The 51,787-nt window shown below is 42.9% G+C and overlaps 1 protein-coding gene across 1 annotated transcript; it reads right to left on the bottom strand.

Moving 5' to 3' along the window:
* Window positions 1-11,843: 11,843 nt before the first annotated feature.
* LOC131722727 (uncharacterized) lies at window positions 11,844-44,436 on the bottom strand. The gene is made up of 11 exons (XM_059015740.1): window positions 44,433-44,436; window positions 43,919-44,197; window positions 32,968-33,066; window positions 31,945-31,972; window positions 30,012-30,082; window positions 15,809-15,874; window positions 14,732-14,797; window positions 13,512-13,589; window positions 12,961-13,026; window positions 12,696-12,760; window positions 11,844-12,120 (listed from the first exon to the last, which is right to left on the bottom strand). The coding sequence occupies exons 1-11, from the start codon at window positions 44,434-44,436 to the stop codon at window positions 12,118-12,120; spliced, it is 825 nt and encodes a 274-aa protein (XP_058871723.1). The 3' UTR covers window positions 11,844-12,117.
* Window positions 44,437-51,787: the final 7,351 nt, after the last annotated feature.

Genomic DNA, 51,787 nt, shown 5'->3' with positions numbered 1-51,787 from the left:
ATCTCCTTAGGGAGGACAGTGCAACTGCTTCTCAGTTGTGCATAGTGATCGTTACAACGTGTCGATGAATCACGATGCTTTCTTTACACAAGTCATCGTATTGTAATAGGTCTGTATCGTTTGTATCGTGATACAAGATCAAAAAGCAACACAGCTCATTGCAGATCACCAGATGGTTCTTGAATGAAGAATAAGTGAGTCTATGTGAGCATGTAAACACTTAGACTTTCACAGATATCTAGAAAAACACTTAGTCGATTGGTACAGAACTCTAAATCAACGTTATTGAGCAGAAGACATTGATAATATCAGATTCTGGGGATATTAGGGGGTGTCTGTCATGAAACTCGGAATCAACATTATTGAGCAGAAGATACGGAGAGGATCAGATTCTAGGGGTGTAGAGTGTCTCTCACTCACTCACTCACTCACTCACTCACTCACTCACTCACTCACATATGCATGCATGCATATATTTAAAGATCACCAGTAGTTTAACTACCTGTGCCACCCAGCCCCCAGACTGGAACCCAGGCCTCCAGAGGAAGGTGAAAGGCAGGAATGAGAGGCTAGTGATTTAGCCTGCTGTCTGTCTGCTACTTTGTTTAGCTCAAATTAGCTTAAAAAAAGCATGATGCCATTTTATTTATTTAAATTAAACTAAATATTTACTATAATGAGGGTCCCCATACGACTCCTTGTACACTGGCACAGTTTTTGACAGATCAGTGTACGTCACTCAGAGGGTTTTTGTTTTTGTGATTCCCCACAGGGCTGTGCACGCTGGGGGCGGTCGGGTGCTTCACGGCTGGAGTGCAGCTGCTGCACAGCCGGGCGGAGCTGCCGGACGGGGGGTCGCGGGGAGGGGTGCAGTTCATGACAGCCGCGCTGCTCGTCTGTGCGTCCCAGTCCAGCCACAAGGAGTACTCGCACATGCAGGGCTACAGGGTCGCCTGAGAGACACTAAAACAAAAACCAGAGAGCAATGTCTCTACAACCCTTGTAGTGTGACGCTATGGTAGGAAATCGAATTTGCAAGCTGAAATTAGTTGTTATGATTAGAATTAAATACAACAGAGCCGAGAATCACTGTATGTAAACAAATGAAAATAATCATGTATCATGAACAATGTTTAACAAGGAACCTCGGGTCAATCTGGAATGAAAGGACTTTATTACACTTCAAAAAATAAACGAGTATCATATTATATAAAAATGACCATATGTCCAGAACAGTCTAGAACAGGAAACCTAGGTCCACTCTAGAACCACATTATGTTAATACAGATGAAAAAAAAACTAGAACCACTCTATATAAAAATGATCATGTGTCCAGAACAGTAGAGCACAAAACCCTAGAACCCTAGAATTTAAATACACTAATAAAATATTACAGGACCACTCTAGAATCGTGCTTTACCATACCTCTCAGTGCTGTACAATGCTTCCCTATGCTTTACCACACCTCTCTGTGCTTTACAATGCTTCCCTATGCTTTACCAGACCTCTCTGTGCTTTACAATGCTTCCCTATGCTTTACCACACCTCTCAGTGCTGTACAATGCTTCCCTATGCTTTACCACACCTCTCTGTGCTGTACAATGCTTCCCTATGCTTTACCACACCTCTCTGTGCTGTACAATGCTTCCCTATGCTTTACCAGACCTCTCTGTGCTTTACAATGCTTCCCTATGCTTTACCACACCTCTCAGTGCTGTACAATGCTTCCCTATGCTTTACCACACCTCTCTGTGCTGTACAATGCTTCCCTATGCTTTACTATATCTCTCTGTGCTGTACAATGCTTCACTGTGCGTTACCATATCTCCCTATGCTTTACAATGCTTCCCCATGCTTTACCAGACCTCTCTGTGCTGTACAATGCATCCCTATGCTTTACCACACCTCTCTGTGCTGTACAATGCTTCCCTATGCTTTACCACACCTCTCTGTGCTGTACAATGCTTCCCTATGCTTTACCAGACCTCTCTGTGCTTTACAATGCTTCCCTATGCTTTACCACACCTCTCTGTGCTGTACAATGCTTCCCTATGCTTTACCACACCTCTCTGTGCTTCACAATGCTTCCCTATGCTTTACCACACCTCTCTGTGCTGTACAATGCTTCCCTATGCTTTACCAGACCTCTCTGTGCTGTACAATGCTTCACTGTGCGTTACCATATCTCCCTATGCTTTACAATGCTTCCCCATGCTTTACCAGACCTCTCTGTGCTGTACAATGCATCCCTATGCTTTACCACACCTCTCTGTGCTGTACAATGCTTCCCTATGCTTTACCACACCTCTCTGTGCTGTACAATGCTTCCCTATGCTTTACCACACCTCTCTGTGCTTCACAATGCTTCCCTATGCTTTACCAGACCTCTCTGTGCTTTACAATGCTTCCCTATGCTTTACCAGACCTCTCTGTGCTGTACAATGCTTCACTGTGCGTTACCATATCTCCCTATGCTTTACAATGCTTCCCCATGCTTTACCAGACCTCTCTGTGCTGTACAATGCATCCCTATGCTTTACCACACCTCTCTGTGCTGTACAATGCTTCCCTATGCTTTACCACACCTCTCTGTGCTGTACAATGCTTCCCTATGCTTTACCAGTCCTCTCTGTGCTTTACAATGCTTCCCTATGCTTTACCACACCTCTCTGTGCTGTACAATGCTTCCCTATGCTTTACCACACCTCTCTGTGCTTCACAATGCTTCCCTATGCTTTACCACACCTCTCTGTGCTGTACAATGCTTCCCTATGCTTTACTATACCTCTCTGTGCTGTACAATGCTTCACTGTGCGTTACCATATCTCCCTATGCTTTACAATGCTTCCCCATGCTTTACCAGACATCTCTGTGCTGTACAATGCATCCCTATGCTTTACCACACCTCTCTGTGCTGTACAATGCTTCCCTATGCTTTACCACACCTCTCTGTGCTGTACAATGCTTCCCTATGCTTTACCAGACCTCTCTGTGCTTTACAATGCTTCCCTATGCTTTACCACACCTCTCTGTGCTGTACAATGCTTCCCTATGCTTTACCACACCTCTCTGTGCTTCACAATGCTTCCCTATGCTTTACCACACCTCTCTGTGCTGTACAATGCTTCCCTATGCTTTACCAGACCTCTCTGTGCTGTACAATGCTTCACTGTGCGTTACCATATCTCCCTATGCTTTACAATGCTTCCCCATGCTTTACCAGACCTCTCTGTGCTGTACAATGCTTCCCTATGCTTTACCAGACCTCTCTGTGCTGTACAATGCTTCACTGTGCGTTACCATATCTCCCTATGCTTTACAATGCTTCCCCATGCTTTACCAGACCTCTCTGTGCTGTACAATGCATCCCTATGCTTTACCACACCTCTCTGTGCTGTACAATGCATCCCTATGCTTTACCACACCTCTCTGTGCTGTACAATGCTTCCCTATGCTTTACCAGACCTCTCTGTGCTTTACAATGCTTCCCTATGCTTTACCAGACCTCTCTGTGCTTTACAATGCTTCCCTATGCTTTACCACACCTCTCTGTGCTGTACAATGCTTCCCTATGCTTTACCAGACCTCTCTGTGCTGTACAATGCATCCCTATGCTTTACCACACCTCTCTGTGCTGTACAATGCTTCCCTATGCTTTACCACACCTCTCTGTGCTGTACAATGCTTCCCTATGCTTTACCAGACCTCTCTGTGCTTTACAATGCTTCCCTATGCTTTACCACACCTCTCTGTGCTGTACAATGCTTCCCTATGCTTTACCACACCTCTCTGTGCTGTACAATGCTTCCCTATGCTTTACCACACCTCTCTGTGCTGTACAATGCTTCCCTATGCTTTACCAGACCTCTCTGTGCTGTACAATGCTTCACTGTGCGTTACCATATCTCCCTATGCTTTACAATGCTTCCCCGTGCTTTACCAGACCTCTCTGTGCTGTACAATGCATCCCTATGCTTTACCACACCTCTCTGTGCTGTACAATGCTTCCCTATGCTTTACCACACCTCTCTGTGCTGTACAATGCTTCCCTATGCTTTACCACACCTCTCTGTGCTTCACAATGCTTCCCTATGCTTTACCAGACCTCTCTGTGCTTTACAATGCTTCCCTATGCTTTACCAGACCTCTCTGTGCTGTACAATGCTTCACTGAGCGTTACCATATCTCCCTATGCTTTACAATGCTTCCCCATGCTTTACCAGACCTCTCTGTGCTGTACAATGCATCCCTATGCTTTACCACACCTCTCTGTGCTGTACAATGCTTCCCTATGCTTTACCACACCTCTCTGTGCTTCACAATGCTTCCCTATGCTTTACCACACCTCTCTGTGCTGTACAATGCTTCCCTATGCTTTACCAGACCTCTCTGTGCTGTACAATGCTTCACTGTGCGTTACCATATCTCCCTATGCTTTACAATGCTTCCCCATGCTTTACCAGACCTCTCTGTGCTGTACAATGCTTCCCTATGCTTTACCAGACCTCTCTGTGCTGTACAATGCTTCACTGTGCGTTACCATATCTCCCTATGCTTTACAATGCTTCCCCATGCTTTACCAGACCTCTCTGTGCTGTACAATGCATCCCTATGCTTTACCACACCTCTCTGTGCTGTACAATGCTTCCCTATGCTTTACCACACCTCTCTGTGCTGTACAATGCTTCCCTATGCTTTACCACACCTCTCTGTGCTTCACAATGCTTCCCTATGCTTTACCACACCTCTCTGTGCTGTACAATGCTTCCCTATGCTTTACCAGACCTCTCTGTGCTGTACAATGCTTCACTGTGCGTTACCATATCTCCCTATGCTTTACAATGCTTCCCCATGCTTTACCAGACCTCTCTGTGCTGTACAATGCATCCCTATGCTTTACCACACCTCTCTGTGCTGTACAATGCTTCCCTATGCTTTACCACACCTCTCTGTGCTGTACAATGCTTCCCTATGCTTTACCACACCTCTCTGTGCTTCACAATGCTTCCCTATGCTTTACCACACCTCTCTGTGCTGTACAATGCTTCCCTATGCTTTACCAGACCTCTCTGTGCTGTACAATGCTTCCCTATGCTTTACCACACCTCTCTGTGCTTCACAATGCTTCCCTATGCTTTACCACACCTCTCTGTGCTGTACAATGCTTCCCTATGCTTTACCACACCTCTCTGTGCTTTACAATGCTTCCCTATGCTGTACCAGACCTATCTGTGCTTTACAATGCTTCCCTATGCTTTACCACACCTCTCTGTGTTTTACAATGCTTCCCTATGCTTTACCAGACCTCTCTGTGCCTTACAATGCTTCCCTATGCTTTACCAGACCTCTCTGTGCTGTACAATGCTTCCCTATGCTTTATCAGACCTCTCTGTGCTGTACAATGCATCCCTATGCTTTACCACACCTCTCTGTGCTTCACAATGCTTCCCTATGCTTTACCACACCTCTCTGTGCTGTACAATGCTTCCCTATGCTTTACCACACCTCTCTGTGCTTCACAATGCTTCCCTATGCTTTACCACACCTCTCTGTGCTGTACAATGCTTCCCTATGCTTTACCACACCTCTCTGTGCTTCACAATGCTTCCCTATGCTTTACCACACCTCTCTGTGCTGTACAATGCTTCCCTATGCTTTACCAGACCTCTCTGTGCTGTACAATGCTTCCCTATGCTGTACCAGACCTATCTGTGCTTTACAATGCTTCCCTATGCTTTACCACACCTCTCTGTGTTTTACAATGCTTCCCTATGCTTTACCAGACCTCTCTGTGCCCTACAATGCTTCCCTATGCTTTACCAGACCTCTCTGTGCTGTACAATGCTTCCCTATGCTTTACCAGACCTCTCTGTGCTTCACAATGCTTCCCTATGCTTTACCACACCTCTCTGTGCTGTACAATGCTTCCCTATGCTTTACCACACCTCTCTGTGCTTCACAATGCTTCCCTATGCTTTACCACACCTCTCTGTGCTGTACAATGCTTCCCTATGCTTTACCAGACCTCTCTGTGCTTCACAATGCTTCCCTATGCTGTACCAGACCTCTCTGTGCTTTACAATGCTTCCCTATGCTTTACCACAACTCTCTGTGCTTCACAATGCTTCCCTATGCTTTACCACACCTCTCTGTGCTGTACAATGCTTCCCTATGCTTTACCAGACCTCTCTGTGCTTTACAATGCTTCCCTATGCTGTACCAGACCTATCTGTGCTTTACAATGCTTCCCTATGCTTTACCACACCTCTCTGTGTTTTACAATGCTTCCCTATGCTTTACCAGACCTCTCTGTGCCTTACAATGCTTCCCTATGCTTTACCAGACCTCTCTGTGCTGTACAATGCTTCCCTATGCTTTACCAGACCTCTCTGTGCTTCACAATGCTTCCCTATGCTTTACCACACCTCTCTGTGCTGTACAATGCTTCCCTATGCTTTACCACACCTCTCTGTGCTTCACAATGCTTCCCTATGCTTTACCACACCTCTCTGTGCTGTACAATGCTTCCCTATGCTTTACCAGACCTCTCTGTGCTTTACAATGCTTCCCTATGCTGTACCAGACCTATCTGTGCTTTACAATGCTTCCCTATGCTTTACCACACCTCTCTGTGTTTTACAATGCTTCCCTATGCTTTACCAGACCTCTCTGTGCCTTACAATGCTTCCCTATGCTTTACCAGACCTCTCTGTGCTGTACAATGCTTTCCTATGCTTTACCAGACCTCTCTGTGCTGTACAATGCTTCCCTATGCTTTACCAGACCTCTCTGTGCTTTACAATGCTTCCCTATGCTTTACCAGACCTCTCTGTGCTGTACAATGCTTCCCTATGCTTTACCAGACCTCTCTGTGCTTTACAATGCTTCCCTATGCTTTACCAGACCTCTCTGTGCTGTACAATGCTTCCCTATGCTTTACCAGACCTCTCTGTGTCTTACAATGCTTCCCTATGCTTTACCAGACCTCTCTGTGCTTCACAATGCTTCCCTATGCTTTACCACACCTCTCTGTGCTGTACAATGCTTCCCTATGCTTTACCAGACCTCTCTGTGCCTTACAATGCTTCCCTATGCTTTACCAGACCTCTCTGTGCTGTACAATGCTTCCCTATGCTTTACCAGACCTCTCTGTGCTGTACAATGCTTCCCTATGCTTTACCAGACCTCTCTGTGCTTTACAATGCTTCCCTATGCTTTACCAGACCTCTCTGTGCTGTACAATGCTTCCCTATGCTTTACCAGACCTCTCTGTGCTGTACAATGTTTCCCTATGCTTTACCAGACCTCTCTGTGCTGTACAATGCTTCCCTATGCTTTACCAGACCTCTCTGTGCTTTACAATGCTTCCCTATGCTTTACCAGACCTCTCTGTGCTGTACAATGCTTCCCTATGCTTTACCAGACCTCTCTGTGCTGTACAATGCTTCACTGTGCGTTACCATATCTCCCTATGCTTTACAATGCTTCCCTACGCTTTACCATACCTCCCTATGCTTTACCATACCTCCCTATGCTTTACCATACCTCCCTATGCTTTACTATACCTCCCTATGCTTTACTATACCTCCCTATACTTTACAATGCTTCCCTATGCTTTACCATACCTCCCTATGCTTTACAATGCTTCCCTATGCTTTACCATGCTTTATTACACTTTGCTGTGCTTTTAATGTGGGACACTTTTATCCAAAGCGTCTTACAAAAAACTAGGGGGTGAACTATGCATCAACAACTGCTGCTGCAGAGTCACTTCCAATAGGACCTTGTTTGTTTTACGTCTCATCCGAAGGACGGAGCACAAGGAGGTTCAATGACTTGCTCAGGGTCACACACAATGACTTAGTGGCTGAGCAGGGATTTGAACCAGGAACCTCCTGGTATCAAGCCCCTTTCTTAAACCACTGGACCACCAAGCCTACATATAAACTGCTGGATTTTGAAACAATTGTTTTTACTGCTTTGGGAGTAAAACTTGAGAAGGTATTGTGTACATAGTGTTGGTATAGACCCTGGTCACTTACTCGTCATTCTAGGCATGGAGACACACAGAGCAATGAACTGGGTGATTTACAAAGGGTTAAGAAAGAGGAAGAAAACTTAGAAGTTACATTGAAGGTTCATTTAAAAAGCAAAATGCGTTGATCAAATTATTGTAACTTAAAAACTCAACACACACATTTGTGTCCATTCACTTTATTATGCAACAGTTTAAACTAAGAATTAAAAAAAATGTGTTTAATAGAAGCAATACAAGCATGCTTTATATTGTGGTAAAAATATATCATTTCAGCATTGCATCACAAGAATATCAGTGATTCTGTATCCAGGTCCCCCTTTTTACTGAACTTCTTAAAGATGGATGAATGTACATTATCAACCAATACAAACCAACAGAATACAGTCTAAGCTGTACAATGTAAAAGTTGAACAGCGTTTTGGTGCTACCTACTGGATACATTGTAGCATTTAAACTTGGACTTTTTGGTTGCAATTTGACAGCTTGTAACTTTTGAAGGGCTACAATCAAACAGCCACTCAAATAGAATATCCTGTTTGCGTTGGTACAATGTTATTTTTTTAATGCAACCCGGATTGCCTGCAGCAGTCTATACACTGGAACATGCACAGCTCTGAGTCAAAACCACAACAAAACAAGATACACTTCCTCCAGTTCAATGATAAAACAACAAACCAAGATACACTTCCTCCAGTTCAACGATAAAACAACAAAACAAGATGCACTTCCTCCAGTTCAACGATAAAACAACAACAAAACAAGATGCACTTCCTCCAGTTCAACGATAAAACAACAAAACAAGATGCACTTCCTCCAGTTCAACGATAAAACAACAACAAAACAAGATGCACTTCCTCCAGTTCAATGATAAAACAACAAACCAAGATACACTTCCTCCAGTTCAACGATAAAACAACAAAACAAGATGCACTTCCTCCAGTTCAATGATAAAACAACAAAACAAGATACACTTCCTCCAGTTCAACGATAAAACAACAAAACAAGATGCACTTCCTCCAGTTCAACGATAAAACAACAACAAAACAAGATGCACTCCCTCCAGTTCAATGATAAAACAACAACAAAACAAGATGCACTTCCTCCAGTTCAACGATAAAACAACAACAAAACAAGATGCACTTCCTCCAGTTCAATGATAAAACAACAAAACAAGATGCACTTCCTCCAGTTCAACGATAAAACAACAAAACAAGATGCACTTCCTCCAGTTCAATGATAAAACAACAAAACAAGATGCACTACCTCCAGTTCAACGATAAAACAACAACAAAACAAGATGCACTTCCTCCAGTTCAATGATAAAACAACAAAACAAGATGCACTTCCTCCAGTTCAACGATAAAACAACAACAAAACAAGATGCACTTCCTCCAGTTCAATGATAAAACAACAAAACAAGATGCACTTCCTCCAGATCAATGATAAAACAACAACAAAACAAGATGCACTTCCTCCAGTTCAACGATAAAACAACAACAAAACAAGATGCACTTCCTCCAGTTCAATGATAAAACAACAAAACAAGATACGCTTCCTCCAGTTCAACGATAAAACAACAACAAAACAAGATGCACTTCCTCCAGTTCAATGATAAAACAACAAAACAAGATGCACTTCCTCCAGTTCAACGATAAAACAACAACAAAACAAGATGCACTTCCTCCAGTTCAATGATAAAACAACAAAACAAGATGCACTTCCTCCAGATCAACGATAAAACAACAACAAAACAAGATGCACTTCCTCCAGTTCAACGATAAAACAACAACAAAACAAGATGCACTTCCTCCAGTTCAATGATAAAACAACAACAAAACAAGATGCACTTCCTCCAGTTCAATGATAAAACAACAAAACAAGATGCACTTCCTCCAGTTCAATGATAAAACAACAAAACAAGATACACTTCCTCCAGTTCAACGATAAAACAACAAAACAAGATGCACTTCCTCCAGTTCAACGATAAAACAACAAAACAAGATGCACTTCCTCCAGTTCAACGATAAAACAACAAAACAAGATGCACTTCCTCCAGTTCAATGATAAAACAACAACAAAACAAGATGCACTTCCTCCAGTTCAATGATAAAACAACAAAACAAGATGCACTTCCTCCAGTTCAATGATAAAACAACAAAACAAGATACACTTCCTCCAGTTCAACGATAAAACAACAAAACAAGATGCACTTCCTCCAGTTCAATGATAAAACAACAAAACAAGATGCACTTCCTCCAGTTCAACGATAAAACAACAAACCAAGATACACTTCCTCCAGTTCAACGATAAAACAACAAAACAAGATGCACTTCCTCCAGTTCAACGATAAAACAACAAAACAAGATGCACTTCCTCCAGTTCAATGATAAAACAACAACAAAACAAGATGCACTTCCTCCAGTTTAATGATAAAACAACAAAACAAGATACACTTCCTCCAGTTCAATGATAAAACAACAAAACAAGATGCACTTCCTCCAGTTCAACGATAAAACAACAACAAAACAAGATGCACTTCCTCCAGTTCAATGATAAAACAACAACAAAACAAGATGCACTTCCTCCAGTTCAACGATAAAACAACAAAACAAGATACACTTCCTCCAGTTCAACGATAAAACAACAAAACAAGATGCACTTCCTCCAGTTCAACGATAAAACAACAACAAAACAAGATACACTTCCTCCAGTTCAATGATAAAACAACAAAACAAGATGCACTTCCTCCAGTTCAATGATAAAACAACAACATAACAAGATGCACTCCCTCCAGTTCAATGATAAAACAACAAAACAAGATGCACTCCCTCCAGTTCAACGATAAAACAACAACAAAACAAGATGCACTTCCTCCAGTTCAACGATAAAACAACAAAACAAGATGCACTTCCTCCAGTTCAATGATAAAACAACAACAAAACAAGATGCACTTCCTCCAGTTCAATGATAAAACAACAACAAAACAAGATACACTTCCTCCAGTTCAATGATAAAACAACAACAAAACAAGATGCACTTCCTCCAGTTCAATGATAAAACAACAACAAAACAAGATACACTTCCTCCAGTTCAACGATAAAACAACAAACCAAGATACACTTCCTCCAGTTCAACGATAAAACAACAACAAAACAAGATGCACTTCCTCCAGTTCAATGATAAAACAACAACAAAACAAGATACACTTCCTCCAGTTCAACGATAAAACAACAAACCAAGATACACTTCCTCCAGTTCAACGATAAAACAACAACAAAACAAGATGCACTTCCTCCAGTTCAATGATAAAACAACAACAAAACAAGATACACTTCCTCCAGTTCAACGATAAAACAACAAAACAAGATGCACTCCCTCCAGTTCAATGATAAAACAACAAAACAAGATGCACTTCCTCCAGTTCAATGATAAAACAACAAACCAAGATACACTTCCTCCAGTTCAATGATAAAACAACAAAACAAGATGCACTTCCTCCAGTTCAATGATAAAACAACAAACCAAGATACACTTCCTCCAGTTCAATGATAAAACAACAAAACAAGATACACTTCCTCCAGTTCAATGATAAAACAACAAAACAAGATGCACTTCCTCCAGTTCAATGATAAAACAACAAAACAAGATACACTTCCTCCAGTTCAATGATAAAACAACAAAACAAGATGCACTTCCTCCAGTTCAATGATAAAACAACAAAACAAGATGCACTCCCTCCAGTTCAAGACTGCACCACTGCCACCCCCAAATAAAAACATTAAAAAAGAAATGTACAAAAACGAAAGAAGAAAACAAGTCATAATTGTCACACAGGCACACAGGTTGTTTTATATCTTGTTGGAACAAACAGTGTCTGTAGAGTAAAAGCACAATGTTTGTTTGTTTTTTGAATGGCCCAGTAACTCTATCCTAAAACGCCAAACCAATTCAATAGCCAGGAACAGGCCTGAATCCCAGGCATGTTCTCTAAATTCAGGAGGGACTGTGATCTCTGACATGCTCTCCTTCTCAGTGTCTCTGGATTCAGGCTGGCTCTCATCCCTGGGGACCCTCTTCCTTTACTAATGTGGGTCAGAGAGAGGAGAGAAAATAGTCAGCTCTTCACACACTGAAACAAGCTGAAAAGAGAGCTGTATGGGAGGGAGGGAGGGAGGGATTGTGGCTCTAGTGGGTAGGGGTGAATGACTGGGAGGGAGGGATTGTGGCTCTAGTGGGTAGAGGTGAATGACTGGGAGGGAGGGATTGTGTCTCTAGTGGGTAGGGGTGAATGACTGGCAGGGAGGGATTGTGGTTCTAGTGGGTAGGGGTGAATGACTGGGAGGGAGGTAGGCTCTAGTGGGTAGAGGTGAATGACTGGGAGGGAGGGATTGTGTCTCTAGTGGGTAGGAGTGAATGACTGGGAGGGAGGGATTGTGGCTCTAGTGTGTAGGGGTGAATGACTGGAAGGGAGGTAGGCTCTAGTGGGTAGAGGTGAATGACTGGGAGGGAGGGATTGTGGCTCTAGTGGGTAGGGGGTGAATGACCAGGAGGGAATGAGTTTGGCTACGGTGTTTAGTGCTGGACCTGAGGGTCTGGAAGGGAGATCGGAAAATGATTTAAGGAGCAGGGAAGAGAAAGTTACTGTAGTAAAGCTTACCTTCCTTTTCTTCTTTGGGAGGACTGTGGCATACATGGACTCTGCATTATCTGCTGTGGGTTTGCCTGTGAAATGCACCCTGATTAATAGAGGGAGGAGACACAGAGAGGAGGGGTTCTAGATACTCTCCAGCAGTGCTTACAGTTTAGATTACAATACCTCAGGGCTGTTAGCTGCTGTGGGTTTGCCTGTGAAATGCACCCTGATTAATAGAGGGAGGAGACACAGAGAGGAGGGGTTCTAGATACTCTCCAGCAGTGCTTACCTGAGGGCTTTGCTTGGTTGATCTCAGAGTACAACACTTCAGGTTTGTTATCTGCCAGGGTTTTACCTGAGAAATAAAGAGAAGATACTACATGAAAATGATCAGAGTTTGAAAATCTGGCCCTTTTTTAATGTTCATTCAGTGTAGAAATGAACAATAACATGTTTAGCAAAGAAATGTACTGGAGAGCACACCCATTCAGGGTATCTTTATTGACATGTTGTACACAGCTTCTAGATGACCAGTTATACAGTATGTACAAGGCTAGGGGACATTATTCTGGCACTCTTCTCAGCAGATCAATTTCTCAATACTTATTTTAGAGAACAAGTTGTCAGGGTCGGGGTGAAAGGGAAAAACAACCCCCCCCCCCACCGCCCCCCCACAATGTGTTCCAGTACTGGCTGGAGGGGAGTGTAAAGAGTACAGCGTTCATTCTACATTCGAAACATTAACAATTGATATTATTCCTTATAGAAACACTGTGTGGAGTGGCATTAGGAAGCCTGTCCAATACAAAGGGTTGAGGGGAGGAGAGACAGGTGTTATACCCTTCTTCTTCTTATTCACATTCCTCATGTCAAGCTCTGAATAAAGGACGTCACTGTTGTCTGCAGCACTGGGGTTATCTGGGGGAATAAATACAGGTAGAGATTCACACTGTGGATTATTGAGTGTGAGAAGGGTAGTCAGTCATTCCATTGGTATATTGCACATGGATATATAGTTTTTAACAGTCTTGATTTGAGTACTCTAAGTTAAAATAGTTCAGATCTTTTTTCAGTAGTGTGCTTACGAAAACATTAATGACAACTGCATAACGCTTAAGAGAAACATGTTGTATAAGTATGAAATACTGGAGTTCCCTTATCTGATGCATTATTATTTCAGATTCACTTCACATGGTTGTATTTCAGTCATTACATCTTGGTGATGTTTAATGCACCGGGATGGCCAAAGCGGAGCTCTCAGAAACATGTCTAATCCTCAAGATCATCTGGTATCGCTAACCTGTCAGCATGCAACACTCTGCCTCTGGTGTCTGTGAAAAACACCACATGTGTGCTATTTATTTTTGATGCTTAATGGTTACACTCTGGGATACCACATGCACTAGACATGAGACATGTTTCTGAGTGCTCTACTGCAACCATACACTTAAGAAGTCACCATAATGGGACTGAAACAGAACATTTAACCTAAGCAGGAAGAATACATTAGTTAGATAACTCTGGAAGTTCTACCCATACCAAGCTGCTGTGTAAAGTCCACGAAACACAAGGCAACTTTCAGCAACCTTTTCATGCAAAGTTTCCATCAACTACTAACAGAGGTAAATCAACACTATGAAAGTGATGTTAAGTTTGGTAAACATGTTGCTACTGTATCAGCTAGCTGCTTCAGAAGCTGCCAGAAATGTTTGACTGAAGCTTGCCTCGTGTTCCACTGGCTTTAGGAATCTATAAAATGCCTTTGCTGCGCACCTATTTGTAAGCAATTAGGATATAATATTGCTGTTTCTGAAACTGAAGATATAACACGGACAACGGATTCTCATGATTCTGAGAACTTGGAAAATGTAAAAATGAAAACAGTATAATACAAAATGGATACTTTCTTTTTAGTTTAAAACAGATTTTGAAATGGGGTTCCCCTGTCAAACAGGCTTGAGATCCTCTAACTGAAACATGAATAAAACGTTTCTGGGGGTGTCTTTGTTTGTCTCTGTATCTCCGCTGGTGGCGCAGAGAGGATTTTCTGTCATTCTTACCTTCTGGTTTCTTGACAAGGACAGCAGAGTACAGGACGTCACAGTCACGTTTTGGTCGGGGTTTAGCTGAAAATATCAATAGAATAATTAAACAAAATGCCAGTCACTTTAGATCCTAGGTTTGCATTGTAGTGTGGTGACAGAAAAGCCCCTCCAAACTACTGAAGTAAAGCAGTATCCATAAGGCCACTAATGTCCAAATCTCTCATGAAACACAGAGGAAAATGGAAGTTTTCAGAGAATAGATAAACAACCTACTGTTTAACATAAGGACAGATGAAATGCCTACATATACAGATTCTGACATTCAGTAGCTTTTGCTAAAGCATGTCCAGACCAAATTTCATAACAACTAAACATGCATTTCTCTAGATAGAAATACAGCTATGGCCAAAAGTTTTGCATCACCTAGAATTTTAGGATTAAGACATAAAAAAACTATATAAACATCACTTAAATGATCTTTTACTTAACATCATGTAATCAAAGATATCGCAAAAGTCTACCGGAAGCCATAATAGTAGTACAGTATTTAGATTTCAAAATGTCACATTTTTCAATTTGTCAGTTTTTCGTTAAGTATATGAAAAACTACAAAGTGATATGTAATTCAATGTGATAAAGCAACATTATTCAACAGATTTTATTCGACTTTATGAAGCAAAATGAGTTAATTCTATAGGATGATACAAAACTTTTGGCCATAGCTGTACCAATGTAAGTGTGACGGACAGATAGACATGGCACCTCCATAAATAAACACATTCTGATACTCTACATTACATGCTGAAGAATTTCCTTTTCAAATTTACCATATCTGGATATGCAATTTTCTAGATGTATGTAAAAATGTACGTGGGACATACAGACAGTTGGACAGACAGACAGCCAACCTCCACATAACCTAAAGCAGTGTGATACACTAACTGAAGTGATTCTTCCTTGGAGAGTTCATCTTCATGACTACACTTGAATACAAGGTCACTATCAGGAAGATGTATTGCGGATTCCAATGGTGCGCCAGGGAGAGAAGGGGTCAAGTGGGATGAGAGAGAGAGGAGTTCCAGAGGCCCTGACCTTTGTTCTGTTGGTTTGGCTTCACTTCTGCGTATTCACTCTCTAGGTTGGATGCTGTGGAGTTACCTGGAAATACAGTCAACAGAAAAAAAAGAAAGGACCAGCATCAGAACAAGAACAAGTCCTTTCTGCAGCAACACTGCCAGGGCAGTATATACACCATCACTGTCTGCATCTGCATCAGAACAAGAACAGGTCCTTTCTGCAAGCACACTGCCCAGGGCAGTATATACACCACCACTGTCTGCATCTGCATCTGCATCAGAACAAGAACAGGTCCTTTCTGCAAGCACACTGCCCAGGGCAGTATATACACCATCACTGTCTGCATCTGCATCTGCATCAGAACAAGAAAAGGTCCTTTCTGCAAGAACACTGCCCAGGGCAGGATAAACACCATCACTGTCTGCATCTGCATCAGAACAAGAACAGGTCCTTTCTGCAAGAACACTGCCCAGGGCAGTATATACACCATCACTGTCTGCATCTGCATCCAGCATCAGAACAAGAACAGGTCCTTTCTGCAAGCACACTGCACAGGGCAGTATATACACCATCACTGTCTGCATCTGCATCTGCATCAGAACAAGAACAGGTCCTTTCTGCAAGCACACTGCCCAGGGCAGTATATACACCATCACTGTCTGCATCTGCATCTGCATCAGAACAAGAACAGCTCCTTTCTGCAAGCACACTGCCCAGGGCAGTATATACACCATCACTGTCTGCATCTGCATCTGCATCAGAACAAGAACAGCTCCTTTCTGCAAGCACACTGCCCAGGGCAGTATATACACCATCACTGTCTGCATCTGCATCAGAACAAGAACAGCTCCTTTCTGCAAGCACACTGCCCAGGGCAGTATATACCCCATCACTGTCTGCATCTGCATCCAGCATCAGAACAAGAACAGGTCCTTTCTGCAAGCACACTGCCCAGGGCAGTATATACACCATCACTGTCTGCATCTGCATCTGCATCAGAACAAGAACAGCTCCTTTCTGCAAGCACACTGCCCAGGGCAGTATATACACCATCACTGTCTGCATCTGCATCAGAACAAGAACAGGTCCTTTCTGCAAGCACACTGCCCAGGGCAGTATATACACCATCACTGTCTGCATCTGCATCCAGCATCAGAACAAGAACAGGTCCTTTCTGCAAGCACACTGCCCAGGGCAGTATATACACCATCACTGTCTGCATCTGCATCCAGCATAGAAAAAGAACAGGTCCTTTCTGCAAGCACACTGCCCAGGGCAGTATATTCACCATCACTGTCTGCATCTGCATCTGCATCAGAACAAGAACAGGTCCTTTCTGCAAGCACACTGCCCAGGGCAGTATATACACCATCACTGTCTGCATCTGCATCTGCATCAGAACAAGAACAGGTCCTTTCTGCAAGAACACTGCCCAGGGCAGTATATACACCATCACTGTCTGCATCTGCATCCAGCATCAGAACAAGAACAGGTCCTTTCTGCAAGCACACTGCACAGGGCAGTATATACACCATCACTGTCTGCATCTGCATCTGCATCAGAACAAGAACAGGTCCTTTCTGCAAGCACACTGCCCAGGGCAGTATATACACCATCACTGTCTGCATCTGCATCTGCATCAGAACAAGAACAGCTCCTTTCTGCAAGCACACTGCCCAGGGCAGTATATACACCATCACTGTCTGCATCTGCATCTGCATCAGAACAAGAACAGCTCCTTTCTGCAAGCACACTGCCCAGGGCAGTATATACACCATCACTGTCTGCATCTGCATCAGAACAAGAACAGGTCCTTTCTGCAAGCACACTGCCAGGGCAGTATATACACCATCACTGTCTGCATCTGCATCTGCATCAGAACAAGAACAGGTCCTTTCTGCAAGCACACTGCTCAGGGCAGTATATACACCATCACTGTCTGCATCTGCATCCAGCATCAGAACAAGAACAGGTCCTTTCTGCAAGCACACTGCCCAGGGCAGTATATACACCATCACTGTCTGCATCTGCATCAGAACAAGAACAGGTCCTTTCTGCAAGCACACTGCCCAGGGCAGTATATACACCATCACTGTCTGCATATGCATCTGCATCAGAACAAGAACAGGTCCTTTCTGCAAGCACACTGCCCAGGGCAGTATATACACCATCACTGTCTGCATATGCATCTGCATCAGAACAAGAACAGGTCCTTTCTGCAAGCACACTGCCCAGGGCAGTATATACACCATCACTGTCTGCATCTGCATCTGCATCTGCATCAGAACAAGAACAGGTCCTTTCTGCAAGCACACTGCCCAGGGCAGTATATACACCATCACTGTCTGCATCTGCATCTGCATCAGAACAAGAACAGGTCCTTTCTGCAAGCACACTGCCCAGGGCAGTATATACACCATCACTGTCTGCATCTGCATCTGCATCAGAACAAGAACAGCTCCTTTCTGCAAGCACACTGCCCAGGGCAGTATATACACCATCACTGTCTGCATCTGCATCAGAACAAGAACAGCTCCTTTCTGCAAGCACACTGCCCAGGGCAGTATATACACCATCACTGTCTGCATCTGCATCTGCATCTGCATCAGAACAAGAACAGGTCCTTTCTGCAAGAACACTGCCCAGGGCAGTATATACACCATCACTGTCTGCATCTGCATCCAGCATCAGAACAAGAACAGGTCCTTTCTGCAAGCACACTGCCCAGGGCAGTATATACACCATCACTGTCTGCATCTGCATCCAGCATCAGAACAAGAACTTTTCCTTTCTGCAAGCACACTGCCCAGGGCAGTATATACACCGTCACTGTCTGCATCTGCATCTGCATCAGAACAAGAACAGGTCCTTTCTGCAAGCACACTGTCCAGGGCAGTATATACACCATCACTGTCTGCATCTGCATCAGAACAAGAACAGGTCCTTTCTGCAAGCACAATGCCCAGGGCAGTATATACACCATCATTGTCTGCATCTGCATCAGCATCAGAACAAGAACAGGTCCTTTCTGCAAGCACACTGCCCAGGGCAGTATATACACCATCACTGTCTGCATCTGCATCTGCATCAGAACAAGAACAGGTCCTTTCTGCAAGCACACTGCTCAGGGCAGTATATACACCATCACTGTCTGCATCTGCATCCAGCATCAGAACAAGAACAGGTCCTTTCTGCAAGCACACTGCCCAGGGCAGTATATACACCATCACTGTCTGCATCTGCATCAGAACAAGAACAGGTCCTTTCTGCAAGCACACTGCCCAGGGCAGTATATACACCATCACTGTCTGCATATGCATCTGCATCAGAACAAGAACAGGTCCTTTCTGCAAGCACACTGCCCAGGGCAGTATATACACCATCACTGTCTGCATATGCATCTGCATCAGAACAAGAACAGGTCCTTTCTGCAAGCACACTGCCCAGGGCAGTATATACACCATCACTGTCTGCATCTGCATCTGCATCTGCATCAGAACAAGAACAGGTCCTTTCTGCAAGCACACTGCCCAGGGCAGTATATACACCATCACTGTCTGCATCTGCATCTGCATCAGAACAAGAACAGGTCCTTTCTGCAAGCACACTGCCCAGGGCAGTATATACACCATCACTGTCTGCATCTGCATCTGCATCAGAACAAGAACAGCTCCTTTCTGCAAGCACACTGCCCAGGGCAGTATATACACCATCACTGTCTGCATCTGCATCAGAACAAGAACAGCTCCTTTCTGCAAGCACACTGCCCAGGGCAGTATATACACCATCACTGTCTGCATCTGCATCTGCATCTGCATCAGAACAAGAACAGGTCCTTTCTGCAAGAACACTGCCCAGGGCAGTATATACACCATCACTGTCTGCATCTGCATCCAGCATCAGAACAAGAACAGGTCCTTTCTGCAAGCACACTGCCCAGGGCAGTATATACACCATCACTGTCTGCATCTGCATCCAGCATCAGAACAAGAACTTTTCCTTTCTGCAAGCACACTGCCCAGGGCAGTATATACACCGTCACTGTCTGCATCTGCATCTGCATCAGAACAAGAACAGGTCCTTTCTGCAAGCACACTGTCCAGGGCAGTATATACACCATCACTGTCTGCATCTGCATCAGAACAAGAACAGGTCCTTTCTGCAAGCACAATGCCCAGGGCAGTATATACACCATCATTGTCTGCATCTGCATCAGCATCAGAACAAGAACAGGTCCTTTCTGCAAGCACACTGCCCAGGGCAGTATATACACCATCACTGTCTGCATCTGCATCTCCATCAGAACAAGAACAGGTCCTTTCTGCAAGCACACTGCCCAGGCCAGTATATATACCATCACTGTCTGCATCTGCATCCAGCATCAGAACAAGAACAGGTCCTTTCTGCAAGCACACTGCCCAGGGCAGTATATACACCATCACTGTAACCATCTGCATCTGCGTCTGCATCAGAACAAGAACAGGTCCTTTCTGCAAGCACACTGCCCAGGGCAGTATATACACCATCACTGTCTGCATCTGCATCTGCATCAGAACAAGAACAGGTCCTTTCTGCAAGCACACTGCCCAGGGCAGTATATACACCATCACTGTCTGCATCTGCATCCAGCATCAGAACAAGAACAGGTCCTTTCTGCAAGCACACTGCCCAGGGCAGTATATACACCATCACTGTCTGCATCTGCATCTGCATCAGAACAAGAACAGGTCCTTTCTGCAAGCACACTGCCCAGGGCAGTATATACACCATCACTTTCTGCATCTGCTTCTGCATCAGAACAAGAACAGGTCCTTTCTGCAAGCACACTGCCCAGGGCAGTATATACACCATCACTGTCTGCATCTGCATCTGCATCAGAACAAGAACAGGTCCTTTCTGCAAGCACACTGCCCAGGGCAGTATATACACCATCACTGTCTGCATCTGCATCTGCATCAGAACAAGAACAGCTCCTTTCTGCAAGCACACTGCCCAGGGCAGTATATACACCATCAATGTCTGCATCTGCATCTGCATCAGAACAAGAACAGCTCCTTTCTGCAAGCACACTGCCCAGGGCAGTATATACACCATCACTGTCTGCATCTGCATCAGAACAAGAACAGGTCCTTTCTGCAAGCACACTGCCAGGGCAGTATATACACCATCACTGTCTGCATCTGCATCTGCATCAGAACAAGAACAGGTCCTTTCTGCAAGCACACTGCCCAGGGCAGTATATACACCATCACTGTCTGCATCTGCATCCAGCATCAGAACAAGAACAGGTCCTTTCTGCAAGCACACTGCCCAGGGCAGTATATACACCATCACTGTCTGCATCTGCATCTAGCATAGAAAAAGAACAGGTCCTTTCTGCAAGAACACTGCCCAGGGCAGTATATACACCATCACTGTCTGCATCTGCATCAGAACAAGAACAGGTCCTTTCTGCAAGCACACTGCCCAGGGCAGTATATACACCATCACTGTCTGCATATGCATCTGCATCAGAACAAGAACAGGTCCTTTCTGCAAGCACACTGCCCAGGGCAGCATATACAGAATCACTGTCTGCATCTGCATCAGAACAAGAACAGGTCCTTTCTGCAAGCACACTGCCCAGGGCAGTATTTACACCATCACTGTCTGCATCTGCATCTGCATCAGAACAAGAACAGGTCTTTTCTGCAAGCACACTGCCCAGGGCAGTATATACACCATCACTGTCTGCATCTGCATCCAGCGTCAGAACAAGAACAGGTTCTTTCTGCAAGCACACTGCCCAGGGCAGTATATTCTCCATCACTGTCTGCATCTGCATCTGCATCAGAACAAGAACAGGTCCTTTCTGCAAGCACACTGCCCAGGGCAGTATATTCTCCATCACTGTCTGCATCTGCATCTGCATCAGAACAAGAACAGGTCCTTTCTGCAAGCACACTGCCCAGGGCAGTATATACACCATCACTGTCTGCATCTGCATCTGCATCAGAACAAGAACAGGTCCTTTCTGCAAGCACACTGCCCAGGGCAGTATATACACCATCACTTTCTGCATCTGCTTCTGCATCAGAACAAGAACAGGTCCTTTCTGCAAGCACACTGCCCAGGGCAGTATATACACCATCACTGTCTGCATCTGCATCTGCATCAGAACAAGAACAGGTCCTTTCTGCAAGCACACTGCCCAGGGCAGTATATACACCATCACTGTCTGCATCTGCATCTGCATCAGAACAAGAACAGCTCCTTTCTGCAAGCACACTGCCCAGGGCAGTATATACACCATCACTGTCTGCATCTGCATCTGCATCAGAACAAGAACAGCTCCTTTCTGCAAGCACACTGCCCAGGGCAGTATATACACCATCACTGTCTGCATCTGCATCAGAACAAGAACAGGTCCTTTCTGCAAGCACACTGCCAGGGCAGTATATACACCATCACTGTCTGCATCTGCATCTGCATCAGAACAAGAACAGGTCCTTTCTGCAAGCACACTGCCCAGGGCAGTATATACACCATCACTGTCTGCATCTGCATCTGCATCAGAACAAGAACAGGTCCTTTCTGCAAGCACACTGCCCAGGGCAGTATATACACCATCACTGTCTGCATCTGCATCCAGCATCAGAACAAGAACAGGTCCTTTCTGCAAGCACACTGCCCAGGGCAGTATATACACCATCACTGTCTGCATCTGCATCTAGCATAGAAAAAGAACAGGTCCTTTCTGCAAGAACACTGCCCAGGGCAGTATATACACCATCACTGTCTGCATCTGCATCAGAACAAGAACAGGTCCTTTCTGCAAGCACACTGCCCAGGGCAGTATATACACCATCACTGTCTGCATCTGCATCAGAACAAGAACAGGTCCTTTCTGCAAGCACACTGCCCAGGGCAGCATATACAGAATCACTGTCTGCATCTGCATCAGAACAAGAACAGGTCCTTTCTGCAAGCACACTGCCCAGGGCAGTATTTACACCATCACTGTCTGCATCTGCATCTGCATCAGAACAAGAACAGGTCTTTTCTGCAAGCACACTGCCCAGGGCAGTATATACACCATCACTGTCTGCATCTGCATCCAGCGTCAGAACAAGAACAGGTTCTTTCTGCAAGCACACTGCCCAGGGCAGTATATTCTCCATCACTGTCTGCATCTGCATCTGCATCAGAACAAGAACAGGTCCTTTCTGCAAGCACACTGCCCAGGGCAGTATATTCTCCATCACTGTCTGCATCTGCATCTGCATCAGAACAAGAACAGGTCCTTTCTGCAAGCACACTGCCCAGGGCAGTATATACACCATCACTGTCTGCATCTGCATCAGAACAAGAACAGGTCCTTTCTGCAAGAACACTGCCCAGGGCAGTATATACACCATCACTGTCTGCATCTGCATCAGAACAAGAACAGGTCCTTTCTGCAAGCACACTACCCAGGGCAGTATATACACCATCACTGTCTGCATATGCATCTGCATCAGAACAAGAACAGGTCCTTTCTGCAAGCACACTGCCCAGGGCAGTATATACACCATCACTGTCTGCATCTGCATCTGCATCTGCATCAGAACAAGAACAGGTCCTTTCTGCAAGCACACTGCCCAGGGCAGTATATACACCATCACTGTCTGCATCTGCATCCAGCATCAGAACAAGAACAGGTCCTTTCTGCAAGCACACTGCCCAGGGCAGTATATACACCATCACTGTCTGCATCTGCATCTGCATCAGAACAAGAACAGGTCCTTTCTGCAAGCACACTGCCCAGGGCAGTATATACACCATCACTGTCTGCATCTGCATCTGCATCAGAACAAGAACAGCTCCTTTCTGCAAGCACACTGCCCAGGGCAGTATATACACCATCACTGTCTGCATCTGCATCAGAACAAGAACAGGTCCTTTCTGCAAGAACACTGCCCAGGGCAGTATATACACCATCACTGTCTGCATCTGCATCTGCATCAGAACAAGAACAGGTCCTTTCTGCAAGCACACTGCCCAGGGCAGTATATACACCATCACTGTCTGCATCTGCATCCAGCATCAGAACAAGAACTTTTCCTTTCTGCAAGCACACTGCCCAGGGCAGTATATACACCGTCACTGTCTGCATCTGCATCTGCATCAGAACAAGAACAGGTCCTTTCTGCAAGCACACTGCCCAGGGCAGTATATACACCATCACTGTCTGCATCTGCATCAGAACAAGAACAGGTCCTTTCTGCAAGCACAATGCCCAGGGCAGTATATACACCATCACTGTCTGCATCTGCATCAGCATCATAACAAGAACAGGTCCTTTCTGCAAGCACACTGCCCAGGGCAGTATATACACCATCACTGTCTGCATCTGCATCTGCATCAGAACAAGAACAGGTCCTTTCTGCAAGCACACTGCCCAGGCCAGTATATATACCATCACTGTCTGCATCTGCATCTGCATCAGAACAAGAACAGGTCCTTTCTGCAAGCACACTGCCCAGGGCAGTATATACACCATCACTGTCTGCATCTGCATCCAGCATCAGAACAAGAACAGGTCCTTTCTGCAAGCACACTGCCCAGGGCAGCATATACAGAATCACTGTCTGCATCTGCATCAGAACAAGAACAGGTCCTTTCTGCAAGCACACTGCCCAGGGCAGTATATACACCATCACTGTCTGCATCTGCATCCAGCATCAGAACAAGAACAGGTCCTTTCTGCAAGCACACTGCCCAGGGCAGTATATACACCATCACTGTAACCATCTGCATCTGCGTCTGCATCAGAACAAGAACAGGTCCTTTCTGCAAGCACACTGCCCAGGGCAGTATATACACCATCACTGTCTGCATCTGCATCTGCATCAGAACAAGAACAGGTCCTTTCTGCAAGCACACTGCCCAGGGCAGTATATACACCATCACTGTCTGCATCTGCATCAGAACAAGAACAGGTCCTTTCTGCAAGCACACTGCCCAGGGCAGTATATACACCATCACTGTCTGCATCTGCATCCAGCATCAGAACAAGAACAGGTCCTTTCTGCAAGCACACTGCCCAGGGCAGTATATACACCATCACTGTCTGCATCTGCATCTGCATCAGAACAAGAACAGGTCCTTTCTGCAAGCACACTGCCCAGGGCAGTATATACACCATCACTTTCTGCATCTGCTTCTGCATCAGAACAAGAACAGGTCCTTTCTGCAAGCACACTGCCCAGGGCAGTATATACACCATCACTGTCTGCATCTGCATCTGCATCAGAACAAGAACAGGTCCTTTCTGCAAGCACACTGCCCAGGGCAGTATATACACCATCACTGTCTGCATCTGCATCCAGCATCAGAACAAGAACAGGTCCTTTCTGCAAGCACACTGCCCAGGGCAGCATATACAGAATCACTGTCTGCATCTGCATCAGAACAAGAACAGGTCCTTTCTGCAAGCACACTGCCCAGGGCAGTATTTACACCATCACTGTCTGCATCTGCATCTGCATCAGAACAAGAACAGGTCTTTTCTGCAAGCACACTGCCCAGGGCAGTATATACACCATCACTGTCTGCATCTGCATCCAGCATCAGAACAAGAACAGGTCTTTTCTGCAAGCACACTGCCCAGGGCAGTATATACACCATCACTGTCTGCATCTGCATCCAGCATCAGAACAAGAACAGGTTCTTTCTGCAAGCACACTGCCCAGGGCAGTATATACACCATCACTGTCTGCATCTGCATCTGCATCAGAACAAGAACAGGTCCTTTCTGCAAGCACACTGCCCAGGGCAGTATATACACCATCTCTGTCTGCATCTGCATCCAGCGTCAGAACAAGAACAGGTTCTTTCTGCAAGCACACTGCCCAGGGCAGTATATTCTCCATCACTGTCTGCATCTGCATCTGCATCAGAACAAGAACAGGTCCTTTCTGCAAGCACACTGCCCAGGGCAGTATATATACCATCACTGTCTGCATCTGCATCTGCATCAGAACAAGAACAGGTCCTTTCTGCAAGCACACTGCCCAGGGCAGTATATACACCATCACTGTCTGCATCTGCATCTGCATCAGAACAAGAACAGGTCCTTTCTGCAAGCACACTGCCCAGGGCAGTATATACACCATCACTGTCTGCATCTGCATCAGAACAAGAACAGGTCCTTTCTGCAAGCACACTGCCCAGGGCAGTATATACACCATCACTGTCTGCATCTGCATCCAGCATCAGAACAAGAACAGGTCCTTTCTGCAAGCACACTGCCCAGGGCAGTATATACACCATCACTGTCTGCATCTGCATCTGCATCAGAACAAGAACAGGTCCTTTCTGCAAGCACACTGCCCAGGGCAGTATATACACCATCACTTTCTGCATCTGCTTCTGCATCAGAACAAGAACAGGTCCTTTCTGCAAGCACACTGCCCAGGGCAGTATATACACCATCACTGTCTGCATCTGCATCTGCATCAGAACAAGAACAGGTCCTTTCTGCAAGCACACTGCCCAGGGCAGTATATACACCATCACTGTCTGCATCTGCATCCAGCATCAGAACAAGAACAGGTCCTTTCTGCAAGCACACTGCCCAGGGCAGCATATACAGAATCACTGTCTGCATCTGCATCAGAACAAGAACAGGTCCTTTCTGCAAGCACACTGCCCAGGGCAGTATTTACACCATCACTGTCTGCATCTGCATCTGCATCAGAACAAGAACAGGTCTTTTCTGCAAGCACACTGCCCAGGGCAGTATATACACCATCACTGTCTGCATCTGCATCCAGCATCAGAACAAGAACAGGTCTTTTCTGCAAGCACACTGCCCAGGGCAGTATATACACCATCACTGTCTGCATCTGCATCCAGCATCAGAACAAGAACAGGTTCTTTCTGCAAGCACACTGCCCAGGGCAGTATATACACCATCACTGTCTGCATCTGCATCTGCATCAGAACAAGAACAGGTCCTTTCTGCAAGCACACTGCCCAGGGCAGTATATACACCATCTCTGTCTGCATCTGCATCCAGCGTCAGAACAAGAACAGGTTCTTTCTGCAAGCACACTGCCCAGGGCAGTATATTCTCCATCACTGTCTGCATCTGCATCTGCATCAGAACAAGAACAGGTCCTTTCTGCAAGCACACTGCCCAGGGCAGTATATATACCATCACTGTCTGCATCTGCATCTGCATCAGAACAAGAACAGGTCCTTTCTGCAAGCACACTGCCCAGGGCAGTATATACACCATCACTGTCTGCATCTGCATCCAGCATCAGAACAAGAACAGGTCCTTTCTGCAAGCACACTGCCCAGGGCAGCATATACAGAATCACTGTCTGGATCTGCATCAGAACAAGAACAGGTCCTTTCTGCAAGCACACTGCCCAGGGCATTATATACACCATCACTGTCTGCATCTGCATCTGCATCAGAACAAGAACAGGTCCTTTCTGCAAGCACACTGCCCAGGGCAGTATATACACCATCACTGTCTGCATCTGCATCCAGCATCAGAACAAGAACAGGTCCTTTCTGCAAGCACACTGCCCAGGGCAGCATATACAGAATCACTGTCTGCATCTGCATCAGAACAAGAACAGGTCCTTTCTGCAAGCACACTGCCCAGGGCAGTATATACACCATCACTGTCTGCATCTGCATCCAGCATCAGAACAAGAACAGGTCCTTTCTGCAAGCACACTGCCCAGGGCAGTATATACACCATCACTGTCTGCATCTGCATCAGAACAAGAACAGGTCCTTTCTGCAAGCACACTGCCCAGGGCAGTATATACACCATCACTGTCTGCATCTGCATCCAGCATCAGAACAAGAACAGGTCCTTTCTGCAAGCACACTGCCCAGGGCAGTATATACACCATCACTGTCTGCATCTGCATCTGCATCAGAACAAGAACAGGTCCTTTCTGCAAGCACACTGCCCAGGGCAGTATATACACCATCACTTTCTGCATCTGCTTCTGCATCAGAACAAGAACAGGTCCTTTCTGCAAGCACACTGCCCAGGGCAGTATATACACCATCACTGTCTGCATCTGCATCTGCATCAGAACAAGAACAGGTCCTTTCTGCAAGCACACTGCCCAGGGCAGTATATACACCATCACTGTCTGCATCTGCATCCAGCATCAGAACAAGAACAGGTCCTTTCTGCAAGCACACTGCCCAGGGCAGCATATACAGAATCACTGTCTGCATCTGCATCAGAACAAGAACAGGTCCTTTCTGCAAGCACACTGCCCAGGGCAGTATTTACACCATCACTGTCTGCATCTGCATCTGCATCAGAACAAGAACAGGTCTTTTCTGCAAGCACACTGCCCAGGGCAGTATATACACCATCACTGTCTGCATCTGCATCCAGCATCAGAACAAGAACAGGTCCTTTCTGCAAGCACACTGCCCAGGGCAGTATATACACCATCACTGTCTGCATCTGCATCCAGCATCAGAACAAGAACAGGTTCTTTCTGCAAGCACACTGCCCAGGGCAGTATATACACCATCACTGTCTGCATCTGCATCTGCATCAGAACAAGAACAGGTCCTTTCTGCAAGCACACTGCCCAGGGCAGTATATACACCATCTCTGTCTGCATCTGCATCCAGCGTCAGAACAAGAACAGGTTCTTTCTGCAAGCACACTGCCCAGGGCAGTATATTCTCCATCACTGTCTGCATCTGCATCTGCATCAGAACAAGAACAGGTCCTTTCTGCAAGCACACTGCCCAGGGCAGTATATTCTCCATCACTGTCTGCATCTGCATCTGCATCAGAACAAGAACAGGTCCTTTCTGCAAGCACACTGCCCAGGGCAGTATATACACCATCACTGTCTGCATCTGCATCCAGCATCAGAACAAGAACAGGTCCTTTCTGCAAGCACACTGCCCAGGGCTGCATATACAGAATCACTGTCTGGATCTGCATCAGAACAAGAACAGGTCCTTTCTGCAAGCACACTGCCCAGGGCATTATATACACCATCACTGTCTGCATCTGCATCTGCATCAGAACAAGAACAGGTCCTTTCTGCAAGCACACTGCCCAGGGCAGTATATACACCATCACTGTCTGCATCTGCATCCAGCATCAGAACAAGAACAGGTCCTTTCTGCAAGCACACTGCCCAGGGCAGTATATACACCATCACTGTCTGCATCTGCATCCAGCATCAGAACAAGAACAGGTTCTTTCTGCAAGCACACTGCCCAGGGCAGTATATACACCATCACTGTCTGCATCTGCATCTGCATCAGAACAAGAACAGGTTCTTTCTGCAAGCACACTGCCCAGGGCAGTATATACACCATCACTGTCTGCATCTGCATCCAGCATCAGAACAAGAACAGGTTCTTTCTGCAAGCACACTGCCCAGGGCAGTATATTCTCCATCACTGTCTGCATCTGCATCTGCATCAGAACAAGAACAGGTCCTTTCTGCAAGCACACTGCCCAGGGCAGTATATACACCATCACTGTCTGCATCTGCATCCAGCATCAGAACAAGAACAGGTCCTTTCTGCAAGCACACTGCCCAGGGCAGTATATACACCATCACTGTCTGCATCTGCATCTGCATCAGAACAAGAACAGCTCCTTTCTGCAAGCACACTGCCCAGGGCAGTATATTCACCATCACTGTCTGCATCTGCATGCATTAGGAATGCATCTTTTCAACATTAACTAATTATGAAGTTTGAAACAGTAACAATTTAATGTAACGTTTCTGGGCTAAATAAATTCCATTATTTTAAGTTTTATTTTAGTTTATAGTTCATACTATTAAGTATTGGAATCATCCTACTGTACCTTCTTAAGAAAGAGTATGGTTAGAGATAACAAAATAACTCCAGTAATACGTATTGCGATTCAGATTTGTAATAGTATTTTTTAAGCTGTTAATAGAAAGAGTACAAAAGGCTTTCACCATTTTTGTTCACCAATAGCAATGAAAACACTAAAGACTAAATTATATTCTAGGCAAGATTATTTCTACAGTAATTAGATTATTTTATATCTTAAACTATGATCCCTATTTTTTTCAAGTCTGTTTATTAAGTGAATAGATTTTGATATTCATAAAAATACTGTAGTAGACTGCCATTGGCTTCATCATAAACTGTCAGACTGTTTTATTCTTGGTGAGTTAAAGCTCTGTGAACAGTGTCAGTAACTCACCAGGCTCCTGTCCAAGTCCGGAGAGCTCCGTTCCCCTCGAGGGCTGTGCAGGAGTCTGATCTGCAGGGCGCCTGTAAGAGACAGAGAGAGGGGATCAATGTACCAGGGAGGACAGGAGCCTCATTACTGTTGCTTTGTTTCTATGTGCACCATGAAACCAGACCATACAACTCAATCTCATCTTGTAACATCAAACTGGGGCTGCCTGCAGCTGATTCTACCTGCAGTCTAAGAGCACATAGGCACAGTTTCTGAGATCCAGAGAAATCCAATTTCTGCCAGCCTGTTATCCTAACTGGGCCTGACTGATTCCCAATTCAAAATGGGTTTATTCTGCTTCTGATGTAAACTAATACAGTAGGACTGGTGTGGAAGTGTGGTGTGCAATTCACTGACACACAGGAGACAAAACTTTATTTGTAACGCCGCTCAGGCGCACTTATTTATTTTTACCCGCAGAGGGCGCTGTTGTCCATGGCCTGAATACTGACAACAGTAATCAGGAACACTGGGTTACCAATATCGGTATACAGTCCAGTGCACATACAAGTGCTCAAAATAATAATGAAAACAAATGACACAAAGAAAAATGGAAAACAAAACACTATTAACAAAACTACAAAATAAAGGTGCTGCACTCTGCAGTGTTTCCCTGACCGTCGCTACCTGCACGGTCCAGGTCTCCATCCTACACTCCACCGTTCCCTCAAACTACAGTCTATCCTTTTGGGGCCTGCCCACGGTTTCTCCGCTACCCATATATTTTGTTTTGTTTTGTTTTCATTCTCCAGCCGTTCTCGGTCCAGCAATAGAGCTTCTGCTCGCTCGTTTATCATCCTATAGGGGCAGCTGAGGGAACAGAGCGTTATTTTATAGGCCCAGCAATCCCCCAAGGCCCGCCTCCCAACCATTCAGAGAGAGGGAGAGACCACACACCCTCGTCCCACCTCTATGTGTCATTGCCATGACTGACAGGCGGATCTTACGAGGTTGCTGCCCTCTTTCTGCAGCACTATGCATGCGCCAGACAGTCAGCACAGACCTCCCCTGTTACAACTGGTTTCAGAACACTTTAAAAATCAAAGCATATTTGGCTGATAATTGACTGATCTTTAATATGGTCCATCAGCAGTCTTATTAAGTAGTAGTAGTATGTGTGCAGCAGTGTGGAGTAGTGGTTAGGGCTCTGGACTCTTGACCGGAGGGTTGTGGGTTCAATCCCAGGTGGGGGACACTGCTGCTGTAGCCGTGAGCAAGGTACTTTACCTAGATTGCTCCAGTAAAAACCCAACTGTATAAATGGGTAATTGTATGTAAAAATAATGTGATAACGTGTAACAATTGTAAGTCGCCCTGGATAAGGGCGTCTGCTAAGAAATAAATAATAATAATAATAATAATAATAATAATAATAATAATGTTGTAATATGGGTATAGTTCACCTCTAAATAGAAGTATAATGCATTCAGTGTCCTGAAACGGTCCCGACCGCTCTCTGAATGTGAAAGACAGATGTTACATCCCAAAAATCCCTGCAGTTGTGAGATGTGAAATTAGTGGGGTATAATCACCCATTGAAATGCAATGGATCCCCACACAGTCACATCGGATCAGTTTAATAATCTGATTCAGGGCTTAAAATCGCCTGAATTCATGGGAAAGGCTCTATGATGAAACAAGCTGGTTTGGTCAGAGTTTCACACAGGTTTCAGGGAAGAAACTAAATCTTGTCAATGTGTTTTCTATGGATCCTTCCAGGTTTCAAACACACTGCATCACCACGTGTGTGCAGAGTGAGATCTCAATGACACAGCATGATGAGTACCTGCAGCACAGCAGTCACAACATGCCCAGAGCTACAAGAGTCATGCCAGCACATATTCTATCAGCCATTGCAGCCGCTTGTAACTGATATTAAGCTCTATATTCTTACCTTGATTTAGCAGCAATGAACAGAAAACCTGGAAATACAGGAAACACGTTGTAAAGGTATGATTGTTTTACTGGAGTTGGTTTTGGTCTGTGTAATTCGATCTATCCATATGGTAAATGAACTGCAGTTGTGATACAGCAGTGCTTTGGGACTCAGCAGAGTGTATTACAGAGTGTACAGCTTTTAGAGTAGCTTGAGTTCGACTGTACTGCAATTACAGTCTAGCTGCACTAAACTACTGTAAGTCATAACATTATATATATATATATATATATATATATATATATATATATATATATATATATATATATATATATATATATATATATATGTTAAATTGAAGTTTCATTTCAATTCATTACAAATGCAATTATGCAATTTTTCATTGACACTTATTACTACACATTCCTGAAAGATATTTTTTTATTCTTTTTTTTACACATGTTCATGGTTCGGTTGCATCATTAGTGTTTTTTTCTATTTAAAAGTTGGGAGTGGAGCATATTTCTAATCACAATGTGACAATAGTTGATGTGTTTGTACATGGAAATGTAATCTATTGATTACACAACACAGTTGGAATGTTAATATACACAAGGAAACGGACAAGGTGACACAATTCAATTGGCTTGATTTAATACGCTCTGGCTGCAGTAAGTTCTCTAAGCCTTTAAAATGCTGGAGAGCTCTGTAATGGAACCAAAGCTTAGTAATTCCAGCCCATCCTGCATGACTGCTGTGAGGTCTGTGTTGTATCATTCAGTATTATAACAAAGGAAATACTAACATAAATGGCATAACTTAAAATGACAAAGGTTTCTAATAGAAGTCAATGAAATATCTAAAAGATATTCAATAAAAAGAACTAGATGCAATGTTTGTCCTTGAATGTATTAAAATTTTGTATTTCTAAATGCATCACTATTAAGTCTTTGACAAACGTTTTGAATTACATATTTCTCAAAGTCTGAAATGCAGTCTTCAATCAGCCTCTAACTAGTAAGTTCAGAGTGTGAGTCTCACCTTTGGTCTTGTATCGGTAGAACAGCAATAGTGTGACAGGAAAAAAAATAATCAAAACCAGCGAGACACTGAGAGCAGCAATGATCCACGACCAGGACTCTGAGAGGAGAGAGGAGAGGTGAGTGAATAACAATCAAAACCAGCGAGACACTGAGAGCAGCAATGATCCACGACCAGGACTCTGAGAGGAGAGAGGAGGGGTGAGTGAATAACAATCAAAACCAGCAAGACACTGAGAGCAGCAATGATCCACGACCAGGACTCTGAGGAGAGAGAGGAGGGGTGAGTGAATAACAATCAAAACCAGAGACACTGAGAGCAGCAATGATCCACGACCAGGACTCTGAGAGGAGAGGAGAGAGGTGAGTGAATAACAATCAAAACCAGAGACACTGAGAGCAGCAATGATCCACGACCAGGACTCTGAGAGGAGAGAGGAGAGGTGAGTGAATAACAATCAAAACCAGAGACACTGAGAGCAGCAATGATCCAAGACCAGGACTCTGAGAGGAGAGAGGAGGGGTGAGTGAATAACAATCAAAACCAGAGAGACACTGAGAGGAGCAATGATCCACGACCAGGACTCTGAGAGGAGAGAGGAGAGGTGAGTGAATAACAATCAAAACCAGCGAGACACTGAGAGCAGCAATGATCCACGACCAGGACTCTGAGAGGAGAGGAGGGGTGAGTGAATAACAATCAAAACCAGCGAGACACTGAGAGCAGCAATGATCCACGAGCAGGACTCTGAGAGGAGAGAGGAGGGGTGAGTGAATAACAATCAAAACCAGCGAGACACTGAGAGCAGCAATGATCCACGACCAGGACTCTGAGAGGAGAGAGGAGAGGTGAGTGAATAACAATCAAAACCAGCGAGACACTGAGAGCAGCAATGATCCATGACCAGGACTCTGAGAGGAGAGAGGAGGGGTGAGTGAATAACAATCAAAACCAGAGAGACACTGAGAGCAGCAATGATCCACGAGCAGGACTCTGAGAGGAGAGGAGAGGTGAGTGAATAACAATCAAAACCAGCGAGACACTGAGAGCAGCAATGATCCACGACCAGGACTCTGAGGAGAGAGGAGGGGTGAGTGAATAACAATCAAAACCAGAGACACTGAGAGCAGCAATGATCCACGACCAGGACTCTGAGGAGAGAGGAGGGGTGAGTGAATAACAATCAAAACCAGAGACACTGAGAGCAGCAATGATCCACAACCAGGACTCTGAGAGGAGAGGAGGGGTGAGTGAATAACAATCAAAACCAGCGAGACACTGAGAGCAGCAATGATCCACGACCAGGACTCTGAGGAGAGAGGAGGGGTGAGTGAATAACAATCAAAACTAGAGACACTGAGAGCAGCAATGATCCACGACCAGGACTCTGAGGAGAGAGGAGGGGTGAGTGAATAACAATCAAAACCAGCGAGACACTGAGAGCAGCAATGATCCACGACCAGGACTCTGAGGAGAGAGGAGGGGTGAGTAAATAACAATCAAAACCAGCGAGACACTGAGAGCAGCAATGATCCACGACCAGGACTCTGAGAGGAGAGGAGGGGACAGTGAATAACAATCAAAACCAGAGAGACACTGAGAGCAGCAATGATCCACGACCAGGACTCTGAGGAGAGGAGGGGACAGTGAATAACAATCAAAACCAGCGAGACACTGAGAGCAGCAATGATCCACGACCAGGACTCTGAGAGGAGAGGAGGGGTGAGTGAATAACAATCAAAACCAGAGACACTGAGAGCAGTAATGATCCACGACCAGGACTCTGAGGAGAGAGGAGGGGTGAGTGAATAACAATCAAAACCAGCGAGACACTGAGAGCAGCAATGATCCACGACCAGGACTCTGAGGGGAGAGGAGGGGTGAGTGAATAACAATCAAAACCAGAGACACTGAGAGCAGTAATGATCCACGACCAGGACTCTGAGGAGAGAGGAGGGGTGAGTGAATAACAATCAAAACCAGCGACACTGAGAGCAGCAATGATCCACGACCAGGACTCTGAGAGGAGAAGAGGGGTGAGTGAATAACAATCAAAACCAGCGAGACACTGAGAGCAGCAATGATCCACGACCAGGACTCTGAGAGGAGAGGAGAGGTGAGTGAATAACAATCAAAACCAGAGAGACACTGAGAGCAGCAATGATCCACGACCAGGACTCTGAGAGGAGAGGAGAGGTGAGTGAATAACAATCAAAACCAGAGACACTGAGAGCAGCAATGATCCACGACCAGGACTCTGAGAGGAGAGAGGAGGGGTGAGTGAATAACAATCTAAACCAGCGAGACACTGAGAGCAGCAATGATCCACGACCAGGACTCTGAGAGGAGAGAGGAGAGGTGAGTGAATAACAATCAAAACCAGCGAGACACTGAGAGCAGCAATGATCCACGACCAGGACTCTGAGAGGAGAGGAGGGGTGAGTGAGTGTCGTTCACAATTATGAGGAATAAAGGGGCATTCAGAACAGAAAATAGGAGGCACTTTTTTACACAGAGAATTGTGAGGGTCTGGAACCAACTCCCCAGTAATGTTGTTGAAGCTGACACCCTGGGATCCTTCAAGAAGCTGCTTGATGAGATTCTGGAATCAATAAGCTACTAACAAGCAAACGAGCAAGATGGGCCAAATGGGGCCTCCTCTCGTTTGTAAACTTTCTTATTTTCTTAAAGCATAAATATTCAGGAGGGTTCAAGAGCTTGGCAACAACTGTTCCTCTGTTCAGCGGGTGAAGAGGTGATATGTAGAGGCTGTTGTTACTTTGCACTTCAATGTGTAACTCCTGGCTGCTCTTCTTCACTCCCTGTGACTCCACAGCACACGTGTAGCTCCCAGTGTGGCTCTTCTCAGTGCTGGCTATGCTGTACAGTGCAGAGTCAGTGCTGTTAGTCACAGGCTCCCCGTCTCTCACAATGGTGTAGTGGAGTTCAGGGCGGGGGGTTTTGTTCACTGCTGCCTCACAGGTCAGGTTAAGAGCCTCTCCCTCCTTTACTGTATATCCTGGAGATGCTGTCAGAGTCACCCTGGAGAACAGAGCTATGAAAAGATGACATGAAGACAGGTTAGTGATTCTGAAGCTGTCTGACCAAGATATTCAAACCAATCAGAGAGAGAGAGACAGAGGCAGTGCTGGAGTATAGAGGCTCCTTAGAGAGACAGAGGCAGTGCTGGAGTACAGAGGCTCCTTATTGTTTTGCTTATAAAGGTAACACCAAATGTTTCAGTCAAGACAGGAACAAGCTATAAACACACCATTGAAACATCCCACAGCATCCTGCCCCCTCCCCTCCCTAGGTTCTAAACCCTTAGATATATCTGCATTGATAATCTGCAAGTCATTCAAACACTGCTATGAAGTATAATGAGTTGAGTCTTCACTTACAACAGTGTTAGTCATGAGTTTAAACCACACTCTCAAATAATTCAATACATATTTTTTTTTCTTGGTATTGAAAAATGAGCAATGAGATTATTATTTTTAAAATGGACATTTACTGTAAATAGATATGCTTTGTCATGGTGTTCTATATAACATCAGATATCGCTTTGATTTGAGCTATTGCGTGGTGGAGTATCTGAATAGACAGAGAGACATAGAGAGGAATAGAATTAGAAATTGGAATTAGGGAAATGCTGGAGGATTGAGGCTCCCAAGCAGAATCAAAAGAGTACCCCCTACTGCTGAGGGCAAAGCTTTAGTAAAAAGGAAGGAGATTCTGTATTGCTCACCAGTTACATTTACCCAGATGGGATTGCTGTATTGTGAGTAAAATGTGTTCCTGCCCCGTCCAGCTCCACACCAGTACTCTCCACTGTGGGACAGAGCAGCAGCACTGATTGTGTATCCGGCTCCAGTTCCACTGCTGCTGTCAGTCTGGTACACTGGAGCTCCCTGCCTGTCTTTGTACCAGAGATATCTCCAGCCACCAGAGCCCCCCTCAACCACACAGCTCAGGGTGACTGTGTCTCCTTCAAATATTTCTCCCCCTCTCCCCTCCCAGTACAGGGCTGGCTTTGGTTGTCCTGCTGAAATACAGATGACAAATAAGGACTCACGTTTCCTTTATTCCTGAGTGGCTGTGAGCAGCACTTCCCTAGCAGGATAGCTGTGGGGTATTATGTTCAGTGGAGACTATTTTTACTTGTATTAAATAAAACTGTTACTTGAACATAATGAATAATTACAACACAGTACAGGGAGTCACTTTAATGTACTTGCTAATATAAGTAAAGAATTAACGGACATTGCTAAGAATTTGTTTTACAAAAGTGTCTTGAATCTCCTGAATTATTAAGTAAATATTGCAAAGACAAAGTCATTAGATAACATACTACAAAGTGATCTACAAATGAATCTACAAAGTGGTCGTTCTGGAAGTAGATCCCTTCTATTGTAAAGCACTTGTTTAACTCTTTTGTAGCTCGCAGGCTCCAATCAGTAATAGTTCTGTTAGACACAAAGTCTGGGTGAAAGAAAGGACTAAAGAATCACCCTGGAGCACAGAATGAATAGAATAGAATGATTGTTTCATATTAATGCAGACCAATCAGAGAAAAGCAATGTAGAGTTCAATTCAACCTTCTTATGTATACAAATCTAGATAGATAGATAGATAGATAGATAGATAGATATAGTCATCACTCGGATATATGACACTCAGATACACATCAGTCGCATTTTACCGTCCTTGTAATACTGGGTGAGTGGTTTATATCCAGACATGTGGACACAGATGGCAGCTCAAGTATATAAATGCATGGCACCTCCAGTCAGCAACCAACTCCCCTTTTTATAAAGACAGGTGATGCTCAATAAACATACGTTTAGGATCTATACTCCACAGTTCAAGAACCTGACAGGTAAAACAATCACAGGATTTGGGATTTACCGAATTTGCAGTATTATCCCAAAATACTCATAACACTGGCATAAGTAATCAAGTTACCAACATATTTTACCCATGGGGCTTGAGCAGGATGGAATTTCTGCAATGAGGGCAGTATAAAAATGACCACTAGGGGCCCACCTAAAACAGCTTGTTTTAAGATTTACACAATGTCTAAATCTCTTCATGGGAAAGAAATAACTGGTGCATGGTGCATGTCCTCAAGATGCTTCTAGACAGCGTTTCTGGACTTTATTAGTCTATCTCATGTTATGATGTCATCATCACATACAAAGGCACATACAGTTTATTAACAATACAATTACCCCACAACCATAGTGAATTCACCCCTAAAGCAATGTAACTTACAATGTAGTAGTGGTAATAATACAACTTATAATAAAGACAACAAATTGGGACTGTCGACAGAATCAAAACGTTTCATAATGAAAATATAACTCCAGGTTTACTAGAGGATGACAAAGCCTATTAATCAAGGAAAATTACAAGGTATCTGTGTCTGGCAATCATAGCAACATGCATCTGACTGTCCATCATAATTTCATTAGAGACACATTTGAATTAAAATATTCCAATGACTAAATTAATTATTCACTGTATGGCTTCTTCGCAAAGTAACGTGTTGTTGAAAACTGTATTTACTGTGCTAGCTGTTTGTGTTATCAATTACATTACATTTTCATGTAGCTGTATTCTGCTGTGGAGGATAATGTGATGATCGCAATGATCTAATCAACTTTTGGTACGTTGCAATTGGGATTAACAATAAAATAATAATAATAATAATAATAATAATAATAATAATAATAATAATAACAACAACATTGGTGTCCTTCTTTTTCTTTTTTTTTAAGTAAAGGCCTAAAAATAAAGTTTTAGCAAGCAGTCTAATCCCGTTTGATTCCAATGCAATAGAAGTACAGATATTCATTACTACTATTTTTTACAGATGGGAACGATAAAGCATTAAGCTACAGTATATTGAACATATCTTGTTAGCCACGAACAGTTTGAAATATTAGGATTTAGTTTAATTTACTGTATGATCCAATTATAACATGTATGTGGCAGGGCTGAAGCCTGCCCCTGTAAAATACAATTGTGTTTAATTATAAATATGGTTTGGTGGGATTTGTTGTAATTAACAATGTGTTTAATTTGCTTAATTGAAATGAATGTGCAGCAGGTGGCCGGGGGTGAATTGAACGATTGAACAACTGACAATCAATTAACCCTGGTCACCTGCCTTTAAAAAGAGTCTGAAAAGCCAGTTTCTTGTTTTTTCTTAGTTCTGTGCTGTTTGTGTGTTTGGTGTTGCTTTGTTTGCACAGCCCTGGAGATGAAGGCGGAGAACCCACACGACTGCATGTGGAACCAGGGTGAACTTCAGCACGATCACGATTTTAATCCTACCACAGTTTATTTAGTTTAAGTTAGGAAGAAGGTTCCTGGTGCAGGACCCCCATGTGTAGCACAGCCCAACTTGGCCACCTTTTATTTATTGTCTGTGTTTGAACTGTTTTGTTTTTGGATTTTGTTCTTCATTTACTGCCTTGTAGATATCCTCCTGCACTAGGGCTACCATTGCTGGTACCTTAGTGGTGGCCACCAACGCAGCAACTGCAACAACTGCCTGTAAATAAATAAAACCTGGACACCTGAGCAGCGTTTCAACTACAAACCCTCTGTGTCTCACGTTCTCTCAGTGGATACCCACACAGTAACAGAACCCCCCTGTTACAAAGCCTCTTACAGTGTAGTATTTTATTTTTGAAAGATGGCCTTCTATAGTGACCTGATCTTCCAGAGTAATCTGTGACCAACCAGTTTCTAGATATCATCCTATAGCATGAAGAAGATGCTGGACAGGATAACTAAACTGCATATCGCACTGACCTCAATTTTATTGTGAAGCAAACCATGCCATATTTCACCATTGTTGGCCATGGTTACCACTGTATTATATTCAGTGGAGTCCGGCTCTAATCATTTAACAAACAAGTACAAAACAGAAACAAAAAGAAAATCACACTGAAACTGGTGTTATGTAAGAGGAGCTCAGTCATTAAGCCTTATCACACAACTGCAAGCAGGCACAAAGAAAATACCTATTTTCTCAGACTTTTATCGTTTGGAAACCTAGAGTCTACTGATGCCCTGTAGTGTCCCTCCTTGACAACTGCAACTCCCTCCTGGCCGGCCTCCCTGCCTCTGCCATCCATCCGCTGCAGCTCATCCAAAACCATGCTGCTCGCCTTGTCTTCTCCCTTCCCCATTTCTCCCACACTACACCGCTGCTCTGCTCTTTCTCCCTATCAGTGCTCGTATCCAATTCAAAACTCTTGTACTCGCCTATCGCTGTATTGACCATTCTGCTCCCTCCTATCTCCAGACTATCATTCCTACATCCCCTCTCACCCCCTCTGCTCCTCCACCTCAGGCAGACTGGCTGTTCCCCCTCTTCTCTCCTCCGCCTGCAGAACCCGCTCCTTCTCCTCCCTTGCCCCTCAGTTGTGGAACGACCTACCCACGGATATCACGACTGCTTAGTCCCTGCCCACCTTCCGTCGCCTCCTCAAGACACACCTGTTCAGACAGCATCTGTAAACCTCATCTCTCGACTATACTGGACTATATGGCACCCAATTGTTCCAGTACTTGCATCAGCTTGTACTTGCACTGAACTGCTTCATACCTCGATACCTTAATTATAACTACTTTCTGTATCTTGTATTTGACTTTACTCTTACAGGTATCCGTATTTATGTTTTTTTGTAATTGCTCTTATTTGAAATCATTCTCATCCATTTATCATACTTACTACGTGCTCCTATTGGACTCGTATAAGTAAATTTAACTGCTCTAAGTCGAACCCGTTCTTACATGGAATTATTTACTGTATTCTCTGTTTTTTGCTCTTATTAGAATTTGATCTTTTGCTACTGATTTTATTCCTCTTATCTGTAGTATGATACTCTGTAATGTGATACTTTACAATGTGAAATTTTGTATGTGATACTTTGTACTGTGATATTTTGTAACAGTTGTAAGTTGCCCTGGATAAGGCCGTCTGCTAAGAAATAAATAAATAAATAAATAAATAATAATAATAATAATAATAATAATAATAATAATAATAATAATAATTAATAATAATAATAATAATAATAATAATACTACACAGTCAGAACTGGATATCCGTTACTCAGATATACGTCAGTTGCATTTTACCGCCCTTATATTAAGAATAAAATCAATCCCCATTATATATATGTAACAAATTAATGCAATGACCCGTCACACGCGATTTCCGACTCCGTCACCAGTGTTCTGATACAAAGCCCATTTGAGGCGCCCCTGTGTGTATTTTGTGTTCATTGTTGCATGTGGCGTGTTACTGTTGGTTTAGGTATTGGTACACAGAGTGTGGGTTATGTAGCACAGGTGATGTAAAGTGTATAATTGTATTTAGGCACAGGGATTGCACAATCACTTCACGTGCAGATTAAAGTGTGTATTACTATGGAAGCACGGGGAGCACAATTAGTTCACTTGCAGATGTATCAAGATTCCAATTGAATGACTGATTAGCAATCGAGTCTCGATACAGCTGCATAAAAAAGCCAATTTTCACGCACATGTGGTTGTGTGTTCGAGAGTGGAGAATGGGAGAGAGAGAGAAGGAGAGTAATTATAAAAATAAAATAACAAATGCTACTCTTGCGGGAGGACTCGACGATACTTGTTCGGCAACTGTGCTTGTCTGTCTTTTTTGGCCACTGCATTGTTTTGTTTTGTTAAGTGTTTTCCGTTTGTTCAGCTGTTTTATTTGTTCATTTACAATAAACCGGTGCAACAGCGCAATTCATTCACAATCCTCTCACCACTCTGTGCTTCTTCCGGGTCTGACGTCACCGCTAAGGCCAGCTTGCCACACCATCTCTTCAATGTTATAATGTTTTATTATAGTGATGTCCTTTTAAATATATTTTGAGCCGATTCACTTTCTTAATCAAACACTAATTGGAAGTTGTTTCTTTTTACCCTCCATATCTTGATTGAGTTCACAAGTGACTTGATCTCACCTGATTCTATTTGAACCTGCATTCCATTCTGTCTCTGATTGCCGAATTCAGCTTATTAATTTCCACTGCATTACTTTCTAGTAGTGTGTCGCTAATTTAAACAATCTGGTATTCAGTTAAGGCTTAACAACTATTAATTAAGGCTTAAAGGGAGGGAGAGAGATGAAAAATAAAAACCGAAAACTAGAAGCCCTAGTTATAATGTACTTGTTTAACCGTCACAGCTCACGTTTTTTTTCTCTGGCATGGCAAATCAGTCTGTCTTTATTATTGTGCAGTATAACAGGGGAGGTCTGTGCTGACTGTCTGGTGAGGCGGGTCTTGGGGGATTGCTGACCCTATAAGATAACGTTCTGTTGTTCCCTCAGCCTGCCCTCTAAGAAGAATCGAGCCAGCTGGCGGAAGCTGTGCTGCCGGAATGAGCATGGCCAGAGAAGAATGAGCACAACAACAAATTATTTAAAAATAAAAGAAAATGAATTTTTTAGAAGCGGGGAAAAACTTGGGCAGAACCCCGAACAGTACAAGCAGGTTGAGGGAACGGGTGAGTGTAGGATGGAGACCCGGGCCGTGCGAATAGCGACGGTCGGGGTAACGCTGCCGAGTGCAGCACCTTTAATTTGTAGTTTCATTACTGTGTTTTATTTTCCCTTTTTCTATTCATTATTGTTTTGAGCACCTGTGAGTGCGAAACATTGGACTGTACCTGTATTGGTATTACTGTGGACCTGACTACCGTTGTCGGTATTCAGGCCACAGACAACAGCGCCCTCTGCAGGCTAAAGAGAAAATAAAACCAAAAGAAAATAATAAAACTGGGCACTAGTGCGGTGTTGCAAATAAAACTTCTGTCTCCCGTGTGTCAGTGAATTGCCCACCACCCTTCCACATGCAGTTACACATCACTTCCTCCAAAAACAAAGCGAACGAGATAAGCTAAGGTAATGTAAAAGTTAATCATACATACTGTGATGCATTTAAAAAAAAACTGTGCTCTTTAGTTGCTTTTGTGCATTTTCATTTGCAAGTGAACTGTGACATTAGGGCACTATATTCTGCAATTTTGAAGGATACTGTTTTAATACTTGAAACTGGTGTTGTTATTTTTAAATCTTTTGCTAAATTGCATTGCATTTTACGTTTTATGCAGTTCTGTGCATGGGTAACATTTTGATTTTGCTGTTCGTTAATTTTACATAATGCTAGTACAATACGTACTGGATTTAAAAGAATGTACTGTATTACAGTCCATGTGTTGTCTGTTTTGTCAAGTGATATTTTCAGAATCATATCGTTCTGAATTAAAATACTTCTGTTGAAAATATAGTACTGTACCAACAAAACAAACTACAGTACATCTAAATGGAAGTCTGCTTATTTTAGATATATATTTTTGACATTGTATCTTTTTTGTGTTCCCTGAAAAAATGGACAGGTGTTTGTCTTTTGCTGTTATGTTATTCCCCCAACTTGTGCTATAACAAATTTCAGTGAAAGAATCAATGAAAGACCCCTCTTGATGAAAAACAAAACTAACAGGAGGACTGTCTTCAAATAGTTAAACATTGGAGACAGATTGCTGAACAATCTACCATCATCATGAGCCATCTCTTGTGATATGTCAGACATAATAAAAAAAAAGAAAAAGAAAACGGCAACAGTGCCAAAGAAAAGATAAATACACGCTACAATATACGTCTCGCTGTACAGTTCCTCAAACCCAAGTCATATTTTTTGTTTACATACGAAATGTGCGTGTGTGCGTGTGTGCGTGTGCGTGCGCAGGGAAGGGGGTTGTTTAGGTGGTAGGGGCAGGTTACAACTGAAGTAAAAATGTTATAGGGTCGGATATGCGAGTACTGACTATAATAATAATAATAATAATAATAATAATAATAATAATAATAATAATAATCTCTTGAGACTAAGCCTGAACTCACCTTTCACAGTCAGTGACACCGAATCACTTTGTTTATTCTTTCCCAACTCTACTGCCTCCACGTCACACAGGTAGTTCCCACTGTTACTCAGCTCTGCCGATGGGATTGAGTGCCGATCCTGTGATCCAGCTCCACTCAGATACCTCTTGTCTTTCATATAGCGGTACTGCAGCTGTGTGCCCTGTTTATTTATGTGAGCTCCACACTGCAGAGTCACAGCCTCTCCCTCCCACACTGAGGCACCAGGTAGCACTGTCAGAGTGGGTGTGGAAAACAGCTCTGAGAAACACAACAAGACAAATACATAACATCAGACAACTAAACAAGTTTAATAAACAACTGTGTAGATAGACAGAAGTTTAGGAGCTATATTCTACAGTCTAAGATTGTAATTAACAAAGGAGGAACCTGACAGGTAAAGCAATCACAGTATTTTGGAGTTACTAAATTTGCAGTATTATCCCAACATACTCATAACACTGGCATAATTAATCAAGTCACCATCATATTTTACCCATGGGGCCTGAGCAGGGTGGATCTTCAGCAATGAGGGAAGTATAAAAATGACCACTAGGGGTCTACCTGAAACAGTTTGTTAAAGATTTACAAAATGTCTAAATCTCTTCATAAGAAAAATAAATAGCTGGTGCACACCCTGAGACATTTCTACCAGGGACTTTATTAGTCTATCTCATACTGTATGTTGTGATGACATCATCAAATACAAATGCACATACAGTTTATTAACAATACAATTACCCCACAGCCATAGCAAGTCCTCCCGACACACACAATGCAGTTTATTTATAGCACTACTACTACTACTACTACTGACAACAACAACAACAACAACAACAATAATAATAATAATAATAATAATAATAATAATAATAATAATAATAATAATAATAATAATAATAATAATAAATACAATTTTGTTATAGGAAACATTTGAATTTCAATATTTAAATGAATATTAATGAAGTATGTATTGCATGGCTTCTTCACAATGTAACGTGTTGTTGTTGAAGAGCAGTTTAGTGATATAACATTTACATGCAAGCTGCAGGGTTGGATTAATTTGCACTTGCATTTAAATACAATCAATATTGTATTTAACAATCAATACACTGTATTTGCATCATTTTGCAAAGTATTTGCATTGGACAGAATCTATTTAATTGTCTATCAAATGCATTTAGCAAGTGTTCCTGTTTAACCAACTCCAAGCGCAATTAATGATACAGCTATTAGTGATACAGCTATTCATGATACAGCTATTAGTGATACAGCTGTATCACTAATAGCTGTATCATTGGCAGCAGTGTGGAGTAGTGGATAGGCCTCTGGACTCTTGACTGGAAGGTCGTGGATTCAATCCCAGCTGGGGGACACTGCTGTTGTATCCTTGAGCAAGGTACTTTACCTAGATTGCTCCAGTAAAAACCCAACTGTATAAATGGGTAATTGTATGTAAAAATAATGTGTAAAAAATAATGTAATTGTATGTAAAAATAATGTGATAGCTTGTAACAACTGTAAGTCGCCCTGGATAAGGGCGTCTGCTAAGAAATAAAAATAATACATAAAAATACAGCCATTGGTGATATGCTGTTAAAGTAATTGCAGGGTTCATTCAGAACTTACAGGTGTTTGAAGTCATTTCAGAACACACAACTAATTACAGAAAGAGCATTATTAAAGGAGACTGTTAGAACAGGGAGTCATTTGAATTAATGGAGAAAAGCTTTCATGTTTTGCTGAAGTGTTCCTTTTGCAATTATTGGTGAGGAGTTTCAGTATATGTTGATTCAGTAGCATTATGGATATAAATACTTGGATGGTTGGGCTACATAAATAGCTGGGACTGCTTTTAGGGAAGAAGTAGATACTACAAGAAAGATGGACTGCACCTAAATAGGTCAGGGGCAAGCAGGCTTGCTACAAACATGCACTTTTCTCTGGGAGCAGCACTGCACTCACTCCTCTGTGAGAGGGATTCCTTTTTTAAATGTATAATATGACAGACCGTGTTCAATCCGGATTTCAATGTGCATTTCTGACTGAAGCAGACAACAAATGAATACTAAGCAGTGTTTTTAACCCCATCTTCTTATTACCTTTACTGACATTATCACAGGTCCCTCTTTTATTGTGATGGGATGTTTGGCTCCTCCCCTGTTTTTTACATTAATGTGAGTTCAACCACAACACATGAAGTACAGGAAGCAGCAGAAACATCATCTGTCGTGTTTGAAATATCTGCACGTTCCAAACTGAAGTCTAAGAGACTAGAAACAATACAAGCTCTTCTACAAAAGAACATGAAAAAATCACTGCCTGTCTGGTGACTGGAAACCCTAACAATTGTTCTTACTCATTTAAACTGAGCTCAGTTCATTACTGTGTTGTTTCAAATGATGTAGTTGAATTGGTCAGCAGTCAGCCAATGTAATTTTCTTATTCAAAAGCGTTCCAGCAATACCACACATAGCCTCTAGGTGGAGCACAGTATGGCACTGTAATGGTGTTTGATGGAGTCATTCATTGTTTTATTTAACCAAGTTAAATTGTTATAGTGGACAGAAGAAAAGGAAAGATGATTTCAGAAATGTGTTTTATTTTACAGATGATCAGGAAGCAGGATGAGAATCTTTACCAGTCTCTTCACTTTGTGACTGCATTGCCACAGCCTATTTTCAACACACAAACCTAACATGAAAAGTGTCATTTCTCAAACGAGCTTCGTGCTTTTCAACCATGAATTATAAATCATGTTTTTAAACGGTGTTAGTAATAAAGGCAATACAGCAAATGTCACTTTCTAAGCCCCGCCACTTTTGAGTGATTTATGACCCTAAACCCCGCCCCTTTCACACATTTTGATTGATTTCTACCCATAAGTCCCACTTCTGTTGATTGATTTATGACCTTAAACTGTACCCCTTTCCATGCCTCTGAGTGATTTATGACCCTTAACCCCGGCCCTTTTCCCCACGCTTTGAGTGATTATGGCCCTTAAGCCTCGCCCCTCTTTCCCACACTTTTGAGTGATTTATGACCCCTTATGACCCACCCCTTCCTTTCTGACATTAACCAGATATCCATCAAAAATAGCCTTCCCCTAAAATGGTGTATGTTGTGCCTTAATTTATAGACTATTACACAAAAAACAAAAAGACAAAAGAAAAAAAAAGAAAGTTGTATTTTAGTGCATTACTTTTTTGACCATGTTAGCAACCCACCATAACAATAAGCAGGGGTTATTAACAAACAGATAATCTCTAAACTGAATATTAACCCACAATGATACAATGAAAATGTGCTGGGACCCTACATTTCTGCTGGTTTTCCAGGTCGTGGTAGGAATCGGTGTAGTTCTATAATACACATGGTTCTATATAATGGTTGATATTAATAATACAATGTCCTCTAAAAAACGATTTAAAGTTGTTTTTGAATCCAATAAATGTTAGCACAGGTTCGAATTGTAAAGGTTTTAGGGTTTTTTAGGAGCCCGCCCATAATGCACCTGGATCTGCATAATGGATTCTATTAATATTGCATCGTACTCAAACTGAATATAGTCTAAAAACCTATTTAATGTTATTGTACAAGCTAAAAAAATGTTACCACTACATTCTTTGTACTAATATGATTATTTTAAGACCAAATAAGACGTAATTAGGAATAAGGGTCATCTTTTATGTTAAAATTGACTGTGTTTTAGTAATTAACATGTAGGATTAGCTGTTCCGCATACTGCCATCTGTTGGCCGATTATTTATATTGCAGCGTTCTCTAAGTAGATTCAAAATATAGTCTAAAAAAACTAATGTTATTTAAGAAGCTAAAAAATGTTACCACTACATTCTTTGGACTAATATGATTATTTTAAGACCAAATAAGACATAATTAGGAATAAGGGTCATCTTTTCATGGTAAAACTGACTGTATGCTGTAGGCTTATTTTTTACATTTACTGGAGCAATCTAAATATTACATCTTTGTTCTATTCAAGTATATATATATATATATATATATATATATATATATATATATATATATATATATATATATATATATATATATAGTTTTATAATAATCGTATTAACCCAAAGAATGTAGTGCTAATCTTTATCAACGTCTAAAATAACTTTTTAAAAGGCTTTTAGACTATATTTTGACATCAGTCCGAGGATGCTGCAATATTAAGAATCAAACACCAGATGGCAGTATATGGAACAACTTATCCTCCCACATTTATACAGTTTTAACATAAAAAGATTACCCTTATTCATAATCATGTCTTATTTGGTCTTAAAATAATCGTATTAAGCCAAAGAATGTAGTGGTAACATTTTTAGCTTCTAAAATAACATTAACCCTTTGCAGTCCATTTATTAAGTGCATGTCAGGCACGTCAGGTCCAATTTATTTTCACACTCGCAGTTAATTTTAGAAGCGCTGTTTAAAAGTATTTTTTTCCACAGTCAAACGGGTTTAAAAGGCCCTGCATATCAACAAAGCACTCACTAGGCATCTCCAGCCCCGCCCCACCCTTTCGTTCGCTATCACTTTCACATATGCTAAGAAATAAATAATAATAATAGTCGTACATACAGATCAATCATCTCCTGATCACTCGTTTTATCACCAAACGCCTCAATAATGCGATCCAAGTCATTATTTTATTACTATAACATCTCAAAAAAGCTCTGCAAATGTCCGTGATATTCTCTGAGCGCTGATGCAGTTGCAGCCAGCTTGTTTCCTTATGGCCGCCGTTATCTGATGCCAGTGGCAAGTATGACTATTCATGAGATACTCCCTTTTTTCGGCTTGTCTCGACTCCTGTTGCCCCCACTCGCCCACTCGGCCAAAACTAGAAACCTGTTTTTTGCGTTTTTTTGATGATGTCGGACAGGGTCCGACATTGGACAGGATAGGAATAATTGCAATGTCAGACCAGGTCCGACAATGGACCGCAAAGGGTTAAATAGGTTTTTAGATTTCTCTGTAATATTAATAGAATCCATTATGCAGATCCAGGTGCATCATGGGTAGGCTCCGAAAAAAACCTAAAACCTTTACAATTCGAAGCCGTGCTAACATTTTTTAGCTTCTAAAATAACATTAAATCATTTTTAGAGGACATTGTAATATTAATATCAACCATTATATAGAACCATGTGTATTATGGAGATACACCAATACTTACCACGACCTGGAAAACCGACAGAAATGTAGGGCCCCAGCATATTTTCATCATACTATCGTTGGTTAATTTTCAGTGTAATATGTATATAATGTACTGATTGTGAATCTCTTGAATATGTTTAGGAAGTCTGTGTTTGTTAATAACCCACGGTTATTGTTATGGAGGGTGTCAAACATGGTCAAAAAAGAAATACACACATACACAACTTTCTTTTTTTCTGTCTTTTTTCTTTTATATGTAATAGTCTATAAACTAGGGCACAACAAACACCATTTTTAGGAGAGGACTATTTTTGACGAATATCCAGTTAATGTCAGAAAAAACTGGGGCGGGCCATAAATCACTCAAAGCGTGAGAAAAGGGGGCAGGGCTTGAGGGTCCATAAATGCGGAGTTCTGGGTAACATGCTACTGTAATAATATTACATTTCTTAATAACAAGTTAATATAACGTGTTAGAGTTTAATTTGGATAATAATATTACAGTTACTTTCTGTAAAAATAAACAAGTGTTTTCTCGGTACATTATATGTTCTACAGCTAAATGATGTGGTGTTTAAATCGGAAGCAAGCAGCAGTAAATTCAACAAGACTTATTTACTTATGTGCGCCATATCAAAATCACTATACAAGTACACACAGCATGTAATGTCTATGCAGCGGCACCACTTGGACTGTTTGGTACTTAAAAGAATATAGCCTACCGGTATTGAGAAAATAACCCCATGCCTTGTAGTATACTGCAATTGCGTGCACGCGTACGTGTGTATGTGCTACTGCCGTCAGACGCACACAGCTTAACTGTAATGTAGAGATCTTAGCATTAAAAAAACATGTCTGCTCAACTATCGCGGCCTACCTTCTGTGGCTGGAGGTATTCCGCTACTTTGTCATGGCTGAGGACGATGGCAAAAATATCAAAGTTCACTCTGCCCAGGGAAGAAAATCTTGTCTTCCACAAGGAACACAACATCAAACCTCAAGAAGCACCGAGAGACTGTTCATAAAAACACAAATATCGTTGCCAAGGATGTGCCTACAGCCACATCTTTGATAAAACGAAAGACCAGTGAGGGTTATGAAGACGACGAGGAAGGGCCTTCTGCTAAGCAACAAAAGATGTGTTTTAACCCTCGCGCGGTCAATGCCACGGTGACACCTCAGAAGTTAAAAAAAAACGAATTGCTGTGTATGTTATCGAAGATATGCTGCCTCTCTCAACTGTGGATTCTCCAGCTTTTCAAACGCTAATAAGTGACATTTCATACGCTACAGTCCCTGACAGGAAAACATTTACTCAGTATTTGGATAAGGCCTACGACGTCATGGAGGGGGAACTGAAAAAATCATTTGAAAATGTGGATCATGTTTCCACCACTGCAGTCATATGGACTGCTAACAACAAAAATTTTCTGGGAATGACTGTGCATTGGATTGATCCTGCAGACGAGCGGCCTTAACGTTTTCACGGTTTAAAGGACGCCACACATACAATGCTGTTGCAGCTGAAATTGAGCAATGCCATGCTGCTTACACCCTAAATACAAAAGTGACCGCAACTGTGAAAGACAATGGTTCTAATTTTGTAAAAGCATTTCATTTTTATAAACGTTCTGCCGAGTCCGACAATGACACCACCTCAGAAGAAGAGTGTGTGTCTGATCTTGATTTTACGTTTACTGATATACAAGAGGTGCTTTCTTCAGAAGAACGCGGTGACCAGGAGTATGTCCTCCCATCACACAGCGCACACTCTCAATCTCATTTCCAGCAGGGATATTGACAAATGTCTGTCTTCTAATGCCGATTCCAGAGCTGTTTACAGGAGTGGCTTTGCAAAGTGTACAGCCTTGTGGAATAAAGCCATAATCGAGATCACTCCTGTGGACTTAAACACTTTATGCAATAAACTTGAAATCAAATGTTTCAACGACAAAGAGTTTGCTTTCTTAAAGGAGTACAGTGCTGTTCTAAACCCTCTAACTACTGCGCTAGATGTGTTGCAAGGAGAGGAAAACTGCTTCTACGGAGTACTTTTGCCCAGTCTAGAAGTGCTTATGGCCAAAACCAGTTATATGAAGGGCAGCTCATCCCAAATGACTGCAGGGATAACAGATGTGATTGTAGAGGCAATCAAAACTCGCTTTGCAGCCGTTTTGGATTCCAAGGATGCTCTTCTTGCTGCTGTGACACTACTAAAATTTAAACCACGCTGGGTCAGTACACAAGAGAAGAAGGATCGAATTAAACAAATGTTACTAGAGGAGTGGCGCATATACCAGTCCACGTCAGCCAATGCCCAAAGCCCACAAACAAAGCCCCAAAAGGAACAAGATTTCTTTAACTTCGAGGAGGCCGACGACCAAGATACAAACTCCATTGAAACTGAGGGCATTGACTATTTAAAAAGTGTGAAAAGTATGGAATGTCTACATACATTCCCCATGATAAAGGAAATTGCCCTGCGCTACAACACAACAACTCCGTCAAGTGCCCCAGTGGAAAGACTCTTCAGCCTTGAGAGCCTGGTTCTCACCCCTAAAAGAAACCGTCTCTCCGACAGCCGACTTCGAAAACTCCTCTTGATGCGATACAACAAAGAGTACTTGGATTTTTAAACTAAACAGTTTCCTGATATGGGCGAGTTAG

The sequence above is a fragment of the Acipenser ruthenus genome, chromosome 51 (genome assembly GCF_902713425.1).
Source record: "Acipenser ruthenus chromosome 51, fAciRut3.2 maternal haplotype, whole genome shotgun sequence".
Classification (NCBI taxonomy): domain Eukaryota; kingdom Metazoa; phylum Chordata; class Actinopteri; order Acipenseriformes; family Acipenseridae; genus Acipenser; species Acipenser ruthenus.
This window is presented reverse-complemented; position numbering and strand designations above follow the sequence as displayed.

Bases quoted from the DNA above. Each gene is read 5' to 3' on its own strand.
- LOC131722727 (XM_059015740.1), bottom strand. The intron at 31,973-32,967 runs GTGAGACTCACA...CTGTATTTCCAG, and splicing joins CTACCGATACAAGACCAAAG to GTTTTCTGTTCATTGCTGCT. The intron at 15,875-30,011 runs GTGAGTTACTGA...CTGTATTTCCAG, and splicing joins CGGACTTGGACAGGAGCCTG to GTAACTCCACAGCATCCAAC.